Source organism: Muscardinus avellanarius (assembly GCF_963383645.1).
Source record: "Muscardinus avellanarius genome assembly, chromosome: 9".
Taxonomy (NCBI): Eukaryota; Metazoa; Chordata; class Mammalia; order Rodentia; family Gliridae; genus Muscardinus; species Muscardinus avellanarius.
In genome coordinates, this window is record NC_137795.1 from 10,275,972 (window position 1) to 10,348,060 (window position 72,089).

A 72,089-nucleotide genomic window follows, 5' to 3' on the forward strand; every position below is an offset into this window, starting at 1 on the left:
CTACCTGTGTACATGAGGATGGACGGCCACACAGCTCGAAAGTCAGCGAGACGCAGTGCACTGGACAGATCTTGGGTGCCATGTCCTTCGATGGTAGTAGACTAACTAACGGTGACATTCAAATTCTGCTTCTCTAAGACATTTTGTCAAGAAGGAAGGTAAATACCTACAGTTTTCTTCTAAGAAGAGCAAGTGACCCTTCGCTAGGTAAATACTGAACTAAACGACAGCTTTACAAAACTATTTCAAGTATTCATTATCACAGTGAAAATGGGAGACCAATGTTAGAGTGAATGGTTTGCAAATTCCTTCGATGAAAAGGCAGGGGTACTTACTAAATTAAAACATATACAAAATGCTTCAACGCATTTCTTTATGTGATATGAATAGAAAGATTATCCATAAAAAGTTAGAAAAATTAAGATAAATTATATATTAGTACACCTTCCCGACCACATTTTATATAAAATTCAGAATAGTGTACTGTCATTTCGATCTACACAATAAAAATGCCTGCGCTTGGCAGATATCTTCTACCTGTGCATGTGTTTTCTCAGTAGAAGGTCTGCTTGTTGAGTCACTTTTGAAAAGTTTTATTTTAATTGTTAACCGTACTGAATCATTAGTAAACCCAGCTGATGGGGACCCACTGAGGTTCCAGTCTTAGCTTCTCGATGGCAGTCTGTAGTTTCTCAAAGGCTTTGTCCAGATTGTCGTTTACGATGATCAAGTCAAAGTAGTGGCCGTAGGCTCTCTGGATCCGCGCACTCTCGTCCACCGTTTTCTTCAAGTCAGAGTCCTGTGAAAGAATTGAGAAGGGAACGTGTGTATCCTCATGCACATCGACCTGCTCACACTCGAAGAGGGATTAAGAAATCAGAGGGTTGGATATCTACTGCAGTCCTGATACGAGCCCTCAACATCGAACCTATACAGCGTTAAAAAAAGACATTCCATCTGCTATTTCGTCTTTCCTTCTACACCCAGGTTTCCATTGATGAGGGTTCTGTATCTTCGGTTTCACTGATACGGGATAAAATTCCTGACTGAAAGGTTGCTGACAATAAGCTTAAGGTGAATTGAAGGTAGTAAAATACTGCAGGTGACTGACCAGTTTCTAGCTCGAGTGTGTCATCCTTTTCAAAAGGTTTGTATCTTAAGGCCTATGTAAATCATGGAACCCAAACTGGAGTGGTTGTTAAGCTAAAAGCCAATGTGCCATCTAAGATGAAAGAGTCTTCAGTGTCTTTTAAAGACCGACCAAGTGCTGCCTACCCACCAATGTTCACACTCACACACTTTTATTTGGGTATGTTCATAAATTAGTTCTGTTCATTTTGGAATGACATAGGGAGAACCTAAGAAATGTGTTCTACATGAGCAAGTAAAGCTTTCCGTGCAATTCTAAGTGTTCTACGATTTTACCATATGTCTGCGACTTCTACAAGTACTTCCCAAGTTCCTATTAGAGCATCTATTATGTTTCGGAATTGAAAGGTTTAAAAATGAGCAAGACCTTTTGGCAGGAGACAAATATAACAAAAAAACCCCAAGTTGTAATAAGTACTATAAAAGAAACACATCACGCATAAAGAATTTAAGAGATCTATTGTAAGCCTGGCGCAGTGGCGCACGCTTGTAATCCCAGCATTCGGAGGCTGAGACAGGAGAATCCCGGTTCAAGGACAGCCCCAGCTACTTAGTGAGGCCCTCTGCAACTCAGCGAGACTCTGTTTCAAAATAAAGAATAAAAAATAAGGCTGGGGTAATAGGTCCGAGGTAGAATGCCCCTGAGTTCTACCCCAGTGCTGCAAAAAAAGAAAAAAAAAAAGAAAAAAAAAAGGAGAGAGAAGAGAGCTCTACTTTTGATAGAGGGATTGGAAACTGGAGCTCGCAGCATGGGGCTGAGGACTCCCAGGAGTGAGGAGGTGGCCTTGTGTACAGCAGGGAAAGGCCCCTTTGGGCAGGGGGCGGAGCAGTGTACACAGGGGGGAGGTACGCGGCCCGGTATGTCCATGGGGCCGTAAAAGATGAAGGGCTGGGCCAGGTCGCGAGGACCTCGATGGGACGAGCGGACCCCGTGGCTCTCAGGAGAGCGACAGGCCTAGAGGGGAGGCAGGGAGGCTAGTGTTGGCATCCAGGTCAGAGGGAAGGGCTGCCTGGTTGTGCCAGTAGAAGGGGTGGGAAAGGCACCCGGCAGACATCAGTAGGATTAGCAGGGGCCGTCGGAGGCGGTGTGTAGGTGTCTTGCAGGCTGGAGGGCTGGGAGGGAGGAGTGCATGCTGCTGGGGAACTTGGCAGAGCAAGTCCAAGGTACTAGGAAACGCCCCAGTGGAGACAGACGTACAGGATGAACAGTGAGGGTGCCCGGGGCTAGGCCAGCTAAGCAGCCAGCAGCAAACCATGGTTTTTTGGTGCAAGTAAAAAAGGAAAGTGGATTTATGCCTGGCTGGTGGCACCCGCCATAATCCTAATATGTGGGAGGCTGAGACAGAAGGATCGCAGGTCCACAGGCAGCCTCAGCTACTTAGCAAAGCCCTCCACAACTTCATAAGACCCTGTTTTAAAACAAAAAATAAAACAGGCCTAGGAGTATAGCCCAGAGGTGTCGGGGCCCACTCGGCTGGACCGAGATGGCACCCAGGCTTGTTGCCAGCGTGGACTCAAGATGGCGCCTAGGCTTGCAGCCAAGTCACGAGGCTCACGAGGCTGGCGGTGCCCTGAGCCTGCGCAGTGAGCCCTATCAGGCGCCCTACGGATGATCAGTGACGCAGCGCCTCGTGCTACCACCAGCCCGCCTATGAGAGGGTTAGAAATGCGCATGCCCTAGCTGCGGGAAGCTTGGGGTTGGTGGAGTGATGAGGGAGGGGTTATGAGACTGATATATATTTGCCTGCTGTGCGCATTGGCGGCAGCAGCAGCAGCAGCAGCATTATTATTATTGAGAAGGAGCATTAAAAGAGGAAGTAGCTTCATCAACAGAGTCGGCGTTCATTTGTTTCTTCCCTAGGCTCTGCTGGTCAGAGCCTTAGGGATGCGATACAGAGGTAGAATGACCCTGGGTTCAATCCCTAGTACAAAAAAAAAAAAAAAAAGTGGATTTACCACTAGACCCAAGAATCCTGAATACTTACAAACGCCTCCCCTGAGACTTACAAATAAATTTAAAACAACTAAACACCTTTGGTGATTGAACATATAAAGAAGCCATATTTCAACTTGAAGTGAAGATAGACACACACAGTTATAAAACACATATGTGGGTAGGAGGAAACAGAGTGGAGAGAACAGAAAAAAGCTACATTTGTTTTTAAGATTTACATTGAAACTATGAAAATGTTGTTTAAAATTATACAACAAAATTAGAATGGAAGAAAAAGAGTAAGACCAAAATATCAAAAGCAAAATGATACAAACCTGCTTCATGTTGGTGACAATGACAGAGAAGAGAATCATTTCAGTGTGTTTAATTAAAACAGAATAATTTATTATCTAGTAGAATATATCCTAAGAATGATTTAATAAAAGACCAAAGCTTAACACGTTTTAATAATCATTTTGTTAATGTTAATACTGTTACTGAAAATTTACATGTGGTATAATACACTTAAATTAAGAACTGCTAATTAAATTACATGTGGTAATGTTATTAGGAACCAAAACTTTCAGGTTTATTCTGGCAAAAAGGCAAATATAAGGCCTAAGAATAAAAGTAAAACTAACATAAAATTTGGATTAGAACTATCAGGTTGAACAAAGGATGTATGTTTTCTAAAAAAGAAAAATATATCCTTCCCTCTGACCACCAAGACCTAGAAACACCGTCCGACAGAGTTGAGAGCGCACCCTGAACACCTGGATTATCTTTAAATACCACGTGCCACTAAAAGGAACCGGGGCATTTGATGGCCAGTTCTAGGTCTGAGCCAGAAAAAGTACAGAATATCCTGGAACAACTTGTCATACTATGAAACAAAGAATCATCAAAGTCTAAAAGACTCAGAAGCCAAGCTAAAGAGGCTCCTACAGCCAGAGAAAGGATAATTTAAGCATCAAAAAGAACAACTGACATAAGTTCAGAGAGGAAGTACTGCAGGTGATGCTAAAAACAGAGTGATTTGACTGTATATTCTTAGTGGGGTATACTCTAAAGTGTGTGTGTGTGTGTGTGTGTGTGTGTGTGTGTGTGTGTGTGTGTCTGTGTGTGTGTGTGTGTGTGACAGCAATCATAACACTGGCGGTAGTGTTGCTATATCTTAGTCTCAGACTGTTGTATTTGTATGTGGGATAAAACTAATGATCCATTATGTGATGGTAATCGATCCCTATGATTTTGAAAACTAAGATATTCAGCACAAGAGAAAGAATTAGAAGAGAAAGCTGGGAAATACCGGTATGAATTCATGATACACTGTCCTTTAAACCTACAAACAAAAAGCATCCACCCTAGCTTTGTGTATGTAAAAAGGTCCAGCTGAAGACAGTGACTGACCTTGTGACAACATGCACAGCTGCCCTTGCATTATGATCTTAAAATACTATTTACTCTAAAAGGAACCAGAACATCTTGGGGAAATGTCTGATTCCTGGCCTAGAATAGGAAATGTACAAGACGAGCCTGAAACATCTGCTGTGCCAGACAGCAAGGAAGGTGTCCAAGGTTCTCAGGCTCAGGCAGAAAGGTCTCAAGCGCCAACCCAAGTCAGGGCCTACTGCTCAAAGATGGAGGACTCGAGCGTCAATAAGAATGACGACCGCGACAGTGAACAAACCCACCGCTCTGAAGTTGAGCCTTGAAGGGCAGCACAGGCACAAGCCCCGCCTTTCCTGTGAGAGCTGGAACTCAAGAGTAATCAACCAGGTAGTGAGGAAAGGTTCTTTTTAAGAAGAGCTCTATTCTATAAACGTAGAAGGAGCAAGAAACTTAGAATGTAAACACGTTGCCACCCCTAAAAAATGTAACTGACCAGGCAAAGCCAAAAGCTTGCTAAAATCAGGGAGAGTAGGGTGGCCCGTGTGCATTAGGGGAAGGATGGCTCGGAAGCTTAATGGCTCAGGCCAACATCTGAGCCTGCTGCTTGATCTCAGCACAGAGGGAGATGGCCTGATATGCGCATCATGGTGTAATAAAACTACAAGCGTCACTTAGGAATTGTCCCCAAACAAACCAGTCTACACCTGCATATGACCAGCCTCTATCTAGCTGACCCACTGGTTATGAGGCTCTATTAGGGTGTTAAGAGGGGAGGGAGACAGGCAGCAAGAATTCACAGGTTAAGAGGCTGAAAAGGGATGTCTGCTTCGGGCCAAGGGGGATAACAGGAACCAGGCTAACCCCAACGCCTGACAAACAAGACGTGTGAAATAATAGCTTGCTTTCAAACCATCGTACATCTGTCAAGGAAAGACAGAGAGAGAATGACCAAATGAAGTGAGCCTGTGACTTGCCCAGTTTACTGCCTTGGAAGTTTCTAGGAGAGGGAGTCCAGGAGGAGTGAGCACTTGGGCTCTGAGCCGAGGACAGAGCTGGGAGCGAGTGTGCAGGGCTAAGCCAGAGGAGAGCAGCAGAGAGGGACCGTGTGGCTCTGCAGGAGGACCCGTCAGCGCCCCACCAGGCCCATCCACGCACATCTCAGTGGCTCAAGGCCAGAAACAGCAGCAAGGAGTAGAGAGAGCGCTACTGCGCCAGGAGGGGCGCCTGTCCCCTGCAGAAAGAAACCTGACATTCTCGGGGCATTCGGGAGCCTACCAGATGGGTTCTGTCTCAATAGCAGGGAACAATGGGCCCTGGAATAAGAACTGTTCAGGGCCTACCCAACAGATTATAAACCCAAGACCTAAAAAGAACAAGCTGTTTCCGTATAACTGCATCTCAGAGCAAAACTCATGTCTGGCATCCAAAATTAAAGAAAAAGAAGAAAAAAAAAAAAAAAAAAACCAGGATAGCAAAGAAGTAGAAAAGATCCATTATGAAAAACATTCAATCAGAACTGACCCAGAACTGACCCAAATGCTAGAATTAGATGGCATTGCACACTTATAATAACAACTATCTTCAGAAAGTTAAGTATAGAGACATGGGGCAACTTGAAAAAGAAGAACTGAGAGCCCTGATCCGACCCGAATTCACGGCACAGCGTCAGCGCTGGGGAGGTTGGACGTGGCCACAGGGCGGGGACCGCGCGGGGTGAAGGGCTCGCTTGTTACTTGGCATGGGATGGTTTCACGAGAGCGTATCTACACCTGAACTTATCAAACAGGCCTCTTTTAGTTTGTATGTCAATTACACCTCAATTCAGCTGAAAAAGATTTAGAAGATGTTAGACAAATCCAATGCATTGGCCTTATTTAGATCTTTATTTGAACAAATCAACTTTAAAAACTTGTAAGTCAGCCTGTAATCCCAGTACTTGGGAGGCTGAGACAGGAGGATCACTGGTTCACTGCTAGCCACAGTTACTTAGTGAGGCCCTCCACAACTTACGACCCCGTTTCAAAATAAAGAATAAAAAATTGGATAAAAAATAGGGGATGTAGTAGTAGAATGCTCCTAGGTTCACTTCCCGGTACCACAAAATAAAAGTAAATAAATAAATAATGAATGAATGACATAAGTCTTAGAGAAATTCAAATATATACATAGCTAGGTGTGGTGGTACACACTTGCAATCCCAGAATTCAGAAGGCTGAGACTGGAGGGTCGCTGATTCGCGGCCAGCCTCAGCTACTTAGTGAAGTGCTCCACAACTTAGTGAGACATTGTTTCAAAATACAGAATAAAAAGTAGACTGGAAGTGTAGAATGTTTCTGGAGTATAGAATGCTCAGAGGTAGAATGCTCCTGGGTTCAATCCCCAGTACTACAAACAAATAAAAATAAAGCCAGGTGTGGTGGCACTCACTTGTAATCCCAGCATTTGGGAGGTAGAGACAGGAGGATTGCAGTTCGCTGACAGCCTAAGCTACTCAGTGAGGCCTTTCACAAGTTAGTGAGACCGTTTCAAAAAATATAAAGGCTAAAAAATAGGACCAGGGTTGTAGCTTGGAGGTAGAATGTCCCTGGGTTCCATTCCCGGTACCACAAAAAAATAAAAAATAAAAATAAAAATAAAAAACAAATAATATATGATATTAATACAGCTTATGAATTTTTGTGTATTAATAGCATTACTGTGGTTTTAAAAGCCTTTATCTTTTTTTTTTTTTTTTTTTTTGTGGTACTGGGGTTCCTGGAAGCCCTTCTACCTCCAGGCCACACTTCCAGACCTATTTTTACATTTTTTTTTGGAAACAGGGTCTCCTAAGCCAGCGCGCGTGGCTGGCTTCAAACCCGCGCGATCCTCCTGTCTCTGCCTCCCAAGCGCGGGGATTACAAGCGTGCGCCACCACGCCCGGCTAAGCCTTTATCTTTTAAACAAAAATACTAAGGTATTTATGGATTATATAATATCAAAGATTCGCTTCAAATTTGAACAAGAATGGCCACTTATTGAAACTAGGTAATGGGAATAGAAGGGCTCATTTTCTTCCTCTTTTGAATAAATGTTAAATTTTCCATAATCTGAAAAAAGAAAGAGGGAGAAAAGAAAATACATGTAACTACCTAACGCAGTACAGCCAGCTCTCCCTAGGCCGGCCATCGGAGGAATGTGCCATTAATGGACTCTGGCTGAGTTTCCAGTTGGCAAAACGGTACTGGTCTCTTCCCATTTCACAAAGGGGAACTAACTTTTTGTTTTAAAATAAAGCAAACAAGGATTCTTAAGAAACAGCAGTGTTGTTCCAAATCCTAATGGAGAATGAATTGGTTTTCCATAACAACTTTCAGTGTGATGACCTGTGACGTAGCCTTGTACTGTTACACAGGGTCACTCGTTCTTACAAGTTCTCAAAAGGAAACGACGGAGAGAAGATCGAGCCCGCAGAGAAGCGCTCACCGTCAAAAGCTTGGTAGTGATCCCCGCATCCACCACGGCCTTGTGCATGGCCCGGAGTGTCTCCAGCTCGGGAGCAGCGATGAAGACCACGTAGGGCATGAACTCGGACGTCCTCAACACTTTCAGTGCCTGGTAGGAACAATGACAGGCGGATGGGTAAAGTACTAGAACCCGATACGCTACCCTCTAGAATAACCAAAGACAGCCTGCCCTCTCCTGTAGAGGATGGACACAATGGACGGCCTGTCCTCCTCTCCACTCAGTACTTTCCTAAAATAGGGATCCGTTATTTTGGTGTGAACTCAATCTCACCCGATCTTTATTCCTTTAAACCCAAAAGATCACCAAGAGTGCCATTCACTCTTTCTGTGATAGCTGTAGAACCTCAGTGTTGATTAACTGGAGAGGAGGTGCAGCCTGTAATCCCAGTGCTTGGGAGGCTGAGGCAGGAGGGTTGCAGGTTCAAGGACAGCCTCAGCAATAACGAGACTCATCAACCTAGTGAGACCGTTTCAAAAATAAAAATGAAATGCAGCTGGGTGTAGCTCAGAGGTAAAATGTCCCTGGGTTCAACCCTCAGTACCAATTAATGTATAAATAAATAAATGGATAAATACATAGCCATACTATGAAATAGTATGCAGCAACCACAATGAACAAAAATATCTGTACAGTAAAATCAGCATGAAAAGATCTTCAAGAAATACTGCTTAATATCAAAACTATGAAATTCTTGCATTTGTCTAAAAAACAAAAAAAGAAAATCCATTACAAACATATGCAATTTAAGGTATATATGCACACATTTCTGTACGCTGGGTGTGTGTCTGTGTTTAAGGTATACTAAATGACTAGAAAGATACACACCAGACCCTTAATCACGGCACAGGGAAATGAGGTCGGCCTGCGTGGAGAGGGGTGGGGAGGGTAAATAAGAAACACGGAACAAGAATAAAATGAGCGTGTGTGTGCGCGCGCACGCGTGTGTGTGACAGACTGGGGGTAAGAGGAGGAGGAGGAGGGGCTTCAGTTTTTTCTTTAAATTGCAGCTTTGAGTTTTAAATTTGACACTGCCTAACACACACATTTATGTATCGCTTAAGCAAGTAACTAAGTACTAAAATTCTACAGATTCAATCCCGTGGCTTCCATTGCTATTCAAGCCTAACTGATTGCCTGCCTAGAGATTTATTTAACAAGTGATGGATACATAATAAGGTTCCCCATGACCCAAAAGGCAGCCGAGGAAAGAGCCGCCTTTCCACCACGACGGACAAGAGACGTCCAGCGCCCGGGCCCCGCTGCGCACCTGGGGGTTGACGTCCAGGATGCAGGTCCGCCCGGTCTGCAGCACTTCGAGAATGGAGGCGATCTTGGTTCCGTAGAGATTACCCTCATATTCTCCATGCTCGAGGTACTTTCCAGCTTTAATCTCCGCTTCCATCTCCGATCGTGACACAAACTTATATGCCTGCCCATCCTTTTCATCTTCCCTTGGTTTCCGTGAAGTAACTGAAGAGAAAAATATGGAAGATTGGCACAAAGAAAAGAGGAAGGTATAAGAAGTGGGCTAGAATTCACAGGGTAGCTGCCTGGGCGCTTCTGCAGGAAGCCCGGCGGATCTGCACTCGGCCCATTCGGGGAGACGCTGGGGAAAGACCACCAAACCGTCCGTGCTGCGCGTGCAAGCCTTTCCCTTCCCTTTATTCCTTAAGCAATGTAGCACAACCACTACTTATGTAGCATGTTCACTGTACTCGGGACGATTCCCAGATGATTTAAGGCATACAGTAAGGTGCACATACGTTATACACAAATACTGCGCCATTTACTTTAATTAATTAATCTATTTAATTTGGGTACTGGGGATTACACCCAGGGGCATTCTACCTCTGAGCTACATCCTCAGGGTTTTTTTTTAATTTTTTTTTTTTTTTTGAAACAAGGTCTTTCTAAATTGCTAAGGATCTCACTAAGTTGCTGGGACTGGCCTCAGATCTGAGATCCTCCTGTCTCAGCCTCCTAGTACTGGGATTACAGGTGTGCTCTACCATGCCCGGCTAGAGTTTGGCTTATTGAAAAGAACAAAATTGACAAAGCTTTAGGTAGACTAAGAAAAAAAAGAGAAAAGACTCATATTATTAAAATAAAATAGAAAATATTCTACTATCAACCCTGCAGAAGTCTTGAAACTTATTAAAAAAGTAAAAATAGCAATATTTGTACAACTCTGTAAATATAGTAAAAACCATTGAAGTGTGCACTTAACATGGGTGAGTTGCGTGATATGTGATTATATCTGAATAAAGGTAATGAAAAGAAAATTAACTGAGAAATTTGGAAAGCAACCACTGAATAAAGCCAAAAAAATAAGTAGCTTGGAGTGAAAATATAAAACAAGATAAAGGAGTGATTGACACAGTTCTGTAGTTACTACCCCTGGACTGTTACCAATTAAAAGTAACAAATGGAAACTGTGTGTTTATTGCCAGGTAAAACCCCACAATCCCAGCACTTGGTAGCCTGAGACAGGGAGATAGCAGATTCAAGGCCAGCCTCAGCAACTTAGACCCTCAGCAACTTGGTGAGACCGTGTTTCAAAATAGAAAAGAGAAAGGGCTGGGGTGCAGCGCAGAGGTAGAACTCCCTTTGGTCCAAGCTGTCATATAAGAAGAAAAGTAAAAAATTAAAAAAGAGAAGAAAAACAGTGAAAGAGAAAACTCCCCCGAAGACACAGAAATGACAATCCATACACAACATTTCTTGTAAAGTTACAAGAGGATGTGCCCCAGAGAAACAAGGCAATAAACCAAGTGAGAAATGCAGGGAGTCCATGAAGAGCGTTAAGTCACAGAGCGAAAGACCCAGTGTTAGCAGCTGGGTGGCCAGAGCAGAGGGAGAGCGGGGAGCCCTCGCTGCAGCACGGGAGGAGGGCTGAGACTAACTGGGTGCACAAGTGTGTTCCTGACACGCAGGCAGCCGCGGAGAGTGGGAGGAAAAAACCCAACAGCTGTGGGCAGTGAGAGGCAGCCACTGCTCAAGGAAGCGGGGCTGAATCACCTACGAGCAGAGCTACCGTCACACCGGGAGGCCAGTGAGGAGGTCAGGAGGCAAAGCAGGAGAAAGCAAAACAGACACTATAGGCAGGATCGCGGCCCGCGGCCAGCCTCAGCTCCCAGCGAGGCCCTCTGCAACTCAGTGAGACTCTGCTTCAAATAAAATAAAGAATAAAAAATAGGGCTGGGAGAGTAGCTTGGAGGTAGAATGGTCCTGGATTACATCCCTAGTACAGGGAAAAAAAAAAAAGAATGAAAGAAATCTGGAAGGTACCCAAGGAAGAAAAGCTTAGGTATCTGGGGAGGGCAAAGATGGGTGAGGGAAGAGGCAGCAGGAGCTATTTTTTCCCCCATTATATGCCTTTAAAAACAAACTTGTTTAATACACTATACACATATTCATTTAACAAAAGTAAACATAAGCTTTCTCTTTATTCCATGATTGCAGCTTTAAAACACTTTGGTCATGTGAAGTTTTTATTCCCTTAAGTGCTTAACCGGGATTTGTCTGAATTTAGTGGTTTATGGTGCCCACAATGGACTCCAAAGCCTTATCCTGAAGGGATTGTGTGGGCGCATGAGGCCAATGGCAGGGCGGCCCCCAGCCCTAAGGATGCAGGCAGCAAGATTACTGGAGAGAAGTAAGCCTCAAAACACATGGTACCAAACCAGAGCAACACTGCCATGCATTTGGAAGAGACAGGGCTGCCTTAGACTAAGCTGTGATTCCCAACAGCCCAAAGGCTGGACCAGAAGCCCAGAAGGAGCCTTAGAACAGCTCGGCCTCGGGGGGAAGGGCTCGGAAGCCCACGGCCAAGGTTCAGGTCTGCCGACCTCTCCCAAAGGGGCCAAGCGTGCCGCACGCACCTCAGAGTCTGTGACACCACCCAGCTCTCCCTCGAGTCAAGTATTTACCTTGCAAGGCCAATATGCAAAAACTGGGGGAAATACTTAAGGGTTCCACTTCTCGCCAATACGATTTCATTTTACACGTCAGTCTTTGTGACCTCCATGAGTGCTGCCTTCCCTGAAGGGGAAACTGTTCTGATGTGCTATCAAAACTCAGGTTTATGCCCTGGCAGGGCTGAGAGCTGCCAGCCAGAAACCACGTAGGTTCACAAAGGTGCGTCCGAGGGCGTGGCACTGTCTCTCTCCTTACACTACGATGGGTGAAAGATATGACTTTTCAGACAGAGAGACAGAGAGAGAGAAAGAGAAGCTGAACAAGGAAATCCTGACTCTGTGCAATTCTGCCACAACCCTTAAACACTGCCTTTAACTGTGACACTGTGGACTGAGCAGTTTGGAGAGACGCCGCCAAGCATCAGTCAACGTGCTGCAGCGCTACTTCAAGATGGCCACAGAGTTACTGTGTTTCCAGTATCATCTACTTTTTTTCACCAGCATCATCATTTCTTTGGAGATAACAATATTATTAATAACTCCATATGGGCCCTCAGTAACGAGCAAAGGCAACTTACATGGCACTGTCGTTCCAAACCGAGTGGGATTCAACACTATGAACCTGTTCTTCAAGCTTCTTCGGCCGACACCCTGTGCTCCTATTAATACTAAGGTTTTTCGCTGGAAGGGGGGCATTTTGGCTACTTCCTCATATATCTGAATTTCATGACGATCAAATTCTAAATGTGAAAGAAAATGGGAATATTATACTCAGTTATCTTTTATACACATAAAAATTCCTCTGCTATTCTGTCCAGTAATGGTTTGGTTGTCCTGATAGTTAAGTACTGTGGCCACTTACCAGATTTATTTTTTCAAATTTGGTAAAGTACAATATATTCTATGCTTTGATTTAAACATCTATTCCTGTGCATTTGCCCTTAAAAATTTAAGCTACAAAAACTCCCATGTTTCATCCTTATTTACCAAATATCCTATCCATTAAGGCCTTTTTGTAATCAATCTGTCAGTAGAAATAATGATTTTAACACACACAAAAAAATCAAGTCACAGCTCCATATATGTATGTATGTATGTATGTATGTATGTATGTATGTATATATTGGTGGTACTGGGGTTCCTGGAAACCCTTCTACCTCCGGGCTACACTCCCAGACCTATTATATACATATACATATATATTTTTTTTTTTTTTTGGAAACAGAGTCTCTTAAGCCAGTGAGGCTAGCTTTGAACCAGCGCAATCCTCCTGTCTCTGCCTCCCAAGCACAGGGAGTACAAGCATGTGCCACCACGCCCGGCCTTCCATGTATGTATTTACACTAAGAAGTGATACTACCTATCACTAGGTGTGGTGACGCACTCGTAATCCCAGCATTCGGGAGGCTGAGACCAGAGGATCGCGGTTTGCGGACAGCCTCAGCTACTTAAGTAAGGCCCTTTGCAGCTCAATGAGACCCTGTTCCCAAATAATGAATAAAAAAATAGGGCAGGGGGTGTAGCTCGGAGGTAGAATGCCCCTGGGCTCCATCCCCAGTACGTGTGCCACCACGTCTGGCTCAATTGTTAAATTCTGAAACAGTCTCACTGAGTTACTGAGGGTCTCACTACGTTGCTGGGGCTGGCCTTGAGCCTGAGATGCTCCTGTCCCAGCCTCCTGTGTAGCATTTACCACCAGTGCCTGGCAACAAGACACTTTAAATTTGGTAGTTCCTGTATTTATCTTTCCTTTTCTTCTTCTTCTTTTTTTTTTTTTTTTTGTGATACTAGAGATTGAACCCAGGCGCATTCTACCTCTGAACTCTACCTCCAGCCCTATTTTTATTTTTTATTTTGAAACAAGATCTCACTATGTTGCAGAGGGCTTCCATAAGTTGCTGAGGCTGGCTAAGAGCCTGTGATCCTCCTGTCTCAGCTGCCCAAGTACTAAGATTGTAAGTGTGCACCACCACATCCAGCTCTTTTTTTTATTTTACTGAGATATAAGTGAATATAAGTGAAATTGTATATACTTGAGAGCTTAATGTTTTGACATGTATATGCTGTGAAAAGATCCTATACTCCAGCTAATCAGCACATCCATCACCCCACAAGGTCACTCTTTCTTTTTAAAAGAATTTAAGATGAAAAGATTTAAGAAAGAACCCTATTAAATTAGACTAAGATTTGTTCGGTCCAGTGTTATTTTCCCAAATGTCCCATGGAAAACGTTATGGTAGAATAAAGTTGTTCTCAATCATAACTCTTAATATCTTTATAAAGGCATTCTGCCTTTTGAAAAGAGCACGTAAGTTATTATTTTAAAATTCTCTGAATGAAATTTCAATATTTATGAAATTGCTCGTGCATTAATATATGCATAAATTCTAGCCAATTCATTCTGTTGTCTTACTTACCAAGTACTCACCAAGTATACTGCTAGTATATAGTTTATCAAAATTTAAATAATTTCTTTATTTTTATTTATTTTGGTGGTACTGGGGATGAAACACTTCTACCTCCGGGCTACTCTCCCAGACCTATTTTATATTTTAATTTGGAAACAGGGACTCTTAAGCCAGCGCGGCTGGCTTCGAACCTGTGCGATCCTCCTGTCTCCGCCTCCCAAGTGCGCAGATTACAAGCATGCGCCACCACGCCTGGCTAAATAATTTCTTTAAATTATATTGAACCATGTGTTCACATGCCAGACTCTTGCAAATGGAGAGTAAATCTGAATTACAGCCACTTACAATGACATATTTAAGCGTATGCCGTACTAATTAACAATCCAAAGCCATTTTTTAGACTTCTCAGAAAGTACCCACCTGCATTCCTGGTCGTGAGATACATCATCTTTTTCTTTTTTTTGCTACTTATAGTTCCACAAAAAGGTCCTGAAGGATGAAAAGACCGACATGACTTCAACAAAAGGTCAGAATATGGCGACACCTCACTGTGGTGGCTGAGGGAGGCTGGGATAATTATCTTCACGAGATTCCAGGGAAGCTGGGGTGGGGGGAAGTCAGCCGGAAGTCTGGCGCTCCACCAGTAGGTGGCAGAAAGGGGTCAAAAATGACTCTGGACAAAAGGGAAGCAGAGGGCAGGCGGCATCCACTCTAGGTGTGTTAAACAGGTCCTCTGAGTAAGTAGACAAGGGGCAAAGAAGGGGGCACAAGACACGCCGAGCTGGCTGTCACCTGAGCTGTCCCAGTCTCTCCTGACGAATGCCTTCCTCTTCTCTTCCAGGAACTGGCTGGGGATGAGACCAGCGCTTCCTCCCTCCTTCACGTGGCTAGCCTGGAACCAAGCAACAAGTGGTAGACCTGAGTGGCCAAAATTTGAGACCATCTTCTAGGACAAGCAAGTGGTCCATAAAAATGTCCCTTTAAACGACACGGCACTATTGGTTACGGCATTTAAACACTTTGGCTTTAACTGGCACCCAAAATTCTCTAGAAGTCCTCTGATAGTGAAAAATTGAAGCCAAAACAGAAAGATATGCAGGCCTTACATTACTAAGACTTTTTCTTTATAATAGTAATTCAAGGAAAGGAAAGAAAGAAATACTATTCTACAGGAAGGTATGAGGGCCGAGGGCGTGGCTGGCGGCCACGCCTGTGCTCAGCATCAAGCCCCGGGTTTGATCCCAGAACCAACAACAACAGAAACTCACTATAAAGCAGACACAGTAAACTGTGTTAAGACGACATTTCATCAGCATCCTTCAGTAACACATTTACTATCAATCTTAATTCGACTACGCTGGTATCTCCTGAGGCCAAATTAAATGAAATGGAGACAATACTGGGAAGACAGAGTGTAGGTTTAACTCACACTAACAGGAATCAGAATATCCCGAGAGATACTAAATTTAAGATAGGTAAGGCTTCATCTGATGTCAAAAAACTGATAAAATAGAAGATAAATATTTTAAAATAGTGGTTGGAGAACTGGCTGCTAGTGGCTTATCCCACAAAGTTACTGTGTTTATCCTTACAAGTGGCATAGAAAATCTGGTATCACTTTTGAGCAATCCTAAAAATTATTAATAGACTATCAAATGCAGGAAGAGCTTGAGATTATAACGACAGTATTAGAAAACTAAGAGACAGCATCCATAGAAGAGGAGGAAAGATAGAGAAGCTGGAAAGTACAATAAAGGAAAGAGCCACAGAAGGCAGGGTTTTAAAAAGGAGAATTCCAGCTGGGCGCGGTGGGCACGCTTGTCATCCCAGCATTTGGGAGGCTGAGACAGGAGGATCTGGGTTCGCAGACAGCCTCAGATACTTGGTGAGGCCCTCCGCAACTCAGTAAGACCCTGTTTCAAAATAAAGAATAAAAAGAATAGGGCTGGGGGCGTATCTCGGAGGTAGAAGGTCCCTGGGTTCCATCCCCAGTACTGAAAAAAAAAGAATTCTAAAAATTTCAACGAAATCCTCTTGAGATCATGGATTCTGTTTAGTTTTCCCATATCTTAGTTCTCTCACCACTTGGCACACTTAACTATAATAAAGTCTTTATTTAAACCTAGGAATCACCAGTACAACTTGGCACTTTGTGAACATTTCCCCTTAGAAGTCAGTGTAACTTACTGGCGCTAACACGAGTTCCCAGAATCTCGCCCAGTCTTCGAGGGTGGTGCCAAGTCCGTGGTCCTTTCCTGACACTGTGTTCTCTAGTGAGTGAGACTGTCATTTGCCAGGACAGTTGAAATGCTTCCAGGCTTTCTGATTTGTCAGTTTCTCCACTTCTAATACCATGATTGTTAGCTGATCTACGCAATTACAAAAGTATTTCTGCTATTACTGCTTCTGGACACTTCTGAAAGCAGCATCGGGTGAGAGAAAGAAGAACCACCACACAGAACGCCTGAGCAGCGGGGAGGGAGAGAGTGGCGACTTTCCTGATACGGATCTTAATCTGAGACCTAACAAAACCCAGAGAGCGAACCTTTGTTCTCACTAACTGACACGAGGTAAGCAAACAGATTTAGGGTGTTCAGAAGCTGGGTGTGGTGGCTCACCCCTGTAATTCTAGTACTTGAGAGCCTGGGACAGGAGGACCGCAGGGGCAAGGCCAGCCTCAGCAACCTAGAGAGACCCTGTTTCAAAACAAAAATAAGAAGCCTGGGGGTGTAGCTTGAAGGTAGAATGCATCTGAGTTCAATCCCCTATACCACAATAAAAGATCTTTAGAAACTATGCTTTACCTATGTAATGAACATATATAGAGAGAGAAAAGACGAGAAAAACCATTGTATCCACAGTAAAAGAGTCTTAATGAAAACAGACCAAAAACAAACACTGACAAAGGATGACTCCAAGTGAGTTTTTCCTGTCCAATAGCATAGTTTAATGCAACCACCCATGCGAAGGACCAGTGCGTCTAATCCTCAAGCCAACGGGGCAGGGCCACAGTGGTTTAGGCCTGCAGCGATTAACAGCTACTCACAAATTCCCTCTCGATTTGGCCTTCTCTCCATAAATTAATAGCCATGAAGCAGGAGCTGTTCATGCAGGAAAAATCATTGAAACAAATGCTAATTTGTTCTTCCTGAATATTCAGATACTGGCCAGATCTCTGGTTGGAGACAGAAAAGTGCAGGGGTACCTGGGAAGCACACCGACCTGCCACCAATTCGGATCCTCTCTGTTTACGATCTGAAGAATTTCTCCTTTGGAAAACTTCAGTCCCGCTTCTTTGCAGGGTATCAGGTTATCATTGTACGGATTATAATCGAAATGACACTTCACAAATACCTAAAACACACAGCACAGTGAAAATACTCCCGGTGCGTCATTTGCCACTGGATTTCCAAAATCCTTTTCAATCCGCTACAATTTTAAGTGACACGTATTTAATACTTGACATGAGAAACTGTCTCTCACAAATAAAAATCAAATTATGAGACTCCTAAGAGAATTTGGAGTCAGAATAAGAAATGCTCATATTACATTAAAATTGTGTGTGTGTGAACTTTTAATTAAAGTCAGCAGAGCTGGACAATTACTCCATTCCACCATTCTCGTCTCCTCCAACCTTGTCACCTGATTGTCCAGGAAATACTCGATAGCCTTTCTTTAGTACAAGTTAATGTCACTTTCTGATTAATGTTCTGAAATGACATGTGCAGCTAAATTAAGGCATGTATTTCAGAGATATCAGAACTGACTTTGTAAAGGGGCCTGAAACAAAAATATAATAATAAAAATCCATGTTGAAGTCAGACCTTGGTTACTTTGAGAAAGATAAAATCAACTTTTACCCCCAGTATCATTTTTTTAACAGACTTTCCATTGCCCAAAACTACTATGGAAAATACTTTTTTGGGATCATTTTACTCTGACTGATATGACCACTTAAATTTAAATGAGCAGCATTAGTCATAGGACAAACACTGAAAAAGCCTATTAACTGCTTTTCAATTTACATTCATTTACATATGCACGTGTCTTTTAAATTGCCCTTGTTAATTAAGAACATGCCAATCACCACTGTTAGTTAAAGTCTCCGCTATCTGGGATATTTTACTTATTCACTTTAACTGGAATTCTAATTAAGTTAACATTGTTAATTATTTAAAAGTTCAGGTCAACAGCTCTTTTTTCATACATATTTATAGAAATTCAAATTTTATCTTCTAAAGAATAGCTTTGACTTAGTCAGCAGGTACAACTTAGTAAAGAGGAAAAAACACAATTAGTAAAAACAAAAACAAAACACTGTTAATTCTGCTTACCATACTCCTACAAGTATAACCACACAAGATAATCCAACAGTACACTACGTATGTTACAGTGTGAGCGTGGCAAACCCAGTGAGATGCACACGGAAACTGGTGCGATGAGTCTACACAGCAGTGGGACACACACTAAAATGATTTTAAAATAACTAGTGTGGATACATGATAAAACTTCAGTTATTTACAATCAGATGACTTAGCAAAAAGCACCGAGAACATTTCCAATAGCACGGAAAAGGCTAATAATGTCTAAAAAAATCAGTAAGCCAATGATTTTCATCCAACATACAATTTTTAGAAGTATCTAAAAAGCAAGCATACAAACAGCAGTGAGATTGCCGACTGACAGCTACCCTGACAGTGGCATGCAGCTCAGTGTCTCGGTAGTGGGCAAAACCCAAAACCATCCAGTTAAATGAGGTCAACTGAGTTAAGACAGAGACGCCGGTGCCAGAGCTGGCTCTGGGAAGGCTTTCCTACCTGCCGGAGGTGTGCAGGGCGCCTCTCCACACCGACCGGGCTCTAAAACACAGTTTCAATTGCATAAAAAAGCCAGACTTATCATTTATAAAAAATGAACAATATATAAATAAATTATTGGCCCATTTCATTACTTCACTCATTTGGTAAAGCAACTGCCTCCCTAATCCACTATCCCCAGGTTCTGACACCTGCAAATGATAAACAATCCAATCAAAAATTCGGGGCCGAGCCGGGCGTGGTGGCGCACGCTTCTAACTCCAGCATCTGGGAGGCTGAGACAGGAGGATCGGGTTTGCAGGCAGTCTCAGCTACTTAGTGAGGCCTTTTGCAACTCAGTGAGACCCTGTGGTAAAATAAAGAATAAAGAATAGAGCTGGGGTGGAGCTCGGAGGTAGAATGCCCCTGGGTTCCATCCAGTAACCCCCCCCACACACACACAAATTGAGGCATTTGAGATGGGGGGTCAGTATGTGACGTCACAAAAAATACCGGCACACTCCTTATTTCCCCAGAAAGGTGCACTGAATGAAGAGCCAGACCCTGCCACCTAAGCAGGGAGGTGTTGTCTTCTCCTCTGCAGGAGAGGAGGTATTTTGTAACCACAAAGTTACAAATTTAGTCCAATTTACAAACATCCACTCCTCTGCTTCCCTCAAACTGTTCTGGAAGTGCAAATGTTTGTGGAATACAAATTATACCTCTCAAATACAAGAGACGAGAAGGAACCTTTCTTTTTTCATTTCCCAAATAATTTGTGAACATTAACCTCATGCTCAAAAACTTAGATTAATCTAGTTTTACTTTGGTAAAATTTGCCTCAAAAATCAATTAGCCCAACCTTTGATCTAGGTATTTTGTAATGACTTTTAAAGTCACCGAAGAGTTAACTGGATTTAGTATAATTTTATCAAATGCATCTTGTTTTGCTAATAGGCCATAGATGTTAACTCTTCATTATTAAGAAGTTACTAAACACCATATACTAAAGTATTTCAATTTCATGTATTAAAAATAAGAACTGAAGGACCAACAATTTAAAGTGGATAGAACAGAGAAAGAAGTACCCAGATGTTAAATCTTACTCAAGAGTACAAATCAAAATACAAGTTCTATTGTGGTAATATTTCCTATAGATAGAATATATAGAAACTTTATATCCAGTATACTTTTAAAGCAAAGATGACAAGAGGAAAAATACGGAGAAAAAGATATTGCATAAAAATATTTTGTGCCTGTGAAAATGACAACCAGCTGGAGAAAATAAGTACCAGAGATGAGATAGCCAGAGAGCATCTCCCGGTCCCTGGGAGGAAGAGAAGTGGCCGCGGCTGCATGGGAACATGCTGGCTGGGCGCGGTGCTCACAGAACTGGGTCTCGAGCCACGTTCAGGCTGTGATGAGCCTGCACATCAGAGCGAGTGACCAGAGGGTGGACGGACTGGCCACAGCTCTGAGACAGAGGCCGAGAAGACTGGGCAGGGATGTTCTTTTATCTGGAGATTTTCACAGTCTATGAACTTGGCCTATTTAGTTCAATACACTTCCCACCCCCCCCCCCCAAACACACTTCTTGAAACCAGGAAGACCATGAGGAGGAATTCACCATCCTATCTGCTAAATATCCATCTGGGGGCCACAAATTTAAGTTTCAGTTGATGAAATAAAAAATTTTATAGCTGGGTATGGTGGCACAGGCTTATAAACCCAGCATTTGGAAGGCTGAGACAGGAGGATTATGGTTCGAGGACAGCCTCAGCTAATTAGTGAGGCCCTTTGCGACTCAGTGAGACTCTGTTTCAAAATAAAGAATAAAGCTGGGCGTGGTGGCACACATTGTTGTCTGGAAGTGTAGCCCGGAGGTAGAAGGGCTCCATCCCCAGTACCACCAAAAAAAAAAAAAAAAAAAAAAAAAAGAAGGAAAGAAGGAAAGAGAGAGAGAGAACGAGAGAGACAGAGACAGAGACAGAGACAGACAGACAGACAGACAGACAGACAGAAAGGGAGGGCTGAAGTGTCGCTCGGAGGTAGAATGCCTCTGGGTTCCATCCCCAGTACCACAAAAGAGGAAAAAAAAGTCCTGAAGGAGGCCGTCCTCCTCCCGGTAGCAAGTGGCACCTGCCGAGTGGACCCCGCAGCGCCCTGGGCTGGCCAGGTCCAGTTAAGATCCCGGGGACACGGCTGTCAGCTGCCTCGCCTCAGCACAGCTGCAAATGACAAGAGCGTTTGTTGCTAGCGCTATCTGGATGACGAATTATTAATGTGGACTCATTCCTTGGTTTACAAACATATTGATTTCTTTAACAGCAGAGATATCGTTCATTCTTAATGTCTTTAAGGAGAACTAAAGATGCTTACCATCTGTGATAACAGATATTGCCAGATAGAGAGAGCCCTTGGGGTCAGCTCCTTCTTACCAGTGCACAACTGTATCTGTTACTTGCTAAGTTTCTCCTGGTTTATGATGTGTTCTTTAATTTTGTTGGAAACGGGGCTGCGTGGGGGGCTGGAGTTGGTACGAAGTGGTCTCAGACCACTGAGAGTCCGGTTTCTGATTTTAAAGGGAAAGTTTCTGCCATTCATTTTTTCTTAGTTACATTTAACAAAATTAAGGAGATTCCCTCCAGTCCCTACTTCATTAATCTTCTAAAAACATGTGCACAGATATATTTTTATCAAATTCTCTTTTAAAGTTATTCTCCTTTCATCTGTTAACACCTTGATATTTTAATATGAAACTGTGCTAGTCTATCCCTGCCAAATCCAACTTGCACATGTCGCATTATCTTTTTATACATGGTTAGATCACATTTGCTCATATTTTGTTGAGAATTCTTATGTGTATATCTCTGAATAAGACAGACGTGCAATTTCTTTCCTCCCATGTTTTTGGTGTGCAGGTCACGCTGGTCTTAAAGGATGAGCAAAAGAGAATTCCTGTTGTTTTGCCCCAATGAACAAATGGGGCCATGACTGTCTCTGGGGACCTAACCTATCTGTGAGTTGAAAGCTTCAGAATTGACTACAACTTCTAACTTAATCTGTTTCTCAAGCTGTAAGTAGACTCTGTCCCGTAAAAGATTTTGGACTTTTAGCCAGTACCTCAAAGGGCTCTGACGAGGATAATCTACTGCTATCCTTTGAAAACCACCACCTTAGGAAGGAGAGCCCCTCACTTCTGTTTGCCTTTGCAAAAGTCCAGAGGAAGAGGTGTATCAAACTCCACTGTGCAGGAACCCCCACTTTCCATGGGGGATACTTTCCGAGTCCCCTGTGGAGGGCTGAGACCACAGACAGTACTGAACCCAGTGAGTCAACGCCTTCCTGTAGTAAGGAAGCACTTGGGCGTGGAGCCGTCAGCTTTGCTGTCTGAGTGAGACAGCCAAGCCAGCACCCCATCACAGTGGCAATCACCCAGAAGTCAGGAAATAATGAATGCTGGTGAGGAAGTGCAGAAATCAGAGCTCTTCTACACTGCTGGTGAGGTTGCAAATGAGTCCAGCCCCTATGGAGACCTGTGTGGAGATTCCTCAGTCAACTGGGAATGGATCACCACATAATCCAGCTATACCACTCCTGGGTATCTTTCCAAAGGGGATGAAACCAGAGACCTATAGTAACATATGCATACTCATGTTCAGCAGCACAATTCACAATAGCCAAATTATGGGACCAACCTAGGTGTCCATCAGCAGATGACTGGATTACAAATTTATGGGGTGTCCACAAAATTCTACTCAGCAATAAAGAACAAAATTACATCATTTGCAAGAAAATGGAAGGACCTGGAGAACATTATGTTAAGTGAGATTAGCCAGTCACAGGAAGTGAAGGGTCCTATGATTTCTCTAATATGAGGAAGCTAGAGTAATGGGGATACCAGAGGAGCTCCAGACATGGAGGGGAGACCTCAGTGCAGCCAGGGAGGTGGGAGGGGAGGGGAGGAGGAAGAGTGAGGATCGATGAAGGAATCACGACCATTGGCTATGTGTACATATGTGAAAATGTCAATGTCAATCTCAGTAATCCGTATGGGGAAGGAAGGGGGCGAGGGAGAAAGAGTGGGGGCACTCTTTGCTGTTTGACAGAGCAAAACCCTGGGGAAGGGGGATTGCTGCTCGCGGACGTGGAGGAGGGTGAGCGGAGTCCCCACAGTCTCTTTTAGAAGATTCTCCCAGGACCTTCTTGAGTTATGCCTATTGTTCCAACATGATGACTAATAATTTCCTTCTCATTAAAATAATAATAATACTAAGCCCCAATCTGGACTGAGCCCTCTTTGGAAGTCTTCAGACCCTAGCAACATTCCTTTTCTATGGCAGCAGAGGGCTGACGTCTCAGGCCCTCTTGTCCCTACTCCTCTTGTCCCCTGGGCTCCAACGCTACGTGAAGACCAGAGCTTCGTAAGGTATGGGATGGACGGGGAAAACCTTTTGTTTAAACCAAGGCTGAGCATTCATGCATTTCACAGCGTTCAGTTCACCACATACAAAATCCACATAGGAATCTAATATTATAAAAATGTGTTTATCTGTAAAGTCTAGTATAGCCATGTTAAACTAAGAATTCTCAAGTTCATAGCACAGGGGTGGAGGGGGGTGAGAGGAATTGTCTATCACAACCAAAGCATGATGATAAAAATTAATAAGCTTGAGGTGTAACAATTCCAGTCTCCTCAGATCCAGGACAGGCCTCGAATCGTCACGAAGGGAACTGCGCCAACTGAGGAACGGAAGCCCCGTGACCAGTACCAGCAACAGGGTGGCTCCATCCTGGTGGCTCCCTCCCTTGAAACCGAGCGCCCACCTCCAGCTCGTGGGAAGCCGAAGTCTGCTTATTACCACACGTCCAACTTATACGCTAACGTTCATGACGACACAGCTACCCTGCCTTCCAAAGAACAGCTCAAGATCGGCATTCAACTCATGTTATTTCAGAGGATCACATGGAAATACAAAAACTAGGCTTTTAAACTCACATATAAATTATTTTTTTTTTGGCAGTACTGGGGATGGAACCCAGGGGCATTCTACCTCTGAGCTGCACCCCCAGCCCTATTTTTTATTCTTTGTTTTGAAACAGGGTCTCACTAAGTTGCAGAGGGCTTCACTGAGTAGCTGAGGCTCTTCTCAAACTGAGATCCTCCTGTCTCAGCCTCCCAAATGCTGGGATTACAAACGTGCGCCCCCATCTGGCTTTTAAACTCTTCTATTATTAATATAAAAATAAGACATGCTGGCATTATCTTATGCAAGAATACTTATAATTCATCCCTATAACAAATAAATTTCTTGAGTGAAACTGAACATGAGAAGCATTCATATAAAAATTGATATTTCTCGTTTCTATGTCATGTAGGCTAGAAAACCCTGTCTTTAGCTCACTACTCTTACCATCATTTTTATTTTTCTTCATAATTCCACTGTGTCAATGTTCCCTCATCACCACACAAAAGCAGCCTCTTGATGCCATGATGGTCTCTATCATTAAAACAGTCCCTTGTTTAAATATCTATTTTACCTAAAATACGTATCAAATGTGTACAAACCAAGTGTCCAAGATTTTCTTCCCCGTGTGCCCACCTCCCTGTCTAGCCTGTCACAGGAATGCTGCCCGGAGGTGACAGAGACCACACCCTCTCAAAAGCCCAACCCCAGGTCAAAAGCCTTTGCAGAACTCTTGCCTAAGAGGCCTGCAGTCTTCTGATACCTAGCTGCAGGCTGCTGCAATGACAGGGCTCCAGAGTCTCCCACAGAAATGCCGCTACTATTTTTTTTATAATAGTGAGATGCTTAAAAGAAACAAATATCACTGGTGACAAAATGAGCCAATTCGGAACAATTAAATCAGACAGTCGGTTCTCTCTTTTCTTTAGCAAAATACTAGGACCTGCTGGCTCTACCTCACAGAGCTAGTCAAGAAACAGGAGCATTCTTCATATCACCAGAATCGGAATCACCAACCTGCTGCGGGGCGATGGTGTCCCTATAGCTTGGCAAAATCTTGAGGGTGACACTCCCACTGATGGTTTTCAGGAGCTCCTGCAGCTCCTTGGGATTGCTGCCCACCTCGTGGCCGTTGACTTCCTTGATGATGTCCCCGACGTGGAGCAGACCCTGCCGGTCTATCATCCCTCCATGGAGGATTCGCGCGATGACCAGGTCATTATTTTCCACCCTAAATGTTACACCCTGTAGGAAACACGAGTAGCGCTCATTGTAGTACATTAAGATATGAAAGATCCACGAGTATGAAGATGAAAAGAATTCCCAGACCAGGTAAGCGAATTGTTCTGACTTCCCCCAGGCTTCCCCCATCTTAATATTGGAATCCCATAAGACTATGTGCAAGTGTGACAGTACTCTATCAAAACAAGCTCTGTGGTAAGGTTAGCCTGAAAACTGAACCGCATCCAGGCACCCAGGCTGTACTCCACAGGACGGCAGGCGCGCAAGAGAAAAGCCAGCGAGTGGACACTCCTGGGCACTCCCAGGGGCTTATTCCTGCCTTCTTTTGTTTTTCTCCATTTCATTGTTCTTAGTCAGGATCCACAAATAATAATTTTAGCAAGAAATTATAAACTTTACTCTCGACTTATAAGGCTTGATTATGGGTTTTTTTTTTGTGTGTGTGTGGTACTGGGGACGGAACGCAGAGGCATTCTACCGCCAAGCGACACCCCCTGCCCTATTTTTTATTCTTTATTTTGAAACAGGGTCTCACTGAGTTGCAAAGGGCATAACCAAGTAGCTGAGGCTGGCCTTGAACAGAGATCCTCCTGTCTCAGCTTCCCAAATGCTGGGATTACAAGTGTGCGCCACCACGCCTGGCTATGGCTTCAGTTTTTAATAACAACTTGCTTCAGTGTTTTGATACCATCAAAATAAGCAACCTGAGTTCCTTTCTCCCAAGGGCAGGAAGAAACGGAGTAGTAGTCCCGATTCCTTGCTGCCCACTGGCACACTGCTAGCTTCTAGTTCAGTCTAACTCTTCATGTTGGTTTAGATTATAGGATGAATCTACGTAAAAAATGTCAGTTGTATACTTATACATGGGCCATGAAGACTGATAACACAAACAAATACAACTTTCACAAAACATTATGAAAAGGAAAGAAATTAGCAAAGGATAGTGACGAGCCGCACGTTCTATTTTAGACGTCGGAAGGCACCGATCCATCTACTCACCAACGGCTCCCCAGCTCTTTTGTGAATCCCCAGAATGCGAATGGCGTCTACTGGCAATAACTGATTATTGACAGAAGAATTACTCATTTCCGGGCTTGACGGGGGTGAATCGTAACACTTTGATGCCACAATGTCATGGGCTTCCAAGAGAGACTGTAAGAAGCCAAATCTGCCTGTGGTTATTAGCTACTGGTGGAACAAGTTGCTAAAAATAATTTGTTAGTTCATTATTCTGGTTGAGTACTCAAAATTTCCAGGGCACACATTATTAAATTCCCCAAAACAAATCAAATCAAATATCAATGTCAAATATCAAATCTCTTCAAGAAATGAGTATGTAGATTTATTTAGCTGTCATCAAATATCATATTCTTGTTTTAGATATGAAGATACTTGACAGGATTCAGTCACACATTTAAATTGGTGTGCACACAGGAAATAAACCCAGGTTTCCAGTCTGGCGCGGGAAGGCACTGAGTTCATGTGTTATCAATCAATCAATAATCCTGATTAGGTATCACAAAAGCCCAATGACAGGACCCAAATTTTTACCTTTCTGTGGCTAAGTTAGCAGTGTGCTGGACCTCATGCACGCCCACATGCGCACACACACACTGGTGCACTGTGTCTCGCATCACTGTGGCTCAGAGTGACGGCACACACGCACACAGCACCTAGTGTGCCCCCATCCCTTCCCATACATGCTGTTAGGATCAGCATTGGTGTTCTCACAGAGGTGTACAATGTCCATGGAAGTGTTTCCTCCACTGACCCCCATCACCTCCCTTAGGCCACTGGGGTTTCTCCCCTTTGCTCCACTGAGGTTTCTTCTTTGCTATCTGAAGTCTCTCTTGTATCCTGATGACTCCACTGCTTCCACACATTACAGTAAACATAATGACCCTGGCTAATCTCACTTAACAATGTGTCCAGGTCCATCCATTTTCCTGTAAATGACACCATCTTGTTCTTTACTGCTGAGTAGAATCCCACTGTGTGGCTATCCCATAATTTTGTAATCCAGTCATCTGTTGGACACCTAGGTTGGTCCCATAATTTGGCTACTGTGAATTGTGCTGCTATAATCATGGATATGTCTGTAACACTCTGACTTCAGTCCCCATGAGTGGTATACCTGGATGACATGGTGGGTCCATTCCCAGTTTGTTGAGGAATCTTCACACAGACCTTCCTGGTGGCTCAGCTAATCTGCAATCCCACCAACAGGTGTAGAAGAGTCCCTGTTTCCCACATTCTCACCAGCATTTGCTATTTCAATTCCTGAGATTGCCATTCTAATTGGGGTTGGATGGAATCTCAGTATAGTTTTGATTTGCATCTGTTTTGTGACAATATTATACTGTTTTTATTATTATAGTTTTATTGCTATACTTTCTGTATGTACAAAATGTTTGTTAAAAAGATGCCCAATAGAAAATAAGCATCGGCATCTTATAAAAATTTTATATTACTGATACAGGTTTTAGTCTATAAAGGACATATTTTTTAAGAAAACCATAAATCAATAATGATTCTGGAGATAACACATTTTAAAACTCTACATTTACTATGCATGTGCTATCATTTTGAGTATTTTTGATCTAGCTTTCAGGAATTTCTAGTATTTAAAAAAAATTTTTTAAATGTTTTAAATTTTTATCTCAAAGGAACAAACTTCACTATAATTGTGCATCCTCACCATAAAGCTAAATTTTAAAAAAATTGAGTGAATATCATACAAGTTCAAAAGCAGTAAATCAAAATAGAGGAGGGGAACAAATATCAATAAGTTTTCATAGAAACAAGTTAGATATTGCCTTAATTGGCAATTCCTGGTCATTTCATGAAATCATTTGTAAGACACTAAGAGAAAAATTCACAAAGAAAAAGGAACCCACAAATCCCTATTTAAGGATTCTTTCCATGAATGCTGGAAGTCATCCAAAGCTCTAACCTGGGCTGCCTGGTTTTTCTACTCCATATTCTCCTCTTAGGCAGTATTATTCAGTTCTGTGACTTGAACCACTACGTATACACTGATAACTCCCAGTTTTGTATCTCTGGTCCAAATTCATTTGCTAAACCTCTGCCTGCACCTGGCTGAAGTCATGACAACTTGAAAGAAAGTAGGTAATTATAATTGAAATACTGAATTAATGCAAAATCCACTGGTTCACAATGCTATTTAAAACACAGAAGGACTAGAAAATTCATTTGTTACTACCTGAAACTATTACTTTAAATAACTCTTGACTTTTTAAAAATTGGCAAACCGAAAGATCTAGTGTTTTCCTGCCCTTTCTGCAGGAAAGGCACTATCAGGTCAAGCCAACTGATGAGAAGCTCTACGTTTAGAAAAGGACACTGGTTGGTAAGTGTAGAATGACAGAATTTGAAAAACCATCCATTTTGCAAGCTCTAATGAAAATATTGACTTAGGCAAGGATTATTAATTTGTGTTCACGAGAGGATAATCGGTTGATAGGAAATAGCGCTTGCATAACGTAAGAATAATAACACACTATTTGAGACGGTCATCGCCCTTAATCAAGGGACCGATCTTGGCATCAGTTCTGCTGAGGAGCCAGGTGGCTGAGGAAGAGCAAAGAGGGGGACACTTGACTTTGGTAATAGGGTTCACAGTGTGTGTCTGTACAGGGGACTTTGATCATAGCCCCACTGCTTTTCTACCCAATGCAGCCTCCACCATAAAGCAAGTCACCACGTACGGCTGCCTCTATTTCTGGGGTTTCCATTCTCTCCAATTAGTCGATTTTCCAAGCACTCCCCAATTAATGTCTTAGTTGTCACAGGTTTAAAAGAAAATGTTCTGTCCTTTCTCTTCTGAAGCAGATTTTTCTTTGTGAAACTCATTACCTCATTCATAGGCCATGCTTACACTGCACTTATTTTTGTGTCTGCGGAACAAAATATATTATAATAGTTTCTGTCCTTATGTTGACTGCACCCAGTCTTGAGAAGCTATACTAAAAAATGTCTGTTACTGAGCCCAAAGGAGACTGGAAGGCAGAATGGTAGTAAAGAACAATCCACTCTCACAATGAGAGTTTTGGCAGCATGTGGTCTAATGGTGAATTCGGGGTATTTTCATTGACTGCACAAAGGAAAATCAATGGCTATGTATTTCTCTGACAGACACTGCACATGTATATAGTGTGTATTAATTTATTGTGTATTTTAGCATATCAGGGCATTAAGCTGGAATTTACATACTTACACAACATGGCCCTAAGTCACTGTCAAAAGATAAATCTTAGAACTGGAAATACACTCCTCAAGAGTACTTTGGGGGCTCAGGGAGGGGATGACGGGGCAGGTTACCTGGAAGTGCGGCTCTTTGAGTATCCCGACTAGTTCTGCCACGTTTTCATCCACATTGATGAGGGGAGTGATGTCTTCCAGAATTTCGTTGACTAGCTCCAGGTTATTGTCACTGACGGCTTCCAGTTTTGAATCTTCAAGCCTCTCATGAGCCTGAGGAGACAAGAGTGCACCGCAGGACTGTACCACAAGAATGTACCACAGAAGTGTACCACAGGAGTGCACCACAAGAGTGTACCACAGGAGTGTACCACAAGAGTGCACCACAGGAGTGTACCACAGGAGTGCACCACAGGAGTGTACCACAGGAGCGCACCACAGGAGTGCACCACAGGAGTGTACCACAGGAGTGCACCACAGGAGTGTACCACAGGAGTGCACCACAGGAGTGTACCACAAGAGTGCACCACAGGAGTGCACCACAGGAGTGCACCACAGAAGTGCACCACAGGAACTACTAATTTGCCCCCACTGTAGTCTAGCTCTTCATTAACTTCTTTTTCATAGTTTAAAAAAAATACTACTTGGATGTTTGATTCATTGAAATCAACTTCAATATTTCAATCAGAGGAAATACATAGATTTTATAGTAAATATATCATGCAATACAATAAACCTTGACCTTTATGCCTATACTTTAAGTCATGAAAAATTCATTTTTATACACCCTTGAAAAAACTAAGTAAGTCAGATGATCATTAAAACCATGTTATATTCCTACCCACCGACAGGGTTTCCTAATGACTTTGAGGTTCCAACTCTAAATGCAAGTGTTCACATTTTATTAAATGCTGAATAACAAAAACAGAATCAGAACATAATCACATGTGTTAATATTTTTTTTTAATGATAAAAATCATTTTGTAAATTCTAGAATCCTAAAGCCATCATTTTTCAGTTTTTTCTCTCTCTTGTGTGTGCGTGTGCGTGTGTGTGTGTGTGTGTGTGTGTGTGTGTGTGTGTGTGTGTTACTGGGTATTGAACCCAGCGGCATTCCACCTTCAAACTACACCCCCAGCCCTTTTTATTTTTTGTTTTGAAACAGGGTCTCCTTTGTTTGCTGAGGCTGTCCCCAAACCTGCAATCCTCCTATCTCAGCCTCCCAAGTACTGGGATTACAGGTGTGGGCCACCACGCACCCGGCCTATTCTTCGCTTTGAAATCAGGCTAGGGATGTAGCTCAGCACCAGAGAGCTTGTCGAACATGCACACGGTCTTGGGTTTGCTCCCCAGCAATGTAAAAAGACAAGGAAGGGAGGGAGGGAGGGAGGGAGGGAGGGAGGGAGGGAGGGAGGGAGGGAGGAGGAAGAGAAGGAGGGGAGTGTGAAGGATAAGAAAGCCAGTAAAAAGGACAGGTGGTTCTTGAGCTTGACTTTGAAAGACCTCAGAGTTAGCTAGGGAAATAAACCTTGTCTCTAGATCTTAATTTTTTTTAATACCAAAATCTTCCAAAGAAAGCATACTGGGAACTATACTATCACAAAAAAATAAGTAATCTTGATTTTCCTTTTATAGCTGAAGTAAATCAATTTTTTACTTTTTTTTAAAGTATTCTCTACTTTTCTAATAGATGCTGTTATTGAAGACAGGCAAACCATAATTATTAAGACCTAATTCATAAATAAAACTATATAAATGACAAATCTGTTTTCAGATTTGTTCTGTAAGTAATGAGGAAAACTCCAATGTCAAAGGGTAACAGTACTAATTAAATTTTACCATGTGTAAATTTACCATGTGTAAATTTTACACATCCCCCGCCCATAGAATAGATCCTCAGAATCCAAATACATACAACATTCTAACTTTTAAAAATAAAAAAAAATAAAAAGATGATCCTATTGTACAAATGTTTTTCTTTTCTGTATGATTCACACTAGTGAATATTTACTATGAGTAAAGTTCCTTTTTTTGTGGTGCTGGGGGTTGAACCCAGGAGCATTCTACCTCTGAGCTACACCCCAAGCCCAATTTTTTTATTATTTTGAAACAGGGTCTCACTGAGTTGCAGAGGGCCTCACTAAGTAGCTGAGGCTGGCCACGAACCAGCGCATCTTCTGTCTCAGCCTCTCAAGTACTGGGATCACCAGTGTGCGCCACCACACCGGATGAGGGTTTTTAGTGCAAGGTGCTGTTTCCTATGCACTCTGTGTGTGTGCTCACAAAAGCGGGTGTGCTGTTCTCGTCCTCACTTGAGTGCTTGGGCTCCCACTGCTGAGGGGCAGTGGGGACGAGTGGCAAAGCCAAGAGGGAGCTGTTTCCTAGGGCTCGTTTGACTCCATCATGGAGAGAGCCCCTCGAACAGAAGCGAGAGGTCAGCCAGCGCGATGCAGGCCGCTGGCCCTCACTCCACTCCCACCGTTACTTCTGCTCTACTGCAGCTCTCCCCAGTTATCTGATGGTCCTATGGGTGAGACCACCACTGTGCCCTCTGACTTTCTCTACTTTGCTCTAAGGAAGAGCTGTAAGACCATCTGTCAGTGGGTGGGGAGGCGCACACTTGTAATCCCAGGCGTCCTTCTGCAGATCTCCAAAGCTCTGTGCTCAGCTTCCTCCTCTCTGATATTGTCCCAGAATTCCAGGCACCGTCAACTTTCCAAATCCCAAGCTCTATCAAGACTAGTAGGCTGCTGTTTTCCCTTCTGCACTGCAGCCTAAAACTTATCCCCAGATGTTTTCAGGAAGCACACCTCCATTATCCCCAGATGTTTTCATGATGCCCAACTCAACTGGTTCCTTCCTTTCAGGGATCACAGTCCTGTGCTACCTGTTGTCCAATGTCTAGTTTTTTCTCTTTGCTTTGGTAACTTTCTAGTTATTTCTGGAGTGAAGTTATTCCAAACTACAGTTTCCTTTCCACAGTAAATGGCTAATGCCTACGACAAAGAGTTTGAATGTGAAAGCCAATCATAGCCTGTATATTGTCATTAAAATACAGGAATAATAATAAAACCAGGAAGACTGGAGTCAAAAGGATTAAAGTGATCATTCCAGCTGGATAATTGCAAGTAGGTTCATTTCTACGTCGGTGCCTTTAGATCCTGTGACCTTAGCATGGACTACATGAATAAAATAAGAATCATGTCATTAACTTATTCAGACTAGGGGAAAATTCTGTAAAGGTATGATTTTCTAGAAGTCTTGGAAGAAAACAAGAAACTTAATGTAACAAAAAAAGAGAGATCAGGAGAGGACAAAAGCATGCTAAGAATACAAAAACAAAAATAACAACAACATGACTCGTTGAAGGAGCTGTCATGAGGGCCCACAGCGCAGGTTGGTGAAAATAAGAATCATTTGGGAAAACTCTAAAGAATGGACGGCAGGGCTGCAAGGTGGGTACCCCGAGCTTAGTGATGTTTATAATCACCAGTTATGGAGAAAAGAGTAAGTGAAATAAAACCGGACCAAAACATGGTTGTAAAGCTGCACTTGTCAATGAGATAAGGGGGCTGCTCCAGGACTTTGGGAACAGACTTAAAATACCAAGGTTATTTAAGAGAAAAAATGTTTTTCAAGAAAGCACATATAGGAAGCTAAGAATTTAAGAGCCATTTCATTTAAAGACAATGGAAAAGGCAGAAGTGGCCTTATTAAGATTTCATTATGTGACGTGTTGTAATTTGCTAACCATGCTAAAGTCGATTAACCAAGTTCTAAAATAGTGATATTTGAAGACTTCTACGAAAACAATTTTCAAAATAATTCAGTAATCTTATGAACAGACCAATATACCTTAGCAAGCGATTTTACAATAGGATTCTCCATAATCCCCTTGAGGAAAATGAGGTCTATTTCTTCTGCTCCGGTTGACGGGGGCAGCTCCGTAAGGTTCTCCAAAACTTGCTGCATTGCTGCTGAGATTAAAAAAAAGAGAGAGAAAAAGAAAACACTTGAATTCTAAGTCATGGTGGAATAAGATTACAAATGCAAATAAAGAGACATTAATGCAGTCAAGTATGGTGACAAACTTGTGAGGCTGAGACAGGAGGCTCTCAGGTTCAAGGCCAGTATCTGCAACTTAGCAAAACTCTTTAAAAAAAACCAAACAACTAAATATGAAGTACATCAGGGGTATGACTCAGAACCCTGGGTTCAATCACCAATTGGGGGGGGTTGCTTTTGAAAAGTCACATCTTAAAAAGCGAGATTGTTAAACCATATGAGTTTCAGGTTGACTTCCCATGAATTCATAGCAGCATAAATTTCACATATAATTTGGGCTTTATCAAATACCTTGTACACACTTTTCAAATTTGAAGCCAACACTCAAAAGTAAATAGAAAATCTGCCAAACATGGTAGCACATGCTTGTAATCCCAGTACTTGGGAGGCTGAGACAGGAGGATCACGGGTTCTCAGCTACTTACTGAGGCTTTCTGCAACTTAGTGAGACCCTGTTTCAAAATAAAGAGTAACAAATAGGGCTGGAGGTATAGTTCAGTGGTAGAATACGTCTGGATTCAATCCCCAGTATTTAAAAAAAAAGCAAAATTTAAATATATTTATAAAAATAAAAATATTGAATTAGTAATCACAGAACTCACACACCCAGAATTAGATTCCACTGGTAAATCTCACTGAACATTTACAAAGAATAAAACTAATACTTCACAAATGCTTCCAAAAAATACAAGAGTAGGGCACACTTCCCAAGCATTCTGTAAAACCAACTGCCCTGATACTAAACCCAGGAAAGACATCACAAGAAAAGTAAAGCCAATATCTCTTATGAACATAGATGCAAAAATCTTTTTTTAAATATTAGCAAAGTGAATCTAACAATATATAAAAAGGAGCGTATCAAATGTCAAGTTCAACTTTTCCCTGGAATCAAGAGGTTCAATATATGAAAATCAACCAACATACCAAAATAAAAGAACAAAGAACAAAAACCAAATTACTTCTCAGTAGACTTAAAAAGCATTTGACAAAATCTCAAACTCTCTCGAGTAAATAAAGAAAAAAGCACCAAGCCAGAAGTAGAAGGGGAATTCCTCAGCCTCGTAAAAGGCATCTCCAAAAATCCGAAGCTAGCATCATACATAACGGCCGAAGACGAGATGCTTCCTAAAGATGAGCAAGAAAAGGAAGTCTGCTTTGCCATTTCTGTGCCACTTTGTATGTGAGGTCCTAGCCAGTGCAGTTAGGCAAGAAAAAGAAAAAGAAAAAAGCAGACTAAAAGAAATAGGCCAAACTATCTCTGTTTAAAAATATAATCTTGGAGCCAGGTGTGGTGGCACACGCTTGTAATCCCAGCATTTGGGAGGCTGAGACTGGAGGATCGCAGTTCAGGGACAGCCTCAGCTACTTAGTGAGGTCCTCTGCAACTCAGAGAGACCTGGTTTCAAACTAAAGAATAAAAAACAGGGGAGGGGGTGTAGCTCAGAGGTTGAATGCCCCTGGGTTCCATCCCCAGACCCACACACACAAAAAAAAAATATATATATATATATATATATATATATATATATAGTCTTGCACATGGAAAATTCTAGCAAAAAATTTATTGGACTTAATAAGAGGTCAAGCTTTCAGAACATAAGACTGACACACAAAAATCAAATGTATTTTCTATACACTAGCAACAAACAATCCAAAACTGGAACATTTTTAAACTTTTATTGGTGCATTGCAGCCACACATCTTAATGAAGTACAAAAACACTCCTCTTACAGTAGCATCAAAAGCAGTAAACTGCTGAGAAATTAATAAAAAGTACAAAATGTATACACTAAAACTCTAAGACATCACTGAAAGAATGTTGACCTAAATAAATGGAAAGACATCCCCTGTTCTCAGTCTGCAGACAGCATGATTAAGATGGCCGCAGTATCCATATTGGTGTAGAGAAAGAATGCAATCCCTGCCAAAACTGCAAAATCTTAGCCGTCTTCTTGTCACAGACAGTGACAAGCTGGTCCTAAAATTCATAGGAAACAAAGGACCCACAATCACCAGGACAATTTTCAGTAACAAAATCGGGCAACATACATTTCTCGATCTTAAAACTAACAAACTATAGAAACCAAAATTGTGTGGTCTTGCACAGAGGCAGACATTTAATTTCAAAGAAGTCCAGAAACCAACCCATAAGCGTGTGGCCATTGGCTCTTGGAGAGCGTGCAAAGCATTTCAGTCAAGGAAAGCACTGGCCTTTCAGCAACTGAGACACAGGTAAGAACGAAGCCAGACCCCCTCAACATCACAGCCTGACTCAGGACTAGGAATCTTATTTTGATGTTTCTGTAAAATAAATTTATTAACATGGCAGCTGTTAAGCAAAATAAGCCAGACACAGAAAGACAGGAATTGCATGTTTTCTATCTCATGTAGAATTAAAATATATATATATACACATGAAAGTAGAAGAAGTGTTAGGGGAGAGGGTGGGTTGGAGAAGGGAGAGGGTGAGAGAGGTTAGTAGAGAAGCTGCAAAGGGTCAAAGCAACATGTATGTGTATGTCACACTGAAAGCCACTAACTTGTACAATTTAAGATTTATAATAATAAACCTGTGTTATTCTTTCTGGGCCTCAGTAAAATAAAAGGTTTGGACAGAAAACTGGATCCCAAAGGATGAAGCTAGTTTGTTGTTGAAAATACAGTTTTATTCAACAAAAAGGAAAAAGCCAGGCATGGTGGCGCACGCTTGTCATCCCAGCAATGGGGAGGCTGAGACAGGAGGATCCAGTTCGCAGCCGGCCTCAGCTACTTAGTGAGGTTCTCTGCAACTCAGTGAGACCCTGTTTCAAAATAAAGAACAAAAAATAGGGCTGGGAGTATAGCTTGAAAGTAGAATGCCTCTGGGTTCCATCCCAGTTCTGCAAAAGATAAATAAATAGATAGATAAATGGAAGGAAATGCTTCCTATAATACTAGGAGTAGGGAGGCTGAGACTGAAGGATCACAAGTTCAAAAACAGCCTCAGCAACATAGTGAGACTTTCAGCAACCTAGCAAGACCCTGTTTCAAAACAAACAAACAAACAAGGGCTGGAGGTGTAGCACAGAGGTACAATGCTCCTGGGTTCAATCTCTAGTACCACAAAGAAAGAAAGAAAACAGAGAGAGAGAGAGAGAGAGAGAGAGAGAGAGAGAGACAGACAGACAGACAGACAGACAGACACACACACACACACACACACAGAGACAGACAGAGAGACAGAGACTGACTTTAGAAAGTCTATATAGTTTTCCTGACAAGTAGTGCCTCATAGAATGATGAGTTTCAGGTAATCCCCAATCACACGTTTGACTACAATCTTGCTCCGACGCCTTAGGCAGCACTCATGACAAGAATTACACAGCAAGCCCTGAGCACGCAATCCACGCGGCACTTGGTACAGATTTGGAAGGCAGGGGCCTGAACTCATTCTTACCGAGTGCTCAGTATTTGATAGGCACATTCTACACAACTTAGTCAAAATTACATACGTAACACCTGGTGGCCAGAACTTGAACCAGGTCTATTTCTAAAGTCCTCATGTGGTCTACTATGCTGAGCTGCAAAATATATCTTATTCTAGATATGACCCTTCTATACATGATTCTTTTTTAAAAATGGCATCCATAACAAACTTTGTAATATAAAGACTAAAAATTAAAATGGTGCAGTGTTGTCATAGCAACTGACAATTTGAATCCAAGCAGCTAAATGAAATTTAATAACATGACTGTGACATTTCAAGTCAGTGGAGGAGCGTAGGGGGTCGGTGAGACCTGACAGATTGACTACTTGCATTCACATTTCTTCCCTTCAGGATCTCTAGCAAAACAGGAACAAAGTATTAATAAAAGTTAAAAACCACATGAACAAAAAAAATAAAGAGAAAACATTGGACAAAAATTGTCAAAGCTTGAAACAGTAGGAGTACAAAATCAGAACAAGAGAAGCAGCAGAGTCTACCATGTAAACATTCCTGGGAGCTATCGATTTCTTTCCGTCATCCTGTAATGAGGCCTAGCTATAATCACATCTTGCCTCCTATTTATATATAACCTGTTAGTCAGCTTTCCTTTACTATAACAAGTGCCTGAAACAATGAACTTATGAAGAGAAAAGGTTTATTCGGACTCAAAAGAGACCAGGTTCCCACAATCCCATTCAAGGGCATGTACCAGGCCCCACAGCTTCAAGGTCCCTCCACCTCCAGCAGCACCATGGGCCAAGCCTTTGACACATGAATGGGCAGCCCAGGTCCAAACCATAGGAGTATCCCTAAAGGAATTAACTAAAAAATAAATTTTATGGTTTCCAGGCCTTTAAATACATGGCTAGATCTAATCTACACCACCTTTTGAGCTTTAGCTACATTCCCCTTTCTCCCACCTGGATGCAAAACCCTCTCCCACTTAACCACCATAGACAACCACTTTCCCATACTGAGTTCACGCTCACCCCTCGAGAGCAATATTTCAACGCCACCAGCTGCTCCAATTAGAATCAATTCTCTAAAACATATTTTCATAGTACTCTATACACCATAGTTCTGATAAAGTTATATAATTAGATGTCTTGGTAGTAGTTTAATGCACTATCTCCTCCTTAAATTCTAAGTCTACCCAGCACAGAAATTATGTGTCCTGTTCCAATCTGTGTCCCCAACAACTAGTCAATAAGTTCTTGATAATATAGTTTGGGTCACAAAAATATAATATTTTTCTTTTACCAAAATCACTAATAGTTTAAAAATTAAATATTCTCATTCATAAATAAAACTGCATGATATTTGGAAGCAATAAAATGTGATGTAGTTTACCGAGTAGTAATCTTTTTGCAGGTCTGGGGATGGAACCCAGGGGCATTCAACCTCTGAGCTATACCTCTGCCCTATTTTTTATTCTTTATTTTGAAACCAGGTCTCACTGAGTTGCAGAGGGCCTCAGTAAGTAGCTGAGGCTATCCGCGAACCATCATCTTCCGGTCTCAGCCTCCCGAATGCTGGGATTACAAGCGTGCGCCACCACGTAATCTTAAAGCTACCAGCTTCCCATGAGTTGCATAACTAGGTAGAAGTGTATCTTTAAATGCACAGACCACTACAACTGCAAGTGTTTAGAGTAATACTTCCTACTGACAAATATATTTACTTTCTGTTACATAGTTCATTATGTAAAGCAAATTTGATAAAATAAATGGTATTTACCCACCTATAATCTTCTAAGAATTTTTCTTAATAGTGTGTGTGTGTGTGTGTGTGTGTGTGTGTGTGTGTGTATGTGTGTGGTGTTGGGGATTGAATTCAGGCCATTCTACCTCCGAGCCACATTCCCAGCCCAATTTTTTATGCTTTATTTTGAAACAGGTTCTAAGTTGCAGAGGGCCTAAGTAGCTGAGGCTGGCCACTAACCTGAATCCTCTGGTCTCAGCCTCCTCAATACTGGGATTACAAGCATGTGGCACCACGCCCCGGGTTCACTATAAAAATTTTACCAAAGCATTTCTATTCAGTTTCAGAACTAGAATTAAATGAACTATTCTTGATAAATTAGAAGTAGAGACTATTTTAATATTAAAAATCATTTTACAACCATATTTGGTGGTATGTTCACATCCAATAATTTAATAAACTGAATTTCCCAATGAAAGTATGACAGCTATATTAAGTGTTCATAAGATATTAATATTATTTGTTCTTATATTTGACAGATAAAAATAATTTCCCCAGATTCTATCTAGTTTAGAGAGTCCACAAAATAAAAAAAAATCTCATTGTATATTGTATATATTTGGAAAGATTTAAACATAATTTTAAAGGAAGTACCTAAAAGACATTTGGGTTATTATTTGGTACTGGAGATTGAACCCAGGGGGTATTTTACCTCTAGGATATATCCCTGCTTATTTTATTTTCAAACAGGGTCTCACTAAGTTGCTGAGGGTGGCCTCAAACCTGTGGTCCTTCTGTTTCAGGATCCCAACATTTGCATTTTTCCAACATCTGCATTTTAAAAAATGTGCACTTAAAAATACAGTTCTAAAAAAGAATGTAGCAAAAAATAACGTGTTTGGGCCATGTTTCCTTAAAATTAAATTTTGACACAATATTGACTCGCTCATAATGGCCAATTCCATCCAAAACATTAGCCAAGTTAATTAAAAAAAACCACAGTTTTGTGTAAGTGAAAATATACTATCTATACCCTAGCTCTCAAAATGACATCCTGAAATTTGAACTGTTATACTGAATCAAAGAAAAATAGAAGTTTGAATGTGCACAGATAATTCAATCAATAATTACTCAGAGCTTATTAGATCCCTGGCACAAGGTAAGGTTTTGAATACAGAGACACTATCTGTCCTCCAAAAACTTATTTATTTTTGGCAGTACTGGGGATGGAGCCCAGGGGCATTCCACTTCTGAGCTACACCTGCAGCCCTATTTTTTTTTTTTTATTCTTTATTTTGAAATAGGGTCTCACTGAGTTGCAAAGGGCCTCACTAAGTAACTGAGGCTGTCCTCGAACCGCAATCCTGTCTCAGCCTCCCGAATGCTGGGATTACAAGCGTGTGCCACCATGCCTGGCTTTAAAATCTCTTTAGTAGAGTAGACCGGAGTGTGTATATACATATAGGAAGCATGATGATATAAATACTATGTCAAAAACAGTAAAGTAAGCCGGATGTGGTGGCGCAGACTTGAAACCCCAGTGCTTGGGAGGCTGAGACAGGAGCACTGCACAGGTTCAAAGCCAGCCTCAGCTACTTAGTGAGGCTCTCAGCAACTCAGTGAGACCCTGTTTCCAAATAAAGTATAAAATAGGTCTGGGAATATAGCCCGGAGGTAGAAAGCCCCTGGGTTCTACCCTCAGTACCCCCCCCCACACACACACACAAAAGTAAAGTGATACTTAGTACCCAGTGGTTAAGAGCCTGGGCTCAACCACATACCAAGCCCCCAACCCCTGCTAAGTGACACCCCACAGCCAGTTTATTTTGTGGTTAAGTAGAGAAGGACATTGGTCTCTACTGCCCAGGGTTGCTGTGCTAGGTAATACACAAAAACTCTAGGACAGCATCTTCCAGTGCCCTAGACACACCAGGGCACCAGGGCAAGGAGCTCAAGGCTCGCTCTAGAGGATGCAGCCACAGGACGGTGAGGTGGGACACCAGGAGACATGGGTGCCCGGCACCACTGTGGAAGTAACTCCAAAAGATACCGAATCTATGGACAATATTTACAGCCTTAAAACCAAATGCAGAGCGAAATTCCCAAAGTTCTCAGAGAAAATCCACACATGGGGTGAACAGAAGAGGGCTCGCACTGTGAGAGGGTCGGCGCAGTGGTCAGGGGCCAAGGAGCCCCATGCGCAGAGCGCACTTGGCGTCTGACTAGACCCACAAAGGTCTTTCCAGAGACAGTGCGCGTTCACTCAGCCTGGGCAGGTCCTTTTCCGGGATGCCGGGGCCTAAAACCCGGAGCGCAGGAGCTCCTGTTTATCTGTTAAATCTGGAGGCGACAGGAGGGGAAGAGCCTTCTGGGCGCCTCGCAGAGTTCCTGGGTGCGCCCTGGTGTGAGGGAGCAGGGTCTCCTTTCTGCACAGGCTGTCCTCCATCCAATCCTGCGATGTTCCACGCTGTACTAACACCCCAAGCTCCCCTCAGTCCACTTCCTAATGCCCTACGGGGCTGTCCCACCTTCTCGCCTTCTGTTCCCCCAGCTTAAGGACTTGCAGTAATAGCTTCCATCCTCGGCATATCCTCCCTTCCTAATTTAACTACCTTGTGAGTTCCCACCTGCTCCTTGCCTACAAATCTGAAGGAGTCAGCTGCCTGCGAACAAACTCCCCACTCGGGCCAGCTCAGGCCCCTTCCAGGAGGGTGGGGGCAGGGGACAGCCTCCCAACCTCAGGCGAGGGCCTCATCAGACAACCACTCTGAATTAATCAGCCCGATCCACTGACAAACATAAACCCGCAATTCCAGATGCCCAGACATGTGGGAAGAACAGCAGAGAGAAGGGCACGGCTGAGCAATCGATGCAGTGTGGGGCAGGAGAGGGAAAACCTCAAAACTGCATTTCCTTCCACGTCCCAGAGACGGGAGACCAGCCGCCTTGTAAAGGAGCAGGTCCCTAGGGGAGAAATGCAAACACCAGATGAGACGATTCAGGGGCAATTGAAACATTAATTGCTCAGGTGCCTCATCCAGAGAATCAAGTCCAGTAACCTTTGAATGCGAAGCAAAAAGGGAAACTCGGAGCTCAGAGGCGAGCACAGCAGGGTGTGGGCAGCCTCGCAGGATGCAGACCAGGCAGGGAAGTACCGTGGAGACAGCGCAGGGAGCATCCCACTCAGGACAGATGCCCAGAACCTCAGACCAACAGCCCTCAGACCAACAGCCTCCCGTGGAGACAGCGCAGGGAGCGTCCCCACTCAGGACAGACATCAGAACCTCAGACCAACAGCCTCCTGTGAGACAGCGCAGGGAGCATTCCACACGGGACAGACGCCCAGAACCTCAGGACCAACAGCCCTCAGACCAACAGCCTCCCTGTGTAGAGACAGGACTGCACAAAGACCCACTGCACACACCCACCCTCCCTGAAACTTCAAACGCTGAGAACTAAACGGAAAATGCAAACGAGTGATACAGAGAAAACAGTAACCAAACTCTGTGACATTTATTCTGGTGATAATACCAGAAGATAATGTAACAGACTTCCAACTTTTCATGAAAAATGGCAAAAAAATCCTTTACATTTATCATTTTAAAAAGGCATTACACATGTATACACATAGAAGTGTGTATACATATGTGGTAAAAGATATATTTAACTATAGTGAAATATTTAAAATTAAAAACACCTTCTCCCCCAAAGCGATTTCCTTTCTAGCCTTTCAGAAAAAAGTTATGCCTGTCTGAATATTACTCATTCTTATTGATAAGAATGCAACTGTTTTGTTTTATAAAGTATTTCGGTGGTCATTCTTATTGGAGCCCATTCAAGATGCCAGGCACTTCACTAAGGATGCTACAAAATTTATTCAGTCTGTTCTTCCCTGAAAGATACATAGATTGCTTCCTTTTTTTTTTTTGCAGTTATAATTAGTGCTGAAAATGAGCGTGCAAAAAAAATAAAACAAATGTACATGTGGACATATATTAGTATAAAAATTAAGAGAAAAATTGCTTTACAAAAAGTATGAGATTTTCCAATGATCAGATACTGTCCTACTGTCCTAAGTGGCTAATACAACTTTCTGGCAATCTTTCTTCTTAGAAACAATTTTCTATTTTATCTAATGTGTTCAGAAAGACGTCTTCGCAAAAGGAGAAAAGAAAAAAAGCAGATTCTGGTAAAAGCAATTTTTAAAACGACTACACTCTCAACTCTTAAAAACATTGAAATAAAAAGTCATGAGTCCAAAATAAGAAAAATCCCTATTTTCCCTAAAGACAGATAATGGAGATGAGGTAGCAATGACATCTGCTATAATATAAATCTCCTCAAGGTAATCAACATATATGCCCCTGTTGCACAAAACCATTATATGTTGTCGTTAACTCCTCCCATATGCTCAGGAGTGTTGAGTGTCAGGGCTTAACATTTTCACAGATCTGTTCCTTAGTTTTCAAGTTTTCTATGCTATTGTAAAAGACATTTCTTGATTCATTTATTGATGTTAGTAATTTGTCAGAACTGCAGTAAGAGGTGGAGAAAGAAAGAAATAGCAGGGATTCGCCCCACCCTCCTGTGACCACAGCTCCTTTAGCTGTGAGCAGAGCCCCTCCCCTGGCATCGGGGTGCCCACTGCTGCGGAGGGGGGGCTGGGCCTGGGCTCCAAAGAACACAGAAAAGGGGGTGGGCGGAGAGGGGGCGAGAGGAAGAAGGGAAGGAGAAGGGTGGGAGGCCTGAGGTCTCTGCACTCTTGCCAGGCGCCAGGAAGCCTTCTGCCTTTCAAGCCCGAGCTGGAGGGCCTCTGAGCTCACTCTCTGAATTCTGATATCCACTTCTGGGTTTTAAGCCATGGTAAATTCAGGTCAAAGAATGCCAAAGCCAAAAAAGGAAAAGGAAAAAAAGAGGGGAGAAAAAGAGAGGAGGAAAAAAAGAGGGGGAAAGAGGAGGAGGAGATTCACCACTGATTTATGGGAATTTAATTTCTGTCTTCTCCGTGCCTATTTACTTTTCAGAGTCTGCAAATAACTGCCCTAGGAATTCTATACTATTTTATAGCTGCATTCAGGGTTAGCCACAGGTGTGGCGGTGTGCTTCTTCCATTTTACGGATATTCTTTGCAAATTATACTGTGTGTGTGTGTGTGTGTGTGTGTGTGTGTGTGTGTGTGTGTGTGTGGTACTGGGGATGGAACCCAGGGGCATTCTACCTCCGAGCTACATCCCCAGCCCTATTTTTTATTCTTTATTTTGAAACAGGGTCTAAGTTGTGGAGGGCCTAAATAGCTGAGGCAGTCTGCAAACCACAATCCTCCTGTCTCAGTCTCCCAAATGCTGGGATTACAAGCATGCACCATCATGCCCAGCTTGCAAATTATAGTTTTTACCAAAATGTGGTGAAAATTTATGATGGTTTGGTGTCTTTGTTTCCCACCTCCCTGGCACTGGAGACTGAACCCAGAGGCATTCTACCTTTGAGCTATACCCCCCACACACATACTATTTTACTTTTTATTTGTATTTATTTTTTCAGCAGAACTGGGAGATTGAACTCAGGGGCATTCTACCTCTGAGCTACACCCCCAGCCCTATTTTTTTATTCCTTATTTTTATAAGTAGCTGAGGTTGGCCATGAACCTGCGATTCTCCTGTCTCAACCTCCTAAGTACTGGGATTACAAGTGTGCGCCACCATGCCCAGCTTATTTGTATTTATTTTTAGCTAATTAATTTTATTTATTTTGTGTACTGGGAATTGAACCCAGAGGCATTCTACCTCCAAGTTACACACCCAGGCCTATTTTATTTTTCATTTTGAAACAGGGTTTCACTAAGTTGCTGGGTCCCTTCCTACACAGTTGAGGCTGGATTTGAACCTATGATCCTCATATCTCAGCTTCCCAAATACTGAGATTACAAGCACGCACCACCATGCCTGGATATCTGTGTTTTTTGTTTCTGAAACACTCTTGCTAAGTTGCTGAGGTTGGCCTCAAACCTACGCTCCTCCTGTCTCGGCCTCCCATGTAATGATTCTAGGCGTGCCTGGAACTCTTACTGCATGGCTGTGGGAATGTCCGGCTGCCCCACAGGTCTCCAATGTCCCATTCATTATTCTCAGGCACCTTTTTCCCTCTCCTCCAGGATGAAGACTTCTGGTCTTGTCTTTTCTCTGTCACCTCACGTCTATCCCATGCGTTTTCCATTTCACATACAACTCTTTTCAAATCTACAATCGTTATTTGGTTCTTCTTTTCTAGCTTGCCTCTCTACTCAAATCTCTATTGTTGGACCTAGCTTGTTTTTAATTCTTTCTACATATTAAAATAGCCAATCTAAAGACCTCATTAAACCAACACGAAGCCTGGCTGGTTTTTGTTTTGTTTTTGCTGTACTGTGGATGGAACCGAGGGGGGCATTCTTCCTCCAAGCTACACCCCCAACCCTGTATTTTAGTCTTTACTTTGAAACAGGGCCTCACTAAGTAGCTGAGGCTGTCTATGAACCATGATCCTCCTGTCTCAGCCTCCCAGATGCTGGGATTATAAGCGTGCCCACCACGCCGACTTGGTTGTTACTTTCTACTGACAATTTTCCCCCGATTGTGATTCATGTTTTCCTAACTTTTCTTCTTCTTTTTGGAATGCCTGGCAGTCTGGTTTGGATACTGAAGCATTAACACAGTACACCACATTGGATTCACTGGATTTCCCGAGTCACTGCTTATCCAGTGGCGCAGTCAAGAGGCCTGTTCAGGGAGCCTGGCTGCTGCCTGCAGCTTAATGCTCAGCCAGTAGCGAGCAGGCAAAGGTCGCTCACGGGCAGCAGGGCCTTCAGTGGCAATCCTTTCTCCAGACTCCCTTAGCTTTCGCTTTCCGCCTCCAGATTTACCTCAGCCCCTCTGCGGTCCTGCCAAGGACGTCCCCATTACACTCCTGCTGGCCCGCAGGCCCAGGACATGGAGCTGGCAGGCCGCAGCTTTCCCCACCTGTTTCCAACCAGTCCAGCGCTTTTCACCACCTCTCGTGTCCCCTCACTGCATCCTCGCCTGAGTCAGCTCACTGCAGCACCCGGGCAGCAGACCTGTCTCAGTTCAGGCTACTATCACAATAATACCGTGGCCGCCCCTCTGGCTCCAACAGCGTGATCAGGCCCCACCCTCCTGACCTAAGCTAACCCGAAAGGCCACCTCACTCAGGATTAGGGTGTCAGCGCAGTGCCGGGCTGCAGCATGAGCCCAGCCGGCCGGGAGGAGACTCACACCGGCCACACGCACACGGCTCTCACCTCGAGCTCGGCAGGTTTTCGAGAATAAATGCTTGATTTTGTGACTGCCGCAGGCCAATTTCCAGTGTCCTCAAGTGCTGTTTGGGACAGCTGTGCCCAGTTTTATATCTGCTTTTTGCAGAAGTAGCACTGCCAACTTCTTCACGCCAACACTGCCAAAAGATAGTAATTCTGATAAGAGTTTCAAGGTTTGGGTTTTACCTAGCCTTTATGGTTACAACTTTACCATCGAGTGGAAGAGACGATCATGGCATAAGTAAACTTGCTTTTAAGAAGGCATTTATTAGAATGTTAATTGTGGCATCACTTGAAATCATGGAAGAACCCAGAAACGCCTTCAGTGTCCCCTGTAGGGGAACGGCGGGCGATGTGAGCCGTGCTCGTCTCGTGAGGAGCCTGCAACTGTAAAAAGAATAGCATGTTCTGTCTGTCCAATGTGAGAAGCTCTCCAATACACATTTTTCTGTGGGGAAAAAAGAGCAAGTTTTAAATAGTAGTATAGGAGCTGGGTGTGAGACGAGAGGAACACAGGTTCGAGGCCAACTTAAGCAACTCAGCAAGTCCCTCGATGACTGGGCAAGATTCTGTTTCAAAATAAAAAAATAAATAGGGCAGAGGTAGAGTGCCCCTGGGTCAATCCCTAGGACCATAAACACACAAGAAAAGAAAGTAGTATACTACTAACATAATACAGTGAGGTATTCTTTCATATAGACACTTATATCTATAGAAATGTTTATAGAAATGAAACATACAAATTAATACTTCAAATTTTCTATAGGTACAAGTATGCAAGTCTACAGAAGGAGGTCTAGAAAGAGATAAAGCATATCAGGTACTACCCTGCGGAAGGAGAATTTGAAAGCAGACATAATTAAAGACTCTAGGCTCTATCCAGTTATACCTTGAATTTTTAATAAAATATATTTAAGTGTAACTGTAACAAAATAGCGTAGCCAATGACTTGCACACAGTATGAACTCAGTGTGCTATCTGAAGAGCAAATATCATGAGGGTTCTGAGGGTTTTCTATGCAGATTCACAAGAAGTGAAGGAAACTTCTGCCTAATAAAATTAAGTGGCATTTTATACACGATTTCATTAGGCAAAAAAATGCTTGGCGTAATTTCTAAAGTCATGGATTTGTCTCTCTGAAGATAATCTCTCCTCATTCTCCCCTCAAATCCCGTGGCCTATGTATCATTTCATAATTTTTCTCAAGGATTTCTCCCTAGTAAGCCATTTCAGTCTGTCACACTACATAATATACTTTGATAACTTTAATGGGTACATTTTCAGTTAGAAGACTTCTCCAAGGCCTACAGTTAAGAACTGCAATGAATATGCATTAACCTTTTTCTTAATTCTTTACATTTTCATCCTACAAATCGGGTTTTTTGCCAAAAAGTTTTACCTTGATCACAATTTTAGATTTCAAAAGATAAAACAGAGACACTTCAAGATACTATGGAAATGAATAAAAACATGTCTTCCACTTGTAGCCTCCCCCCCAACACACACACACACACAATGAAAATGTAGCTGCTGCAGGCAGCTCCAGGCACCTAGTCTGGGATTGCCAAGTACTAAGTTCTATGCTAATTCTTGGTCAGTACCGAGAGGTTAGAGGACTTGTTTTTACAACCCTGAAATACTCCATTATTCATTCCCTCACAACTGTAACATGGTAAAACAGATCATCTTTTCTACTGATCCAAAATGACTGAGAGAGAATTTGCTACGGTTGTTTTGAGGAACCCTTTCGTGAGTTTTCTTCTTAGAATACTCTGCCCATATGAAGGCAACCTACCCAGGCTGGTATCTGTGGAAGAAGTCTTCGCCACGCCTGATCTTTATAACTCCAGCCCTGAATCTGACCTGCTTCTCATCCCCTACCACCCAGAAATGGAAACTAGAGGTTTGTTTTGAGAGAGTAAGGTAAGCGAAGTCTCTGACCAAAGCCAAGAAAGTGGGTGGAAACAGAGCTACTGAACACCAAGACAAAGCCCCGCGATTCGGGCAGCAGCCTTCAGCCCGCTCTCTGGCTTCCAGGCAGATGTGAAGTCTTCTCTGGAGAATACAGCTAGCCAACAAGAAGGCAAGTTACTGCCCCAAACACCCCAGCTCCGAGAGGTACAGAGGCTCATGTGCGTGCGCAGCTTGGGGAGTTTGCTGTCCAACTCCAGCCATGAGCTAAGGAACGCAGGATGTGAGATGCTGAGAAAAGCCTGGAACACAAAAAATAGACCAACCAGGGAAAGTGTGCTTGGAATAATGAAACCGTTCCTGGTGACGGAAATAACAGTGATTAAAATTCTCAAAGAAGAGAATGCCGCATTCATCAGAGCAGAATATTATTGCCATAGGAGACGAACATTCCAGGGAAAATATGAGCTCTTAGAAAATAAAAATGCAAAAGCGGAAACAAAAAACTTCAATAGAATTATGGAAAATAAATTTAGGGTAATGCCACAAAAAACAGGAAGGCACAGAAGTAGACAAAAAGACACCAGGGGACCTGATTAGAGGGTATTTAAATAAGACAAGCTCTGGAGAGAGAACAGACAACAGACAACGCAGGGGGGAAAATCCCAATGAAATACCTAACACTTTCCAGAACTGAAAGCTACAGGTTTCTAGACTAAAGGGGGCAGTGAGCACCAAGCGAAGGAGATGGAAAAAGACTGGAGCTGAAACTGAAACTCAGAATACTGGGAGTGACAATAAGAATAAGAATAAGAATAAGAACAACAACAACAACATCATCACACGTCAAGAATCAGAGTGATTCTGAATTGCCCAGTGAGAACATCTCAAGATACAAGATGAGAAATCCATGCCTTTAGGCTGGGTGGGGTAGCACACACGCCTGTAATTCCAGTACTTGGGAGGCTGAGACAAAAGGATTTCAGGTTCGAGCACAGTTTAATAAGACTGTGAAAAAAAAAAAAAAAAAAGGTAAATAAAAAGGATTGAGTGTAGCCCAGAGGTAGAATGTCCTTGGGTTCCATCCCAAGTATCTTCCCCCTCCCACAAACAAGGGTTGTTTTTGTTGTTGTTGTTTTTTTTTTTAACATCTTTAAGAACATTTTCAAGCCAAGCATGGTAGTGCATGCTTGTAATCTCAGACCTTGGGAGGCTGAGACAGGAGGACTGCAGGTTGGTGGCCAGCCCAAAACACTCTATACCCTGCTAAACTATCAATCAAGTGTAGGTAAAGTTAAAAATAATAAAGCTTCACAAAACTAGCCTACCACAAATTCAAACTACAAAATAAATAAAAAATAGAAAAACTAATATACCACCCTCTGAGCACAAAACAATGGAGCAAGTAGGAAAGAGTACGGCAGGAGGTACAGGAGCTGGAGACCTAACGCAGGAGCAAACAAGGGGAGCTCCCAGTGAGGCGGTGACATGCGCGCCAGGTAGAGAGAAGGGCAGGTGCACGGCAGGCAGGCCAGAGGCCAAGGAGACATGCCTTCAATAAACAAGCTCAGAAATCTCAGTAATACCACTTAGAGATGACTCAGAAAACTAGCAGGAACGCCAGGGCTGAATTATTGATAAGTTGTATATATGAAAAACTGAGAAAATAATTAACTCTAAGGAAATATAAATAGAGGAATAGTAACTACAGTTTATTAATGGACTAGCTAATAAATATTAATGGACCAGCTAACAAATATTATATGTATATGTTGTAGGGACAGAACTGAAATGACAAAAACTACCATCTTCTATAATATTTAAAATAGAAAAGTCAGGGATCGGCACAAGAGCATGCCATTCACTGACATGGAGCTACAAATCCACCAACCAGGTAACAAGTTCAGGACAGTAAAAGCAACAAACGGGGCTGGGGCGTGGCCCAGTGCTGCAGCACCTGCCTAACACTAGCACCGGCCAGGCCCAGGACACAGCCCCGGAACACAGCCCCGCACTGCAAGTAAGTAAATAGAACTGGGGAGCATCTTTAGCCTTTCATGCATAAGAATGAAAATGCACAGAATTATAACCTACTTGTTAAAACAGGAAGGTCCTGGGCTAGGGATGTGGCTCAGTGGTAGAGCACTTACCTACCATGTGTCAAGCCCTGGATTCAAACCCCAACACTTCCAAAACAACAAAAAAGAAAAAAAAAATTACGTCTTTGATGAGAACCTGAAGACAAAGTTATCTTTAGGGGATATGTTTCATTAATTTTCTTTTTTTTTTTTTCAGGTCTGGGGATGGAACCCAGGGACATTCAACCTCTGAGCTATACCCCCTGCCCTATTTTTTATTCTTTATTTTGAAACAGGGTCTCACTGAGTTGCAAAGGGCCTCACTAAGTAGAAGCTGAGGTTGTTCTTGAACCACGATCCTCCGGTCTCAGCCTCCCAAACGCTGGGATTACAAGCGTGCGCCACCACGACCGGCTTAATTTTCTCTTATGTATATGTATTATGGCATGAAACATTTTATAAAACATTCAAATAAAATACAATCTGAGCCGGGCGTGGTGGCGCACGCTTGTAATCCCAGCATTCGGGAGACTGAGACCTGGAGGATCACGGTTCGCGGACAGCCTCAGCTACTTAGTGAGGCCCTCTGCAACTCAGTGAGACCCGGTTTCAAAAATAAAGAATAAAAAAATAGGGCAGGGGGGTGTAGCTCAGAGGTCAAATGCCCCTGGGTTCCATCCCCAGACCCGCAAAAAAAAAAAAAAAAATACAATCTGTAAATATTATATTTAAATACCTTAGATATATAAAGACTACTTTCAACTTTTACAAGATGGGAGTATTCTCTACATTTTTTTAATTTTTAATTTTTATCTTTTATTTTTTGGTGGTACTGAGGGTAGAACCCAGAGGCTTTCTACCTCCGGGCCACACTCCCAGACCTTTTTATACTTTACTTGGAAACAGGGTCTCACTGAGTAGCCGAGGCTGGCTTCAAACCTGTGCGATCCTCCTGTCTCAGCCTCCAAGTGCAGGGATTACACAAGCGTGTGCCACCACGCCCAGCTAGTCTCTACATTTGTAAAGATGAAGACTTAATACACAAAAAAGAAAACTTTTCAGTCAAGTTTTTGATTTATCTCATCATAAACTTCTACCAACTGCCACGTTTGTCTCGTGTTAACTTAAATCACTTTCCCTAACACTACCAATTCCATTCTAAGAAGGAACTGGGACTCAAAAACATCCCTGACCCGTCATCAGACAGTTAAGACTGGAGTGCCGTGTCACACTCGAACGACAGTTCTTGCTGTCTAAGATGTTTCACAAGCCACCAGAGGATGCTCAAGAAGTCGGAATATTTTAATCTTACCTCACTCAACACTCAGGCTGTTGTTTACTTTTGCCTACACCACCCTCTAAAGCACTAAGCAAAACGTTACAAAAAAAGGCAAAGTGCTGCACTGGCAATCAGTACAACTGTGTTGCTAATGGTGAAACAGAAACGGGGAACAGTCTCTTCCCCAAAGCTTCAGGGCCGCGCGGGTTTCCTCGTCCCTTCAAGAGCCATTTACTTCTGGGACTTCAACCGATTTCTAAATGATTTCCAAGTATGAGTGAGAACGCTCCCCTTGCCCGGCTGACCTCTGTTTCCCCGGGAGTCTCCGGAGCACGCCTTTAATTTACCACCTTCAGAACTCCTCACCCCACGCACGCTCCTCCTCCGTGGATGCCGCCTCTGGTGTGACTATGACATCACCGCCCGCCCACTCTCTCCGAGGCGTGGATCTCAGAATCGCGCGATTTCCTCTTCTCCTTAACCTCCAAGCATCCAGGTATCTAATTCTTTCCCAGATCTTTCCTTCTGCCTCAAAAAAATCTCATCATCCCCACCACAGTTTCCACCACAGTTTCCACTCTGTGCTCAGGGTTGAAAGGAGTTCTCTTCTCTTACCTAGACTATTTAAAAAGCTTCCTAACTGGTCTCGGTCCCAGCCGGAGTCCAAGCTGCATTCCGTGTGCCCATCTACACAACACTGTGTAACAGGCAGTGCTCAGACAGGGGCGAGAAAAGAAAAGGGCTAGGCCTACAGCAGAGTCTCTTCCTTCCTTTTTTATTTTTATTTTTTTGTACTAGGGATGGCACCCAGGGGCATTCTACCTCCGAGCTATATCCCCAGCCCTATTTTTTATTCTTTATTTTTTAACAGGCTCTCAGTGAGTTGGAAAGGGCCTAAGTAGCTGAGGCTGTCTACAAACCACGATTCTCCTGTCTCAGCCTCCCAAATGCTGGGATTACAAGTGTGCGCCATCACACCTGGCTATTTGAAGCTTTTTAATGCATTTCTCAAAAGTTTATATGCATATATAATTTTTGTGACACTGAAGATGGAACCCAGGGCATTCTACCTCCTAGCTACACCCCCTCCCCCAGCCCTTTTTTATTTTAAAACAAATTCTAAGTTGCTCAGAGTCTCGATACATTGCTAAGGCTGATCTCAAACCTACAATTTTGTCTCTGCCTCCGTAGTCCTGGGATTACAGATGTGCAGCACCACATCCAGCTTAGAACTGTATAGTTTTGGATCATACACTCTGAGCTACATCCCCAGTTCTTTTTATTTTTTTTGTTCTGAAAAGGGGTCTAAGTTGCTGAGGCTGGCTTTGAACTTGCAATCCTCCTGTTTCAGCCTCCCAAGTACTGGGCTTCCAGGCCTATGCCCCATACCCAGCTCAAGATAACACGTTTTTTAATAGAAGCTTGTCCAAAATTACCTAGAATTCATCATAGGCCCAGAGGTAACTGGTTCTTTCATTCATTCATGCATTCATTCATTCATTTTTGTGGCACTGGGGATGGAACCCAGGGCCATTCTACCTCGGAGCAACATGCCCATCCCTATTATTTATTTATTTATTTATTTATTTATTTGGTGGTTACTGGGGTTCCTAGAAACCCTTCTACCTCTGGGCTACACTCCAAGACCTATTTTTATACTTTTTAAATTTGGAAACAGGGTCTCTTAAGTTCGAACCAGTGCAAACCTCCTTTCTCTGCCACCTAAGTGCAGGGATTACAAGCGTGCACCACCACGCCCATCCCTATGTTTTATTCTTTATTTTGAAACAGGGTCTCACTGAGTTGCAAAGGTCCTCACTAAGTAGTAGCAGAGGCTGTCCTCTAACCGCGATCCTCCTGTCTGTCTCAGCCTCCCAAATGCTGGGATTCCAAGTGTGCGCCACCACGCCCGGCTTGGTAACCGGTTCTTAAATGCAGTCTCCATGGAGTGCAGGAGTAGGCACCGCTGCCTGCCTGCACACCTGCCGCCCCCTCAGCCACCACCGCTTGCTAGCTCCTGCTTCCACTTCTCACAGCATCCTCCGGAGTGATGGAGCCAGCAGGTTAGAACATGAAACAGATCCTGGTATGAAACACTGTCCCATGCCTTCCACCGACTCACACACACACACCTACGCCCTCCCAGAGCCCCCGACTGGCACCCATCCCTTTATGCTCCTGCTCCGTCCACTCATCTCCTGCCTCACTGACCTCTGCTGTGGTCCTTACAGCTAGAAACCCCTGCAGGAGAGCCACCTGCTCAGCCCTACCCTCTGCATCCCTGGGCTGCCGCAGCCCCGCCCGGGCCCCAGGCACAGCCGCATCCTTCTCAGCATCCACAGGGGCCTCGCTGGGGGTGCGGGGCCTGGGCACGCGCGGGCATCATGCCCGACACTCACCTCCCGAGCTTTGTCTCCTGGGCTTCGAGCTCATTTCCTTGCCTACATTATCAATAAAAACGCCCCTGGGCACCATAACTCAACATTTCCGAATCTTTTTTCTTCTTTTTTTGGTGGTATTGGGGGTGGAACCCAGGGGCTTTTCTGCCTCTGGGCTATACTCCCAGACCTACTTTATATTTTATTTGGAAACAGGGTCTCACTAAGTAGCTGAGGCTGGCTACTGTCTCAGCCTTCCAAGCGCTGGGATTACAAGCGTGCGCCACCACGCCTGGCTAACATGTCCGAATCTTGAACATTACTTCCTAAATCCAGTTTTCCTCCCGTATCCCCCCTTCATTAACGGCATCGTGTACAGCTGCTCCGTTTCTTCTATCCCCTCTATCTAACCTGTCACCAAGGCCCTTCAATTTGCCATCTTGAATATTTCCCAACATCCTCCTTATCACCATGACGACCACCACCTTGGTCCATATTTTCATCATCTCTTAACAAACCCTTCTATTTCTTTTTCTTTGCTTATCCCTGCTACAATTCGAATTAGGTTTGTTTCCTCCAAAACTCCTGTTGAGGTTTAATCCCCATTGTGAGGTAGGTAGAACATGGAAACAATGTGACTACGGCGTTTAGAAGCAGGGCCTCGGGAAGCGGCTGGGATTAAAGTCAGCAAGGTCCCCGGACTGATGCTGGTGGCTAAGAGCCAAAGCTACACATGCCGTGCCCTGACCCCACCAGACTCTGACAAGAAGGCCGTCAGATGCAGCCCCTTGCTCCTGGCCCCTCAGAACCACGCACCAAAGAAAAATCCAAACTTTTTTCCTTTAAAACTTACCCAGTCTGGCCGGGCGTGATGGCGCACGCTTGTAATCCCTGCGCTTGGGAGGCAGAGACAGGAGGATCGTGCAGGTTCGAAGCCAGCCTCGCTAGCTTAAGAGAACCTGTTTCCAAATACAAATATAAAATAGGTCTGGGAGTGTAGCCCGGAGGCAGAAGGGTTCCATCCCCAGTACCACCAAAAAAATAAAAAATAAAAAAACTTACCTAGTCTGAAGTATTATGGTATCAGTAACAGAAAATGGACTGAGATACTCTCACTATCACCCTCAGCATGAGCTTTCCTAAATATAACTACAATCACATCTCTCCCGGTTAAAATCACCCACTAGTTTCCCATCGCCAGAAGATTCAAATCCCGTAACGCAGCACAAGGGCGCTCATCATGTCCTCCTGTCCACACATCCTCTTCCACTTCCTCCAGCCACAGTGGGCCATTTGCCCCCAGACTCCGCGCTTCATACGTGGCAACCCTGCCTGGCTGTCCCGGTGAGGACTTCCCTGGCCAGCCAGCAGCCTGAGGCCACGTGGCACTTAGCGCAGGGTCCACTGCAGTCAGCCCTGGTCAGTCAGGGATTCGTTTGCAAATTAGGATACTTGCTAAAACTTATTTGTTAACCAAAACCAAGACTCACGTGCTTTCGTGGTCCTCTGTGGGCAGCAGAGAGCTGCGAAACACTTGAGCTCAACCAATGTTTCAGTCACAGCTGAGGCTGAATAAGGCTACACTGTGCTTTCTTGTGTCAGCGCTCACAACAAAACCAAAAGTATTTTCCAAATACTGTCTGTAGAGAGGCACCTTTCTTGTAGTTTTGTGCTTTTTGTTTTGTGATTTTGCTGTCTAAAAGAGCCCAGTCGTAGTACTGACATGCTGTATGGTGTTTTCAACACAAGAAGGCTGTGATGTGTGCTTTATGGAGAAATACATACGTTAGAGAAGCTTCACTCAGGCCTGGGTTTAAGTAAGGTTGGTGATGAGCTTGATGTCAATGTGTACCAACTAGATACTAAGTGTCTCTGAACAGAAACATACCTAAAACAAGGTTATGCCCTGACCAGTTCATGAAAATGCTGTGACCAAAGGCTGACGGGAAACTAACCCTGTATTTCCCCTAAAGGAAATAATTTAATATTCAATAATTTGATGTTTGCAGTCTTTTTAGACAATTACTACTGTGAATGAGAACTAACTGTATTCTAATTGACATGTCTGTCTCCAATACAAAATTGGTATGTTCTCTGAGGACAAACATCTCATTTAGTTTTGCTAATTCTAGTATTACGCTAGACATACTGTAGTTAACATTTATTGAATAAAATTTTAAAACTCTGGTTTCAAATCATTATAATATGATTTTCCCTATAAATTTAGACTCTAGGGTAAAATCCCACGTAGGGCAACAGCCACACGGTCGCCTGTGACAGTCTAAGTGGCATTCTCTATGCCCGCCCCTTCACCTTTTATACCCAAAGATTCTATCTTGAAGTTTGAGTTTAATCAAGTCAAATGGAAAGCCATTCACCGACACCACCTTTTCCACAGTTCAGTCATCCCTGACCGACTTAGACGTAAACCTATTAGAAATTCATCCTGTCAAAGCACGAGACCAGACACAGATACCTGCAGCAGTCTCTCCTTCCCAAGACCCCACTGAAATCACAAAAGGGAACATTTGAGAAAGAACAAGCCGGGCGTGGTGGTGCACACTTGTAATCCCAGCATTTGGGAGCCTGAGACAGGAGGATCGTGGTTCGCGGACAGCCTCGGCTACTACTTAGTGAGGCCCTCTGCAACTCAGTGAGACCCACAATAAAGAATAAAAAGCCTCAACTACTTAGTGAGGCCCTCTGCAACTCAGTGAGACCTTGTTTCAAAATAAAGAATTAAAAATAGGGCATGCCGGGCATGGTGGCGCATGCTTGTAATCCCTGCGCTTGGGAGGTGGAAACAGGAGGATCGTGGTTCACAGACAGCCTCGGCTACTACTTAGTGAGGCCCTCTACAACTCAGCGAGACCCTGTCTCACAATAAAGAATAAAAAATAAGGCAGGGGCTGTAGCTCAGAGGTCGAATGCCCCTGGGTTTCATCCCCAGACAGACAGACAGACACACACACACACACACACATATAGCATAGGGGTTTAGCTCGGAGGTAGAATGCCCCCGGGTTCCTCAGTAGTGCAAAAAAAACAAACAAGGAGGTAAAATGGCCCAAAAGAGAAAAAGGATTAGAAGATTAGCAAAGCAAACCAGAGCCGGGAAATGCCTACAAGTGAGGAGGCAGGTGAGTGCGGCTTAGACGTCAGGCAAAAAGGTAAACTTGTTCATCTGAAAATAATTCTTTTCTATCTAAAGATGCTAAATACCAAAACAACCTCTCAAAATTAAAAAAAGAAATGAAGAGAAAGAAGGACCCAGACCTGCACAGAAAGCTGGGCCGGACTCCCACTCTGAACAAGAGAGCAGTCAACAGCAGGCTTGTTGGCCAGAGACTACAAGGCAATCAGCCAGCCTCAGTTTAGAGCTCACACTCTGGGGAGTGAGAGTATATCATCTGACAATCACAGAATTATAGATTACTCTCAAGGATTCAGGGTGCAAATATCCTACCTGATTCAGAAAACCCCACGCAGACAAACTACAGCGAATCTGGACTGGAAGCTTTCTCAGGTGCCAAACAAAAGCCTTAGCAAATCTCTGGAAGAATGTGCCTCTAACCAGGTTACATGAATTCCCTTGAATAAAAGCGCAGCCAAGCAAGTGTACAATTTAAAAATCACAAAACTCTGGGGGGGAGGGGGTACTGAAAACACAACAATGTAATATACCAAAGTGAAAAGCAGGTGAGACTGAAAAGTCTTGTAGTGTAAGACTCAGAGGTAAGCACAGGTCTCCCAGCTAGATCCCTTGAGGATTCTGAGTGCTCAAAATCTTTTTTTTAATAATATAATCAATTGTAACTATGTCGAGTTGAAAAAAAAGGCTCCCGTTTTCTAAGACATGTGGCAAACCTACATATGGTACATTTTAATACGACCTTTCTCCAAAGAGAAAATATCTGAAAATGTAGTAGGGCCTTTCTTATTATATCAGTGACACAAACACTGAGCGATGTTTAGGACAATCCCACAGTGCAAATAACAGGACTGCCAAAAGCGCCAGTCACGAATTTCTGAGAAACGCTTTACTAATGTAAGTGAATCTGAAACTGCTAGCAATTATTAACTCTATGAAGGCAGGCTACGGATAGAAAATTTTAACTTACTTTGTACATTTATATCACAATAATTTAATTTTACCTATTATGCAATATTAATATTTTTAAGGTTTGAAAATGAATTCATCCCAGACGAGTGTGGTGGCACACTCCTGCAGTGCCAGTATTTGGGAGGCCGAGGGAGGATCACAGATTTGACACAAGACTTGGCAACTCGGCGAGGCCCTCGGCAACCTGGCAAGAGCCTATTTAAAGATGTGACAATATCATTAGATCTTCTCTATCAAGGGAACAGCTGGGCCTAAGCTCCATTTTGTAAAGCCACTGTCCTGCATCCCTGCATGTACTCACGTTCTTTTGGAAAGTTAGCAGCCTCTCCTGGAAATTTCAAGCGCTAACTCAGCCCGCATCCCCTCTAGCCCAAGGCGTGAGGATCGCATGGCCAAGTTCCAACAACAGGAGCCGCATCAGGAATAAAAGACCCCGGGGCTTCGTGTCCTCGCACCCCTGGCCTCACTGGCGGCAGGATTCCTTTTTGCAAAAAGTGACTTCACCTTGCTGAGCCACTTTCCAACAAGCGTCCTTCCTTCTGATGCAATGGAAATTTATTTCTAACAAAAATAGAAACTGAAAAGGGCTGAGGGTATAGCTTAGTAAGTAGAATGCCTCTAGGTTCAATCCCCAGTATTAAAATAAAATAATTCACCCTAAGTAATGGGAATTCACCAATATATACTGCTCTCTCCAGACACAATGGGTTGTTCACAGGACCAAGGATAAAGCAAAGCACTTGACTACCCTGAGATCCCTGCGCTTCTAAGAGCAGGCTGTTTAAATATTGCCGAGCCAGGCATGATGGCTAAGAAACTGCATGCCTGTCCCAATACTTGAGAGGCTGAGACAAGAGGATCACAGGTTCGAGGCCAGCCTCAGAAACTTAGGGAGACCCTGGCTCAAATTAAAAAATAAAAAGAGCTGGGCGTGGTGGCGCACGCTTGTAATCCCCGCGCTTGGGAGGCGGAGACAGGAGGATCGCGCAGGTTCGAAGCCAGGCACGCTGGCATAAGAGACCCTGTTTCAAAAATCTAAAATAGGTCTGGGAGTATAGCCCAGAGGCAGAAGGGCTTCCAGGAACCCCAGTACCACCAAAAAATAAATATAAAAATAAATAAATATAAAAATATAATATAAAAATAAATAAATAAATAAATAAAATAAAAAGGGCTGGGGGTATAGTTCAGAGGTAGAATGCCCCTGGGTTCAATCCGCAGTACAGAAAGTAAATATTTCTTAGCTAAAGTACCTCAAGAAATAAAACAGGCTCACGAATGCTGAGTGTGCTTGGCGAGGACCCTGACGCCCCTTCTGTGTGGCAGCAGCCGGGGTGCAAAGCCTCGGTGGCCGACGAGAAGCCCAGGAAGGAGTCAAGACTGAACACGAACGCTCGGCAGCGTGCAGAGCTGCGAGGGACACAGTTCCGTGGTGAAGGCCACGGGCCTGGCGCTTGGTAAGACAAGAGCTGCCTCTGGGTAACTCCTCTGCCCAGGAAGCAGGCGGTTTGGACTTGAAGGGAGGCCAGTTAATAAACGCGTGTACAGATGGAACGGAGGGTAAAGACGGAATCCATGTGAAGGAGAAGCAGACGGGAGCCAGCCTGCACCTACCGCAGGGCCTCGCCCCACCGACGCCAAACACACGTGCGTGAACACACACCTGACCCGCTGCGCCTCACCGCTATCCATGCAGACTCTTACATTCCTACTTTTTTACTGTACAGAGTGGCTACACGTAGGCAGATTGTACCTACATTTTACCAAACAGCCAATCTGGTCGAAGCAACATCAAACAGAGATAGGCTAAGAAACAATTACAGTGGCTCTTAAAATAATCCCCTTTTCTCCACTATGGATACAGTCATTCAACTTTTATCTTTATATTACGACGAATTATTTTGCTCTATTTAACAAAAACAATAAAACCAAACAAAAATCTTTGCGCCTGTCATTTCACTCTAGAATTTCAATGCTTTTCATTTACCACATTATAAAACCCTTCTATACACAGATGTTATATGTAGGGCAATCTAACTGGATGCAGAAATAAAATGATTCTAGCAAAAACTGCCCCTAGGAAGCTTTTTCTGTTAAATGTTATTTAAACTTTTTGCACACATTTGAAATGTAGAAAAAGTTCAAACACTGCGAAACAGAACAAAATACAAATCGAAATACAAATCGGGCCCGAAGACCTAGCTCAACCCAGACCTATAAGACATGAACCCCTCAGAGTTCAGAAAAGCACTGTTTCAAAAGAGAAGGCTTCAGGAAACCTCAAGAGACTCTCAATTTGAATATACGGTGACTGAAACTGATCCCTTAAGAGTTAAATTAGAGCCGGGCATCGTGGCGCACACTTGTAATCCCAGTACCTGGGAGGCTGAGACGGGAGGATCGTGTTTCGTGGACAGCCTCAGCTACTTAGTGAGGCCCTCTGCAACTCAGTGAGACCCTGTTTCAAAATGAAGAATTAAAAATAGGGCTGGGGGTGTCACTCGGAGGTAGAATGCCTCTGGGTTCAATTCCCAGTACCAAAAAGAGTTAAATTAGGAAAAGTGAACGCAAGACATATAAATTTAGCAGAAAGAAGCCGCCCTCAGCGAGTATTATTTAAAATATTTGAAAACACTTAGGGTAAGAATACAATCAAGAAAACAGAATCTATTGCACTGTAAGCTTTGGAAGGACAATATCTGGTCACATCTATTAAAAAAGAAAAAGGAAGCAATTAACCCAGATCTCTACAGACGCCCGCTCTATCCCAAGGGCTTTCCTCCTTGGCAGTACTGGGATTGGGAACCAGTCACTGTTGGGGTGGGGTGGGTGCTATGAATCCTTTACTAATATCCCTGGTCTCCACCACTAGATGTCAGTAACACCTTCCCACCTCGAGCTGAGAAAACCAAAACTATCTTGGACATCGCCAAATGTCCCTTAGGAGGCAAAAGCGGCCCAGAGAGAACACCGGTGTATTCCAGACAGTGCAAACGCGCACCACGCTGACACAGCGGGGCGTTCTTCCCCGGAGGCCTTCCCCTTTGCCTGCTCACCTAGTCTCAAGATAATTTCTCTTTCTAAATGCAACATGGACACTGCTGCAATATACACTTGCTAGCCGGGCGTGGTGGCGCACGCTTGTAATCCCCGCGCTTGGGAGGCAGAGACAGGAGGATCGCCCAGGTTCGAAGCCAGCCTCAGCTACCTAGTGAGGCTCTCGGAACAGAGTGAGACCCTGTTTCCAAATAAAGTCTAAAAAATAGGCCTGGGAGTGTAGCCCGGAGGTAGAAAGCCCCTGGGTCCCACCCCCAGACCGCCAAAAAAAAAAAAAAAAAAAAATACACTTGCTATACAGTTCCTTTATGGAATTAGGAAAAAGATGTCAGAAAGGAGGCCCGTGACCAGAGTTAAAAGCTTTGATAATCAAAGCCAAGCCACACACTCCCCACATATTCCCACAGCACTAAACACCGTAGGGCATACGTGTCAGATGTTGAACTGCTTTTAAATGTCACCTCAATTCTCCTTAATTCGTATTCTTACCATATTCCTCACTACTGTTAGGATTTTGATTTTTAGGTTTCCCTTTCTCCTAATGTTCACAGTTCCTCTGCCTTCTCCTGTCCTGTTCACGACAGTACCCACACAGCTTGTCCGTCACTACAGGTCACGTCCTTCCACTAAAAGCTAATATGTCATGCAGGGATAAATTAGTAATACCCAAGCAGTTGGTTTCAAAAGGACTTTTTCATCCTTTAATAATAAAGAGGTCAAATATAGTTAAGAGTAATAAGGAAGGGGTTCAATATGGTTGCAAAAATCTAGAGAATAGAACAGCTTAAATATGGAGCCCGGGTATGCTCACTGGTAGAGTGTCTGTCTAAGCATGCACTAGGCCCACGTTCAGTCCCTACACACACACACACACACAGAGCCTAAAACAACCTTTAAAACAAGGCCAGTGTTTATCTTGGGGAAAAGATTAGCATCTAGGGGTAATCCACAACCTGAAAAGCCAGGGCCTGTCTTTGCCTGGCAATCCCTTGAAAACCAAATGCGCGCCTGTGCTCTGACCTGTCTCCGTGAATCAGCCATGCCTCGGTCCTCTCCAGGGCCACCTCCTGAGGCTGAGCTCACCTTCCACTGTCCACAAACCCTCCCGACTCTCCTCTCCACCGCAGTCACCCAGCACATGGCTATCACACTGACCAGGCCAAAATATTTTAAGGGCCATGCTGCATTAGAAAAACTTCTGGTTTTCTGACATCTGGACATATTTAAATTTCTCTCCTTAAAATCGAGATTTCTATCTTCTCAATTCACTCTTTCCCCCAATACGAACCCTCGTTTCTAACCACACTGACTCCCACCCAAATGCCCTTATGGTACCACCCAGCCTAAGAACCCCCATCTCTCCCAGCTATTTGGCACCTAACCAATTACAGCCCAACTCAGACATCTGTAGAATGTGTTTGGGGGCTAGATGGATCATCAAAACTCATCTCAAAATTGCTTCACTCAAATGAGAAGCAAGCCTCTCCCAACAGATGAGAATTTCTTTTTCTGAGTTCTTTTAGAACTTGCAGTCTGCTGTATGTGATAAAATACTTTAATGCTGCTGAGCGTGGCGGCGCACGCTTGTAATCCCCGCGCTTGGGAGGCAGAGACGGGAGGCTCATGCAGGTTCGAAGCCAGCCGCGCAGGCTTAAGAGACCCTGTTTCCAAATAAAAATATAAAATAGGTCTGGGAGCGTAGCCCGGAAGTAGAAGGGCTTCCAGGAACCCCAGTACCAGGAAAAAAAAAAAAAAAAAAAAAAACTTTATTGCTAACATGTGTAATAAAATAATAAGAATAGTCTATGATGCTTGGCTAGGGGAAACACTTCTTTCCTCAAATGAACTATATAAAGTAATCCTTTTATTATGTGAAATTCCAGGATAAACCTATTCACACTTACATGCAGTGAAAATCTCTCAAGAGGAACACATTCTAAGTTGCTCTTTCTGGAGACACCTTGGGAAAGGGGGGATCCCAGGTTCTGATGATATAAGAAAAGGGAAATAAAAGAGGTTGCAGACAGGAGTAGAAGCCACTTGTGGTGCACTCTGAGGAGGCAGAACAGAGGCGGACACAGGTGCGCAGCCTCCATGCAGAAGCGCAGAGTCCTGGGGACGGGGAGGAGGACAGACAGCGCCAGGCGAACGCTGCACGGCTGTGCTCTGAGGAACACTGGCATGACACCATCCCGAGCAGAAACAAACTATAAATACACACTTGGCTATAGCCAGCTCGATGAGATAAAGGTTACTGAAAGCCTATTTTTTATCTCAAACATTCAAGTTATGCAATCTCTAGGACAGCAGTTGGAACCAGAAGTTAGAGTCAGTAACTTCTAAGGGACAATACGAAAGGCTCTAATAAAGAGGACTTCTTCAAAAACTGCCCCCTAGGAGCCGGGCGTGGTATCACACACTATAATCCCAGGACTTGGGAGGCTGAGACCGCGGGATCGCTCGTTCGCGGCCAGCCTCAGCAACTTAATTGGGCCCTCTGCAACCTAGTGAGACTCTGTTTCCAAATAAAAAATAAAATGGGCTGGGGTTGTAACTCAGAGGTAGAATGCCCCTGGGGTCAATTTCCAGTACCAGAAACTTTTTTTTAAAGCATGCATGTATGTCTCTACCATCTTGTAATCCATTAAGACGTACGACAAAAACGCACCAATAAATTTTTTTAAAGCCTCTTAGGATTAGAAGCCAGGCTCTCCTTCCCAGACTAGAATGGACACTAATTGTGTATTATATGGTATTCCCAAATTTGAATAGCCTAAAGTGTTGACAATCTGTTATATTCTACCTAATTTTTTTTATTTTTTTATTTTTATTTTTTTGCAGGTCTGGGGATGGAACCCAGGGGCATTCGACCTCCGAGCTACACCCCCAGCCCTATTTTTTATTCTTTATTTTGAAACAGGGTCTCACTGAGTTGCGGAGGGCTCACTAAGTAGCGGAGGCTGTCTGCAAACCACAATCCTCCTGTCTCAGCCTCCCAAATGCTGGGGTGACAAGCGTGCGCCACCACGCCCAGCCTACCTAATGTTTTGAGTGAATATTAAAACTATAAGGGTTCATTCACAATCTCTGTCCCCTTAATCTTATTACCCTACAATGGCTTAAATTCCTTCATGGAAAATTCTGTCTACCTTGGGGTTTCAAAAAACTCAATGCTAAGAAGGCACACCACCTACTTTGCTCACAAGATACTCCAATCTTCTTAAACGTATGGCTTAAATGTCTTTTCATACACCCTCCTTCTAAAAGATTACTAGCTTAAAAAAAGAAAAAGTATTTCAATCAATTTATACAGAAACATGCATGATCGTTGCATTTCTGGAGTAAGTACCTTCAATGCTTTAAGCGTTTTCATTCATTCCCCAAGTTTCTTTAGCCAAAGACCCAGCCACAGAACATTAAAAAGATGAAAAGGGCAATTTACAGAACCAGTGCTAAAATGTCCATGGAACACTTTATTATGCGTGTAGCGACAGACGCAATCTAGCGACACAGGTGAAGAAGCCCCACTCGCATGAAGACAGCCGCGATCTTCAAAAATGCCCGCACGTCACGATGGGCCACCATGGACACAGTACAAGTCTGGTCGCTTTCTCCATTCAGAACAAAATATACGCCACCAAACACAACTTCTGTAGACTTTCAGGGGGAAAGCCTGAGAAATAAATTAGGGATGTGTCAATTTCATAAAAATCTTTAAGTTGGAAGGAACCTTTGAGGTCACCTGTTTCTCTACCCAATATTTAACTTGCCTTTGTAAACACATGGAAACGTCACGTAAAAATATGACATTAGCTTTGCCAACGGTATATAATCTATTGGATTTACTTTAAAATCAAAACTCTTAAAAATTATTAAACGAGGCTTCCTCTTAAAACTATTAATCAAGCAAAGGCCATTTAAAACATGTTCACTCAGCCGCGGGTGGGTAGATCCCGCGTGCGATCCCAGACAGTAACAACGAATGACGGCGTCAGTGGCTGCGTGCCTACGCACATCTGTGCTGATTTGTAGGAGCTGATTAACATCTTATGTGACCCCTGTGAAGGACGTATCACAGACTTTTTTTTTTTTTTTTTTTGTGGTACTGGGGATGGAACCCTTCTGCCTCCGGGCGACACTCCCAGACCTATTTTATATTTCTATTTGGAAACAGGGTCTCTTAAGCCAGCGAGGGGCTTGGAACCTGCACGATCCTCCTGTCTCCGCCTCCCAAGCGCGGGGATGACAAGCGTGCCCACCACGCCCTGCGCTCACAGCAACTGTTTTAACACCGAGGCACGCGCAGTGCCTGTGCCCAACACAGACAGGCACCCCAAGCGGCATAGGAAATCCAGAGTGAGACACGAAAGGGAGGCTGCAGTCCGCGCTCTACCTCCCCGCCAGGCCGGGAAAGAAAACGGTAGAGTGCACGAGTTCAAGGAGTCGGATAATTTCACCACAGAAGAAACTGTGAGGACCTTATTTTGCTAGCAAATAAGATTTTAAATTGTATTTTGTTAGTTAATAAAAAAATCAATGTTTCTTTTAGTAGGAAAGTAGCTCAAGCATTAAGCTGGTACTATTAATAAGATATTTATAGTAATAGTGTATATATAGATAACTTATATACTCTGGCATTACAGTACCAAAATTTTCTGAAACATACAAGAATTTGTAAACAACTGTAGCCTTTGCCCGCACCATCTCACCAGGTCCTACGAAGCTACAAAGTCAGTGTTTTTGTACAAAATCGAATTTTTCTTGTTACTAGAGATTGAACTAAAAGGCATTCATTCTACCTCTGAGCTACACCCTCAGCCCCATTTTATTTTTTATTTGGAAACAGGGTCTTATTAAATTGCTGAGGCTGGCCTCAAAACTGTGATCCTCCCGCCTCGGCCTCCTAAGTACTAGGATTAGGAATGTGCACCTCTATTCTCACTCATCCTCTCTCCCCCTCCCTCCATCCCCCCCACCCCACACATGACTTCACACCCAAAGCAGGTTGCTAGTGTCGTGCCCTGGTTAAGAATGATGGCCCGCCTGGAGCTCCTGGCAAAAGACACACGCTCAAGAAAAGACTAGATGCATGGACAGATATTTGTTTTGAATACTATATCGTTTAAAGCATTTGGGAATCACTTTTATGACTCTTCACTTATATCACCTTTCAACCAAAGAGCAATTCCACTTTGTACAAAACACCGACTTTGTGGCTTCTTACCTGGCGAGACGGTGCAGGCAAAGGCTACAGCTGTCTACAAATGCCTGTATGTTTCAGAAAATTTGGCTGGGTACTGTAATGACAGAGTGTGTAAGCTGTCTATAGAATATTACTGCAACAGTACTACCACCAGCTCTGGTCAAATAAGATTAGAGGGTTTTATTCATTATGTTGATATAGGCATCAACCTTTGGGGGGGGGTTATTCATTATGTTGCTAAAGGCACAAACGTTTTTTTCCTGAAATCTCTCCCAACCCCACCCCTACCCCCATTTCCCTCTCTTTTTCTCCCCTCCTCGCAATAGCTCTCTTAGGACAGTGCCCGTACCTCGGCGCTGCTGACGTCTCAGGCTGCTGACCCGTCTCATGAGGGGCTGTCCTGGGCACCGTTCACGGCGTCCTGACCTCCACCCCATAGACCACCGGCAGCAACCTCTCCGGAGTGATGGTCAAGCGCTCCTGGGGTGTGGGGTGGGTGGGTGAGGTGCCAGACAAAAGCCCTGACGGAGAGAGGGAGGGTGACCTGGCCAAAGACCTCACGGCCCCTCCCCCCATAACTGTCCCGGGCTGAAAATGCCCCCCCCCCCGGAACCTATGGAAACCTTAATGGGAAAGTTTCCAGATATGATTAAATGGAAGCTCTGGGGATGGAGATATGAGAAAGACAGGGTTAGAGAGAGAGGGGAAGGAACAGAACAAGGCTGGGAGGCTGGCTCTCAAGCCCCAGCGGTGCGGCCACAGGCCAAGGGATGCCACCAGCAAGCATGAGGACAAACGGTTCTCTCTAGGTCCTCAGGAGACCGGCCCAGCTCAGACATCGATGCTGCCATGATGATTCTGACTTCAGATATCTGGCTTCCTGACACTGAATCAATCCGCTTTATCTGGGAGCCATGGGAGTCCCAGTTTGGCACAGCGGCCACAGGAGGTGAGAGGCATCACAGAAGGATTTTACCGCGTCCTGCGGCCGGCTGAGGGGCCGGGTTGGGTTCTAGGGTTACCCTAAGTCATGTAGGACCTAAAGCTGTGTTGGACGGTTTCATGACTGAACAGAATACTCCACAGGATGTGTTACTTTGCCCTCAAGTCATGGTTCTTCCGGACTTTAACAATGTAACAGGCTCCTGCCCCTGCCACACCTACTAAATTCCAATCCTTTAGCCAGGCGTGGTGGTGCATGCTGCAACCCCAGCACTCCCTGCAACCCCAGCACTCGGGAGGCTGAGACAGGAGGGTCGAGGTTTGTGGACAGCCTCAGCTGCTTAGTGAGGCCCTTTGCAACTCAGTGAGACCCTGTTTCAAAATAAAGAATAAAAAATAGGGCAGGGGGTGTAGCTCGGAGATAGAATGCCCCTGGCTCCATCCCCACTACCGCAAAAAATAAATAAATAAATAAATAAAATAAAAATTAAAAAATCCTTTTAGTGCAGGATAGCTCCAAAGATAGAAACTTCTGTACCAGAGTTACCTCACTGTACAGTGGCCTACAAAACACAGAACCACAAAGTGCATAGTCTTGGTGTGTGTAGGGTGGTTCCCGGGATGGAGCTCAGGGCCTCATGCATACTAGGCTGCACTGCTAAGTCCCAGCCCTTCTACTTTGGACAAGGTACACACACACATAGTTATATGTATAATACATATATACACACATATCGTATAGGTACTATACATACCTCACATATATACTTTATATATGTACACTTTATATAAAGTATCCATATAAAGTATATATATATAAGTATATATGTGTATATATGTGTGTGTGTGTGTGTGTGTGTGTGTGTGTGTGTGTATAGCTGGGCATGGTAGCGCATGCTTGTAATCCCAGAATTTGGGAGGCTAAGACAGGATCACAGTGAAGCCCTCTGCAGTTCAGTGAAACCCTGTTTCAAAATAAAGAATAAAATATAGGGCTGGGGTATAGCTTGGAGGTAGAATGCCCCTGGGTTCCATTCTCATTACTGCAAAAAAAAGTATATATGTATGTATATATATATACACACATATACGTATATATACATATACGTATATGTGTGTATATAGTATGTTTATATATTATATATATATTTTTTATTGGTGCATTGCAAATGTATATAACAAGATACAGGGTGCGAGACACGCACGTACACGAGTGTACATCCTTGAAGTGTGCATTAAGCTAAATCATGAGCCTCCCGCGATGCGGCCTGCGGCGTCTGCGCCTCCCCGCCCTCTCCTCCTCCTCCACTTTCCAAGGCCCTGGATCGATGGAGTCACTGTCCTCACACGTTCTCGGATTGTCTTGAGAAGATCTATGCATCTCCGGCTTTCCACCCCACTTTTTAACAATATCCATCCTACAACTAGGATCTATATCCCACAGAACGGAAGAACCAAGAAAAAGTCAAATTCTAATAATACACTATACAATCGACCCAAATGTAGAAAACTGCTTTGTTGCACACTTGTTTTAACAAGTATTCCACAAACTTGTATCAAGTGAAATTCTAGATCATTTTTACAAAAGATTTCTTCCAAAAAAAGGAAATAAATTAAGCTGTTTGGATTCAAGCTTCACTTGGTGCTACTCGGGAGCCAGCGAAGCACCAGACCCATAGAGGCCACACCGTATCCAGGGGTCTCCAGGACTCACAAGCCACTTCCCAGGCCCGGGCTTGTGACTGGGCGACAGGAGGCTTGGCAGCAGCCAGGCCTGGCAGGGGCGGGGGGAGAAATGAAAAGAGGGAGAGATAAGGAGAAGGAAAAAGAAAAAGATGCCAGAAACAACTTTACAAGTACTGGGGTAGAAGAGAGGGAGAGATCTTGGAAGGTAAGAGGGTAACTAAATCTCTTTTTAGGAGGAATGAGAGGAGATGGCTTTCTGGGTTCGTTTCATGAGTAAAACCAAAAACAGCAAGACAAGTGAGTGTTCGGAAAAACACACTGTGTGTTAGCACTTCACCCCCCACCCAGCAGCTCCATCGACTTATTCCTGGTCGTTTCCATTATCCCCAGTGCTCTGAAGAATCTTCAGCCACATCGGATCCTATCAATGTATCTTTCCACCAACAATGTGAGAATACTTGTTAACCTCTATCTTCTTAAAAAGTATTATCAAAATTTTTGATCAGTCTGACCAGTGAAAATGGTTCATCATAGTTTTAATTTCTATTGTGCGTGAGGTTGAATGTATTAACATATGCTTGAGAACCATAGATTTTCCTTTGCTAAGAATTATCTGTTCATAAACCTTGCCTGCTTTATAGGTTGACCTTTCTCCTACTGGTTTGTAAGTACTCTTTATGTGGTAAGGACTTTAGTCTATCTATAACACAAAGTGCAGGTATTTTGCCAGTTCCTCTATTATAATCATACTAATTTTTTTGCTTCTTTCCTTCATGTGTATTTATTTTATCTCCCTTGACCAAATTGCAAATTACCTCCCATGAAGGACACTTCTATACATCAGTCAGAGCGTGCTCTTCAGATCTTTAGACTTGGAGATCAAACTTAAACGGGGGGGGGGGGGGATAGGTGTTTTGGGGAGTTATCAGGTATGAACGTTAGTTATCACAGGCACACCTGCTTGGGCTGCCCAATCCTACTGCACATGGCTACAGTTAAGTACCACCAAGTTCTAATAATGCAACAGAGTCTGTCAAACAAGAGACCTGAGCACTGCACGGATGTGTCTCTCGTTTTCTGGACTGGTACCACACATGAGCAGAAGCTCCAGTGCCCACATCCTCCCTATGACGACGATGATGGCACATGGTCCTCTGCAGCCGAGGACCAAAGCAAACACACGGTAAGAAACAAGGAGCAAAGACGGCCCGGGTCTTTCCGCCATCAGCCCAAGAACCAGCCTACGTTCCATGGACCTTCCATCTTGACGACGATAAAACTTCCCTCATTTCTACCAGCCAAACAGACTTAGTCCTGGCCCAAAGCAGCCCGTGAGCTACAACTACCACACACTCAGATCCCTGGGCTTTGATTTGTTCTTTGGGTTTGCTCCAAGCTACACCCCCAGCCTGTTTTTATTTTTAAACATGGTCTCACTAAGTTACTGTGCGCTAGCCTTGAACCTAGAATCTTGTCTCAGTCTCCCAAGTACAGGGATTACAGGCCTGCGCCGCCATACTAGGCACTCATAGCATTTTACAAAGGGGTATTTTGGCCCGGTGTGGTGGCCCACGCTTGCAATCCCCGCACTTGGGAGGCAGAAACAGGAGGATCGTGCTGGTTCGAAGCCAGCCTTGCTGGCTTAAGAGACCCTGTTTCCAATTAAAAAATATAAAATGGGTCTGGGAATATAGCCCGGAGGTAGAAGGGTTTCCAGGAACCCCAGTACCACCCCCCCCCAAAAAAAAACCAAAGGGGTATTTTAACACCAAACCCTCAGGAAGGTCATAACCTCAGATACTTTTTAAAGGATCACTCATTATGTGCTGGGAACAGGTCTAAGTCCTTGGAACAGAGTGTTTAAAAAAAAAAAAAAAAAAAAAAAAAAAAAAAAAAAAAAAAAAAAAAAGGTCCCTGCCATCACAGGGCTACCTTCTAGTGAGAGCACACAGATAATCATATAAGAATATAATTTCAAATAGGGTTTACAAAAAACTTCAAACAGGAAAAAAAGATAAAGAGGAAGAGGGGGTGAGGGCGGAGTCATTCTGGAGAGATGGTCAGCAGTAATGCTTTTCTGAAAAGATTGTTTGAGCTGAAATACAAAATGACGGGCGCAGGCCAGTCGTGACGATTTAGGATCAGAGTCCCAGACGAGTGAGCAGGGCGTGCAGAAGCCTCGGCCAGGAGCAACCCAGGGCACCGACGGGGTCGACGCAGCACAGTCGAGAGCAGAGGAGGCGAAGCTGTCACGGGGTGATACAGGAGGGAGGCAGGAGGCCGGCGAGGTAACCAGCTCACAGGCCTTTAGAAATTACCCATCCCAAGTCCTTAACACAATCCAGAAGTTACCGTGGAATGAACACCTTCCTACGCAGAAAAGTCTGTTCTGGACTTGACATTAGGAAGGAAGGGAGAGAGGGAAGGAGGGACCTGAAGACCAAAGTAAAACCATCTCAAAGGAAGGAAGGAGAAAAATCTAGAAAGACGGGAACCATCTCATCCCCTTTGCTACCCTGAATTTATGATGCTAAGGACTGTGGAAAGGTGTCTGGATTACTCTATCACAACCGAAGGTCACTGATCTCTAAACTACATAGTACTGGTTCTCACTGCATGGCTCAATGAGACATTCTTCTTTTGGACATTAACAAGGTTAAATACCATCAAAGAAAAAAAGCCTGGCTTCATCAGACCTTGTAAGAATAACCACAGATTAATGGTCAGCAAGGTGCAGGCTTTGCCCATGTCTCTATGATTCTGACAAACGATGAATTCCTCTTCTGTAGTGAAATAAACACTAAAATCAGGTACAAGGAGCGCTTCGGTGTCTCCTCCTCTAAGGGCTTTTAAAACGAGGAGAGCGATCTGCTCTTGCGTAGAGGTTTGGGTGCATTCCTCATGGAAGAGCGATGATCTCTTCAGATCGCTGGTATCTGTGTCCTTTAAGCAAGTAATGAAACCTACACGGCTTCTAAGCTTAATGTCAGTAACGTCTGCTCTTTGAAAGCTACAACAAGCTTATCTTTCACTGTTAGATACTTGGTTAGCCCACTTAACAGTAGTCCAAAAGGAGCTCTGCTGATAACAGAGGTATGAAGAGAAGCTCTTTCTGAGTGTGGTGGGTAGGAAGGCAAGTCGTTAAACACCTTGATGGAGCCCTGGCTCCCAGCGCATCCTCTTTAGTACACTGCAGCAGTTTGGCAAAGTGCCCAGGTGATTAACAGCAAGCACATGGCAAGGAGGGAGCCAGGCAAGCTGGGCCGAAGGTCTCCCCCCAGTGGTCAGACACAAGCAACCGGAAAGTGGGGAAATCACTGCAGCTTGAGACTGACCAAAGCTGGGTATGGCGATGTATGCCT

At 43.6% G+C, this 72,089-nt stretch overlaps 1 protein-coding gene across 2 annotated transcripts; it reads right to left on the bottom strand.

Annotated features, from left to right (window-relative positions):
• Nucleotides 1-622: 622 nt before the first annotated feature.
• PALS2 (protein associated with LIN7 2, MAGUK p55 family member) lies at nucleotides 623-33,504 on the bottom strand (the record flags this gene model as incomplete). 2 transcript variants are annotated; one of them, XM_080701592.1, is made up of 12 exons in its annotated part: nucleotides 623-799; nucleotides 7,937-8,065; nucleotides 9,246-9,448; nucleotides 12,474-12,635; nucleotides 14,724-14,792; nucleotides 15,096-15,195; nucleotides 17,526-17,657; nucleotides 19,121-19,162; nucleotides 25,084-25,311; nucleotides 26,308-26,460; nucleotides 29,650-29,802; nucleotides 33,385-33,504. In XM_080701592.1, the coding sequence occupies 12 exons, from the start codon at nucleotides 33,499-33,501 to the stop codon at nucleotides 623-625; spliced, it is 1,665 nt and encodes a 554-aa protein (XP_080557718.1). The 2 variants fall into 2 exon arrangements, with proteins under 2 accessions (XP_080557718.1, XP_080557717.1); XM_080701591.1 differs by lacking the exon at nucleotides 19,121-19,162 and having other exon boundaries at nucleotides 33,385-33,501.
• Nucleotides 33,505-72,089: the final 38,585 nt, after the last annotated feature.